At 50.9% G+C, this 72,089-nt stretch overlaps 4 protein-coding genes across 4 annotated transcripts; all 4 read left to right on the forward strand.

Moving 5' to 3' along the window:
• The first annotated feature begins 3,216 nt into the window (after positions 1–3,216).
• Positions 3,217–4,129, forward strand: LOC147980571 (uncharacterized). Its single transcript, XM_087515665.1, has 2 exons — positions 3,217–3,402; positions 3,683–4,129. Exons 1-2 carry the CDS (start codon positions 3,217–3,219, stop codon positions 4,127–4,129), a joined length of 633 nt encoding a protein of 210 aa, XP_087371791.1.
• A 17,874-nt stretch (positions 4,130–22,003) lies between these two features.
• Positions 22,004–22,333, forward strand: LOC147980572 (uncharacterized). The gene has a single exon (XM_087515666.1). The coding sequence runs from the start codon at positions 22,004–22,006 to the stop codon at positions 22,331–22,333; it is 330 nt and encodes a 109-aa protein (XP_087371792.1).
• Positions 22,334–23,234: 901 nt separating this feature from the next.
• LOC147980573 (uncharacterized) lies at positions 23,235–24,287 on the forward strand. The gene is made up of 2 exons (XM_087515667.1): positions 23,235–23,899; positions 23,951–24,287. Exons 1-2 carry the CDS (start codon positions 23,235–23,237, stop codon positions 24,285–24,287), a joined length of 1,002 nt encoding a protein of 333 aa, XP_087371793.1.
• A 600-nt stretch (positions 24,288–24,887) lies between these two features.
• On the forward strand, positions 24,888–25,720 carry LOC147980574 (uncharacterized). The gene is made up of 2 exons (XM_087515668.1): positions 24,888–25,159; positions 25,252–25,720. Exons 1-2 carry the CDS (start codon positions 24,888–24,890, stop codon positions 25,718–25,720), a joined length of 741 nt encoding a protein of 246 aa, XP_087371794.1.
• The last annotated feature ends 46,369 nt before the right edge of the window (positions 25,721–72,089 follow it).

Genomic DNA, 72,089 nt, shown 5'->3' on the forward strand with positions numbered 1-72,089 from the left:
TGATGTAGAGGCCCTCCGTGATCGATGCCCCCTCCGGCGAAGCTTCGGAAAAGGCCCCAAGATGGGATCTCTTCGGTATAGAAGGTTGCGGCGGTGGAAATAGGGTTTCGTGGTGCTCCTGGATGTTTTCAGGGTATATGGATATATATAGGAGGAAGAAGTAGGTCGGTGGAGCCACGAGGGGCCCATGAGGGTGGAGGGCGTGCCCAGGGGGTAGGCGTGCCCCCTGCCTCGTGGCCTCCTCGTTGATTGCTTGACGTCTACTCCAAGTCCTCTAGATCACGTTTGTCAGGGGGATGGACCCCGGGCAGGCAACGGAACCCGGATCCTCTTCGAAAACAACGGGGTTAGCACTGCCCCTCAATACCGGCATGCGCTTGGCCGGGTCGCTCGACCCGGCCAAGCCCCGCAAGCCGGCCAGACTAGCCGACCCGACAAGACACGTCGACTCGGCCCCAACAACTAGTGCAAGACAGCTGAACCCGGCACGACCGAAGCCTCCTCAACAAGCCAGTACCACCCGTGGCGTGCTACGCAATCCAACCGCGGGTCAACTCCCATCCCATCCAGGCCGTATGATGGGACGAGACCTCAATCAACGATGACCAACGTAACAGTGCCCCGCCCATGCCTCTGGTCAGCAGGAACGTGGCAACAGTGCCCCTCACCTACCCGCTGACCAGGGCTAGCGTGGCTACAGTGCCCCCGCCTTCACTGCTGACGACAGCAAGCGGCAACCTGACGGAGAGCATTGTACATGACTCAACTCGGCCACGCCCTGATGATCGATAAGACGGAGCTCAGTCCCCCTAGGCGTGCGGGGGCCGCACCTAGGGGAACCCGGCGAACCACAAGCCCTCAGCGGCACCTAGCCCGGGTTCCCGGACACCGACAATACGGACCCACCGACTTGTAACATTACCACTGTACCCCTGGGGGGTTGACCTATAAAACCCCCCAGGAGCCCTCATGCATGGGGACGGAGGGAAGAGAACTCATTCCATCACACACACCAAGTTAGCAACACCCGAGGAGAGGGAACTGCCTAAGCCTTGGCCAGCTTCTTTCCTCCTCCATACAGCTCTAGGAGCAACATTGTACTATCAATCATACAACAACACTCGGCAGGACTAGGGGTATTATCTCTCCGGAGAGCCCCGAACCTGGGTATGTCCCGCGTCCCGCGCCCACTCATTCCAACCTCGCCTCTGGAGTCCACCAGCGTCCTCGAGCCTCCTCCTCTCTTTTGCCATCCCTTGGCATCTGTCGTGCGCCCACCACGACAGTTGGCGCCCACCGTGGGGCAGCTTGAGGAGCTAGCTGGGAACATGCTTCAGACGGGGCCCTTCTCCTACACCGACGAGTCCGTCGCGCTGGCGAACGACGTCGGCGGCGCGCTTGTCGCCTCCTTCACCGCGCTGCGCATCTCTGATGCGTTCGCGGCCGACGAGTACCCCAGCGAGGTGCTCAGCTACTCCGACTCTCCCCTCTCCCTCGGTGGTGGCATTTCCGCTGGGGCAATGGACGTCCACGTGGAGGTCTTCGTCACTGGCGACGGCGCCTCCTCCTCGTCGAGCAAGACGAGGAAGGCAGCCGAATCCAGGGCCGCAGTGGAACGGATCAAGCCGTCCGATCCGTTGCGTGCCGCGATGCAGAGCCTCTGCATCCCCATCGACACCGACGTCGACACCACCAACGTCACTGAGGCCCGAACCCAGCTCGAGGAAAGTCGCCAACAGATGCTGGACCTGTCCGAGACGCTCGCTGCCACTCAGCGTCGCCTGGACGCCACTCGGCTGGAGCGTGATGCCGCCTACGGATTCACGCCCGTGGCCGACCCAAGTCGGGTCGCCGATGTGCGTGCCCGGGGAGGAGCGATCGGCCGGGCCCTTGCCACCGTCCCAACTGTCTATGAAACCCCAGCGAAGAACATGCGCACTGCCCAGACAGCCGCAGCCGGCCTGGACCAGCTCGCGGGTGAGGAGCTGAAAGAGCGCATCGGGCGGATGCGCAAACTCCTCCACGCCGCCAACACCCAACAGGACCGCCTCAACCAGCTCGCCAAGCCAGCGGGATCCGGCTCCGCCCGCCTTGGTGGGTCCAGCGAACTTCTGCACACCGCTTCCTCGCCACCCGGCGAGGCGCACTCCGGCTGAGCCCGGACTCGGCCCGACCCGGCCGCTACGGCCGCCGATGGATTGGGCGACGAGCCCGTCCTAGAGATCCAGTGCAGACCTGGCCAGCATGGCCGGCGTCCGGGTCCTACCGACCCGGCCCCCGTGGCCTGACCACAAGTCGACTCGGCCCGCGCGCCATCAACGACGCGGACGCTCGCCACCGCCTAGATCGGCTCGCTCACTCCCTGGAGGTGGAGGAGAGTGGCGCTATCGGGGCGGCGTGCATCGGCCCTCGCATCCGGGAGGAGCCCTTCCCTAAAGGATTCATGCTCCCCCGTGACACCCCCAAGTACAATGGGACGGTGAAGCCAAGAGACTGGCTCACCGACTACACCACGGCCATTGGCATCACCGGTGCCAATGATCGTCTCGCCGTGTGCTCCAAGGGTCGGCCCACACGTGGTTGAACAGCCTGCCGATGGGCAGCATCAACACGTGGGTGGACTTCGAGGAAGCCTTCATCCGCAACTTCACGGGGACCTACAAGCAACCCGACCGCCCTAGCCAACTCGCCATGTGCGTGCAGGGGGCTGTGGAGACCGGTCGCGAGTACCTCGCACGCTGGACCGAGCTCCGGAACAGCTACGAGGGCGTCCATGAAGTCCAGGCGATCCAGTACTTCGTCAACGGGTGCCGAGACGGCACCCTCCTCAAGCACAAGTCTTACTCTCCGAGCCGGCCACCATGGCCGCACTCATGGTGACGGCGGACAAGTACGCCAATGCCGACTCAGCCATGAAGATCCAGGTGGCGCTGGATGAAGCCGGCAAGGCGAAGCCGGTTCCCCCTCCGAAGCCGGCCGGCGAAAGCAGCCGACAGCAGCATCACCAGAACAACAAGCGCAAGGCCGACCAGCCGGCGCCACGTCGCGGCCGCCGAGCCTGCGGCGGACCCGGCGGCAAAGCACCGGCAAACCAGCAAGACGGCATGGCAACCCGCCATGAGCTTCGAGCAGCTGCTCGACGCCCCCTGCAAGCACCACAGCGGCGAAAAACCCTCCACGCACATGCTCCGGTAGTGCGCCATCACCAAGCGCATCATGAGGAGCGACGTCCCGCCCCCTCCGGCTCCGGCTCCAAGCGCGGGGCAGCCGCCTCTGCCTCCACCACCGCCTCCAGCTGGCGGCGCGATGCGCAACGACGCCTACCCGGACCAGAACGCGGCCTACGTCGTCTTCACCAGCCTCGGCGATGACAAGCGCAGCGAGTGCCTCCTTCGGCAGGAGGTGAACATCATCGTCCCAGCCAAGCCGGAGTTCATGCATTGGTCGGATCGCCCGATCACCTAGACCCAAGAGGATCACCCGGCAGTCATGCCAAGCCCGGGTGGTTACACCCTCGTCCTCAACCCCACCATCATCGCGCGGAGCACATGCAAGTTCTCCTGAGTCCTCAACGATGGCGGCAGCAGCATCAACATCCTCTACCGCGACACGATGACCAAGCTCGGCCTCAAGGCCGAGGACCTGGAGCCGACCCAGACGATTTTCCATTGGCCGGGTCCAGCTAGACGTCCTGTTTGGTGACAGCAGCCACTTCCGGCGCGAACCGATCTGGTTCGAAGTGGTGGACCTGTCCAGTGCGTATCACGCGTTGCTGGGCCGGCCCGCGCTCGCCAAGTTCATGGCGGTTCCCCACTACTCGTACCTGAAGATGAAGATACCGGGTCCCAAGGGCATCATCACCATCACCGGCGATTACCGCAAGTCCCTGGAGTGCGCCCGAGATGGCGCCAAGTTGGCCGAGTCGCTGGTCATTGCCGAGGAGCGGCGCCAGCTCGATCGGATCGTCGCCCTGGCAGGCGAGGCCTCCGCCGCATCGATCCCGACCTCAGGTCCGGCCGATGAGGCCGCCTTCAAGCCCTCCAAGGAGATCAAGAAAGTGAAGCTCAACCCAGAAGACCCCAGCTGCAGCAAGTACGTCATCGTAGGCGCCCGCCTCGACAGCAAATAGGAAGGCGAGCTCGTCGACTTCCTCCGTGAGAATCGGGATATCTTCGCATGGACCCCCAAGGACATGCCGGGTATCCCGAGGAAGTACGCCGAGCACAAACTTCACGTCCGCAAGGACGCCAAGCCCGTCCATCAACCCCTACGACGATTTTCCGAAGAAAAGTCAAGGACCATTGGTGAAGAGGTCACCAAGCTTTTGGCGGCCGGCGTCATAATGGAAGTGTTTCACCCCGAGTGGCTGGCCAATCCAGTCCTCGTCCTGAAGAGGAACAAGACCTGGCGCATGTGTATCGACTACACCGGCCTCAACAAGGCCTGTCCCAAGGATCCGTTCGCCCTCCCGCGGATCGTCCAAGTCATCGACTCGACCGCCGGGTGTGAGCTCCTGTCCTTCCTGGACGCTTACTCCAGCTACCATCAGATCAAGCTGGACCCGGCCGACGCCCTGAAGACGTCCTTCATCACGCCCTTTGGGGTGTATGTTGCTACGTCACCATGTTGTTCGGCTTGAAGAACGCCGGCGCCACCTTCCAGCGCTGCATGCAGAAATGCCTGTTGTCGCAACTCGGCCGCAACATCCACGTGTACGTGGACGACATCGTGGTGAAGACCAAGCAGCACCTCACGCTCCTCAACGATTTGAAGGAAACATTCGCCAACCTTCATGAATACAAGGTCAAGCTTAACCCGGAAAATTGCGTCTTTGGCATCCCGACCGGAAAGCTAGTCGGCTTCCTCGTCTCGGAACGCGAAATTGAGGCGAACCCGGAGAAGATCAAGGCCATCGAGCGCATGCGCAAGCCGGCTCGGCTGCGCGATGTCTAGAAGTTCACCGGATGCTTGGCCTCGGTCAGCCGGTTTCTAAGCCGGCTGGGCGAGAGCGCGCTACCCCTGTACCAGCTAATGAAGAAGACGAGCCCGTTCGAATGGAACGGCAAGGCAGACGAGGCCTTCCAAGACCTCAAGCGCATGCTCTCCACCGCACCCGTCCAGGCCGCACCGACCAACAAGAAGCCGCTGCTGCTCTACATAGCCGCGACCTCACGAGCGGTCAGCACGGTGTTGGTGGTCGAGTGACCAGAGAAGGGCAAGATCCAAGCCGTCCAGCGCCCAGTCTACTACCTGAGCGAGGTGCTCTCCACCTCCAAGCAGAACTACCCGCACTACCAGAAGATGTGCTACGGCGTATACCTCACTGCCAAGAAGCTGAAGCAGTATTTCCAAGAGCACGTTGTCACCGTGGTCAGCACGGCGCCTATCGGAGAAATCATCGAGTGCCGGGATGCCTCTGGCCGGGTTGCCAAGTGGGCGATCCAGCTAGCCGGCCACACCATCCTCTACGAGCCCCGCACCACGATCAAGTCTCAAGCCCTGGCCGACTTCCTCGTCGACTGGACCGAGACCCAGTACTTGCCGCCACCTCCCAACTCGACGCATTGGCGCATGCACTTCGACGGATCCAAGATGCGACTCGGCTTGGGGGTTGGCATCGTACTGTCGTCCCCAAAGGGCGACCGACTCCGCTACGCGCTCCAGATCCACTTCACCGCATCCAACAACGTCGCCGAGTACGAAGCCCTTGTGCACGGCCTCCGGCTTGCCAAGGAACTCGGCATCAGACGCATCATGTCCTACGGCGACTTGGACCTGGTGGTGCAACATTGCTCCGGCGAATGGGACGCCCGTGACTCCAACATGGCAAGCTACCTCTTCCTCATCCAGAAGCTGTCCAGATCCTTCGAGGGCTGCGAGTTCCTCCACGTCCCGCGCGCAAAGAACGAAGCAGCCGACATGCTTGCCAAGATCGCCTCGTCACGGCAAGCCATCTCGTCCGACGTCTCCCTCGAGCACCCACGCAAGCCGTCCGTCAAGCCGTCACCGTACTCCGAGTCCATCCACATCCCAGACGACCCGGCCGCACCTCAACCCGGACCGGGGACTGCCGAACCCGGCTCGGGGACTGCTGAACCCGGCCCAGGGGCTGCTCCGCTCGACCCGGCCACCATCGTCCCAGACCCGGCCGTCGCCACACCCGACCCAGGGGTTGCTCAACCCGGCTCGGGGGCTGCCGACTCGGAACCCACCCTGGTGGCCGTCTTCACCGTGGTTATGGATCCATCTTGGGACCTCCCGATATCATAATTTTTGGAGAATGGGGTTCTCCCCATGGACGAGACCAAAGCTCGGGAAGTGCAACGCCGGGCGTCCGCCTATAGCATCATCAACAATGAGCTCATCAAGCGCAGCTCCACCGGCGTGTTCAAGCGCTGCGTCGAGTAGGAATGGGGCATCGACATCCTCCGCGACATACATCAGGGCGAGTGCGGGCACCACGCGGCATCATGATCCCTGGTGGCCAAGGCATTCCGCCACGGTTTCTACTAGCCCATGGCCCTTGAAGATGCCGAGTCGCTCGTCCTCAAGTGTGAGGGATGCTAGCGCTTCAGCAAACGCAGCCACCAGCCGGCGTCAGCACTCCGCACCATACTAATCGCCTGGCCCTTCGCGATCTGGGGACTCGACATGGTGGGACCCTTCAAAACCGCTCGAGGCGGCATGACGCCCTTGCTGGTGGCAGTGGACAAATTCACCAAGTGGATCGAGGCAAGACCAATCAAGAAACTGGACGGGCCAATAGCCGTCCGGTTCATCAAGGACATAGCGGTGCGCTACGGCATGCCAAACAACATCATCACCGACAACGGCACCAACTTTGCCAAGGGCGCGCTCGAACAATACTGCTCTGTCTCTGGCATCCTCCTTGACTTAGCCTCCGTTGCGCATCTGCAGTCCAACGGGCAGGTCGAGCGGGCCAATGGACTCATCCTGTCCGGCGTCAAGCCGCGACTCGTCGAGCCACTCATCCGCTCACCCCGCAGCTGGCTTGACAAGTTGCCAGCCGTTCTCTGGAGTCTACGCAGCATGCCGAATCGGTTGACCGGGTTCACCCCGTTCTTCCTCGTCTATGGAGCCGAAGCCATCATTCCAACCGACATCGAGTTTGACTCGCCGCGCGTCGTGATGTACACTGAAGCCGAAGCTAGAGAAGCCCGTGAAGATGGCGTCGACCTGCTCGAAGAAGCACGCCTCCTGGCGCTCAATCGCTCGGCCATCTACCAACAAGGCCTAAGGCACTACCACAGCAAGAAAATCAAGCCCCTCGCGTTCCGCGAGGGCGACCTCGTCCTCCGACTCGTCCAGGAGCAGGCAGACCGACACAAGTTATCCCCTCCATGGGAGGGCCCATTCATCATGAGCAAGGCCTTGCGCGACCGCAACGCCTACTACCTCATCGACGCCCGCAAATCATGGAAGCGCAAGAAGGACACCGCCGGTGAAGAAATGACCCGGCCGTGGAACGTGGAACTCCTCTACCCGTTTTACAGTTAGCCGCACGAGCATATGTATCGTCGCCTTTTGTAAACGCATGAAACTGCGGGGTCCCCGAACAAGACTCGGGGGCTGCCTTTTGTCGACCAATTTATTGTGTCCTATTTTCTTGCATCACTATGCCATTGAACCCGGCCACCGGTCCGACTCGCTCGACCCGGGGGCTCAGGGGCTGGCTGGCTCGGTCGCCACCCCGCCGCCTTACTTGGTGATTCCTGATAAAGTTAGGACGTCACGGTCCCCCACTTCGCCCTAAAGCCACAGATCCAGCTTTGGATGTCGGCTGGCAAGCACAATGGGCCAAAGCTCCTTTACGCTAAATACACTAAGTCAAAGGTTGCTGGGTCGATCAACCCGGCTAACCATTCATCAAAAGAACAGCCGCACGATCGGCTGCTCGCCAACCGGCTTGCCGGATTGCTGCCAACCGGCCCAGTGGGTGTTTCGCTCACGCTCAACGTTTCAAGGGACCCAAGTCCTGCGTACTCCTCTCAAAGAACAGAACTCCTTGTCATGGACTGGAGCCTCGGCCGTCTGACTCGCGGGGGGGAGGTTTGTGAAAGGAAAAACGCATGAAATCGGTCCAAAAACGGAAGGCAAAAAAGCAAAGCACTCACGACATTTACACAAGTATTTAAGAAAAGGCCCACGGCCCGAGTTCGTTACACTCTAAAACCCCCAGTGGGTGGGTGGACCTGCTATTTAAACAAATTATTACACGAAGTGTCTCAGGCATCTCCAGGGCCGTGTCGCGGCGTCGACGGCTCTCCCCTAATTGTTTGACAACTAGGTCCCACACCATTGTCAATGTAGTCAATAAACGAGAAAATTACACAACGAGCGGATAACACCAGGGACCAAGCACCTCACCCAGTTGTTATTTTATTTTCAGAGACGGAGCTCAACTACGCGTTGTGTGGGGGTTGTGACCCTTCTAGCCCACGCTTACGCTTTTATTTAAGCACATGACGAGCCCAGTTGATATCTTTTTTCTATCTGAAAATGGCTAGCCCAGTTCTTTTTTTTGGAGAATACCAAAACCGAGGCCTACTTGCTTTTCTCAGCCCTGCTGGGCTGCAAATCTTTCAAGACGAGGAGGGATTAAGTAGTAAGAAATGGGCTTCCCCGGAAAATGGGCTATAAGTTGTAAGAAATTGGCTGTAAATTTTTAAACCAAAGCCAACCGGCAATTACATTAAAATATCAAAAAATGGATTTCTCTACTCTTATAAAAACCTAAGCGAACTAGCAATTACATTAAAATATCGTCTTTTCTCCCACAAGATAAACTACTCATACAAATGCATCTTCATGTTCCGTGCAACGCACGGGCATCTTGCTAGTTAAGATTTTAAATTTCATTCATTTTTTCTGTGGAGAATTGTTTTTTGAATTTTATTTTGATATAATTTTTTAAAATTTATTTTAATGTGACTCGAAATTTCGTGATTAAAAGAGTTCGGACCCCACCGAAATATGCAAAATTTCGTTGAATTTTTTAGCAGTGCCTGGAATATATGGTCTGTAATGCTAGAAAAAGAATATGGGCTTCAAATATCCTTCAGAATTAGAAAATGGGCTGTAAATTATTGAAAATAATGGTAAATGGGTTGTATGCTATTTTCCACATATTTGGAGGCTAACTTCTGGGCCTACTAGGTTGACGATGACGCTGTCCTAATTTTATTTGACACGTACGCAAGTCTTTGTCAACTTAGTCAACACAGAGCAGTGATTGTTGGATGTCCATCCAATGGTCGCCGTGCTTCTTCAATCTCTGATCTTTCTGCTCCATCCGCCCAAACCAGCGCCGGCGGGACTACCTGCTCCCTCCTCATGTGGCTGGTAGTGCTGCCGCCAGGCCATCCGTCTACCCGCCCGCACATCCTGTTATTTTCCGGCGACGTCAGCCTCACCCCGCAGCCGACCAGTCAGCACTCATACTCCCCTTAGCATGGGCATCCACTGCGGTGGCTTCCCCGGCTCTGGGTCGTTCCCTTCCTGGGCCTCGCCCTCATCCACCGCGTTTGTGCTCTCAGCGCGGCGAGGTCAACATGGTCAACATACAACAGCCATTGGAAGAGGCTGACAGTAGGGGCCCACATAGGGAAATGCCTCCTTATTACAGGCAAAATAATGATTTCTCCACCTGACAGCTGGGACCCACCGGAAGGGCCTCTGTATTTCACAAAAAAAAGGTTCCTCCCGCTGACAGCTCGGACCCGCAAGCTATATCTTCGCACGCAAGGAAGTGCCTCCTTATTACGCACAAAAAAATGAATATTCCCCCTGCTAGCTGGGACCCACCATAGTGTGAGGCTGACTTGTGGGCCTACTAAGTTGACGGGGACGGAGGGCTTTGTCAACTTAGTCAATATGAATGATTCTAGCTCTACTGACCGTAGAATGTCCATCCAACGGCCATAGTGATTCTTCAACCTCTGGTCTTCTTGCTCCAGTCGCCTAGAGCAGTGCCGGTCGTGCCGCCTGCTCCTGCCTCCTGTGGTCGGCTGTGCTGCCGTGGAGGCCTCACGGCCCCCTACTACTCCCACCGCTGGTCAGGCCCTATGGCGACGGCAGCCTCACACCGCAGCCAAACCAGTGAACCCTCGTACTCCTCTCCGCGTGAGCTTCCACTGCCGCGTCTTCCCCGGCTCCGCATCGTCCCCTTCCTAGGCCTCGCTGTCATCCACCGCCCAGGTGCTCTCGGTGCGGCGTGGTCAACGTGGTCAAGGAACGACTTCCATCGGAAGAGTACTGTACATAGAGAGGCTGACAGCTGGGTCCACGGCCGCAGCAAGGAAGTGCCTCCTTATTACGCCCAAAATAATGATTCCTCCACCTGACAGCAGGGACCCACTGGACGGGCCACCATATTTCATGAAAAAAACATCCCCCCTAACTGTTGGGACCCACCAGCTACATCTTCGCACGCAAGGAAGTGCGTCCATATTATGGGGAAAAAATGATTCGCCCCCTGACTGCTGGGATGAAAGGATCGAGAAGAGGTGTCTAGAGGGGTGTGAATAGACTCTTAACAAGAAAAAGTTGCAGTTTTTATTTTCTTCAAGTTAAGGTAGAGTTTTAGCACAAGTTTAAACATTCACAATACATATCAAGCAAGCATGACAAGAGTATATGAGCAGCGGAAAGTAAAGCGTGCAATTTGCAAGGATGTAAAGGGATGGGATTGGAGTGTGCAAACGCAGTTGGAGACACGGAGATTTTTGGCGTGGTTACGATAGGTGGTGCTACCGTACATCCACGTTAATGGAGACTTCAACCCACGAAAGGTAATGGTTGCGCGAGTCCACGAAGGGCTCCTCCCACGAAGGGTCCACGAAGAAGCAACCTTGTCTATCCCACCATGGACATCACCCATGAAGGACTTGCCTCACTATGGTAGACCTTCACGAAGTAGGCGATCTCCTTGCCCGTACAAACTCCTTGGTTCAACTCCACAATCTTGACAGAGGCTCCCAAGTGACACCTAACCAATCTAGGAGACACCACTCTCCAAAAGGTAATAGATGGTCTGTTGATGATGAACTCCTTGCTCTTGTGCTTCAAATGATAGTCTCCCCAACACTCAACTCTCTCTCATAGGATTGCATTTGGTGGAAAGATGATTTGAGTGGAAAGCAACTTGGGGATGGATAGAAATCAAGATTTATGTGGTTGGAATGGAAGGTCTTGATCTCAACACAAGTGTAGGTGGTTCTCTCTCAGAAAATGTAAGTTGGAAGTGTAGGCATGTTCTGATGGCTCTCTCCATGAATGAAGAGTGGGTGGAGGGGTATATATAGCCTCCACACAAAAACTAACCGTTACACACAATTTACCAAACTCGGTGGGACCGAATCAGAAAACTCGGTCAGACTGATTCAGTTCATAATGTGATCGTTAGGCTTTTCGGTGGGACCGACATGATCAACTCGGTGGGACCAATGTGCTAGGGTTAGGGTAAAACCTCATCTTGGTTTGACCGATTACACAAACTCGGTGGGACTGATATGAGTAATAAGTGAAACAGAGAGTTGGTCAAGCAAACTTAGTGGGACCGATTGCATATCTCGGTGAGATCGAGATTATTGTAATAGGCAACAGAGAATTTGCAAGCCCATCTTGGTGAGACCGAGATCCCATCGGTGTGACCTAATTGATTAGGGTTTGTGGCAATGGCTATGTCAAGAGAACTCGGTGGCGCCGGATGGAAAATTTCGGTGGGGCCGAGTTTGACTTTTGTTTTGGGACATATGTGGATATGAGAAAGTGGTTGAGGACTTTGGAGCACATCACTAAGAACTTTGAGCAAGCAAGCCATTAAGCAACACCTCATCCCCTTTTAATAGTATTGGCTTTCCTATGGACTCAATGTGATCTTGGATCACTAAAAGCAAAATGTAGAGTCTTGAGCCAATCTTTTGTCCTTAGCATTTTGAAGGGGTTCCACATCTTCTTGTCCACGCCACTCCATCTGTTGAACTTATCTGAAATATACTAGATAAAAACATTAGTCCAACAAGAGATATGTTGACATTGATTACCAAAACCACCCAGGGAGTACTTGTGCTTTCATGGGACCCACCAGCTACATCTTCGCACGCAAGGAAGTGCCTGACAGTAAGGACCCACCTAATTGAAGCGTGCGTAGCGTTGTCATTCTGGTCGCGAACGTGTACGTACATACTGTTCGATGTAGAGGCGCGCATGTGTGGTAGTAGAGGCACGCACGTGTGGTAGTAGAGGCGCGCATGTAGCATGTACACGTACGTACAGCGGCCAGGGTGCAAGAAAGAAAAATACGGCCACGTACGTACATACGGGCGGGGTCTCGAATGCCTACTCGCGCATATGTATGTCCAGGGCTCGCGTACATGGCTGTGGCTGGGTCAGAACGGAGAAACTGTGTCGTCGTGTTCATTGGGAGGCAACAGAATGCGTCGTGTTCATCGGGAGGCAATGGTACGCATCATGTTCATCGGGAGCCAACCGGCTTGGACGGAACAGCCGATGGAAACGAGGCCTGGCGTACCGCGGAATGGAGGAAACGGACCTCCTACGGTCGAAACGGGGTCCTGTTGATCGGGAGGGTGTGGCGTATCACAAAACGGAGGAAACGGACTTGTGTTGGAGCGCTACGGTCGAAACGGGGGTCCTGTTCATCGGGAGGGGTGTGGCATACCGCAAAACAGGACTCCACGGGATACTGTTCATCTCCACCGTCGACCTCCTCTAGCCTCCACGTGGTATTGTTCAACCACCGTCGACCTCCTCCAGCCTCCACCTGCGACTGTTCATCCACGGGCTCCTGTTCATCCAGCCTCCACCGTGTGCTCCTCCACTAGCTACTGTTCAACCAGCCCTCCCCACGGGGGTCCTGTTCAACCACCCGTCCACGGGCTACTGTTCATCCAGCCCTCCACCGGCTACTGTTCAACCAGCCCTCCACCGGCTACTGTTCAACCAGGCCTCCACAGGCTACTGTTCAACCAGCCCTCCACGGGGTCTTGTTCATCCAGCCCTCCACGGGGTCCTGTTCATCCGCCGGCTCGATCGATCGGGGTACTGTTCATCCAGCAGCAACGGCCTCTACTACCACGGGTTCCTGTTCATCCAACCCCCCACCGGGAACTGTTCATCCAAACCCCCTCAACAACGCTCACTATTCATCCAGAGGCAGCATCGATCGGCTTCAGTTAGCAGCAGTAGCGAAGGAATCACACTCGGGTTCGGTTAATAGCAATGGATCGATCGATCGCTCGGGTTTAGTAACGTGTAGCCTGCAGTGCAATCGCTCAGGTTCAGTTAGAGCCCAACGCCTTGCTCTGGTTCAGTTAGAGCACGACGCCTCGCACACACGCGCGTACGTATGAGAGAAACGTGCATCAGTCGGCCCCCGACCACCCACCGTAACTGGGAACTCCCTGATATTTTCCTCGCCCTCGGTTCTACCATGGTTTCTTCCGTCATGGACGGCCCAAAGAATGTCATGCAGCTGCGTCTCCGGGCCGCCCAGGACGAAAAGCCCATTTTCTATCATGATTTGTTGTCATAGAAGTAGGACCCCACCACATCTATGATGATACCGGGTTTTGTCACAGTTATCATCATAGAAGTGTCATAAGTATGATAGAAAAATTTTCGTTCGGCCCAAAATGTCACGGATGTGTCTTTTTTTGTAGTGAAAGCACATACCTTGATAAAGTTTTGAAGAATTTCAAAATGGATCAAGCAAAGAAAGGGTTCTTGCCTATGTTACAAGGTGTGAAGTTGAGTCAGACTCAATGCCCGACCACTACAGAAGATAGAGAGAAAATGAAAGTCATTCCCTATGCTTCAGCCATAGGTTCTATCATGTATGCAATGTTGTGTACCAGACCTGATGTGTGCCTTGCTATTAGTTTAGCAGGGAGGTACCGAAGTAATCCAGGAGTGGATCACTGGACAGCGGTCAAGAATATTCTGAAATACCTGAAAAGTACTAAGGATATGTTTATCATTTATGGATGTGACAAAGAGCTCGTCGTAAACGGTTACGTCGATGCAAGCTTTGACACTGATCCGGATGACTCTAAGTCACAAACCGGATACATATTTTTATTGAATGGTGGAGTTGTCAGTTGGTGCAGTTCCAAGCAGAGCATCGTGGAGGGATCTACGTGTGAAGCGGAGTACATAGCTGCTTCAGAAGCAGCAAATGAATGAGTTTGGATGAAGGAGTTCATATCCGATCTAGGTGTAATACCTAGTGCATCGGGTCCAATGAAAAAATTGTGACAATACTGGTGCAACTGCCTTGGCAAAGGAATCCAGATTTCACAAGAGAACCAAGCACATCAAGAGACGCTTCAATTCCATCCACGACCAAGTCAAGGAGGGAGACATAGAGATTTGCAAGATACATACGGATCTGAACGATGCAGACCCATTGACTAAGCCTCTCTCACGACCAAAACATGATCAGCACCAAGACTCCATGGGTGTTAGAATCATTACAATGTAATCTAGATTATTGACTCTGGTGCAAGTGGGAGACTGAAGGAAATATGCCCTAGAGGCAATAATAAAGTTGTTATTTATATTTCCTTATATCATGATAAATGTTTATTATTCAAGCTAGAATTGTATTAACCGGAAACTTAGTACATGTGTGAATACATAGACAAAATGAGTGTCACTAGTATGCCTCTACTTGACTAGCTCGTTAATCAAAGATGGTTAAGTTTCCTAGCCATGGACAAGAGTTGTCACTTGATGAACGGGATCACATCATTAGAGAATGATGTGATTGACTTGACCCATCTGTTAGCTTAGCACTTTGATCATTTAGTTTACTGCTATTGCTTTCTGCATAACTTATACATGTTCCTATGACTATGAGATTATGCAACTCCCGAATACCGGAGGAACACTCAGTGTGCTATCAAACGTCACAACGTAACTGGGTGACTATAAAGATGCTCTATAGGTGTCTTTGATGGTGTCTGTTAAGTTAGCATAGATCGAGATTAGGATTTGTCACTCCGTGTATCGGAGAGGTATCTCTGGACCCTCTCGGTAATGCACATCACTATAAGCCTTGCAAGCAATGTGACTAATGAGTTAGTTACGGGATGTTGCATTGCGGAACAAGTAAAGAGACTTCCCGGTGTATCTATAATTTTTGATTGTTCCATGCCAATATTATACAACTTTCATATAATTTTGGCAACTTTTTATACTATTTTTGGGGACTAACATATTCATCTAGTGCCCAGTTCCAGTTCCTATTTGTTGCATGTTTTTTTGTTTTGCAGTAAATCCATATCAAACAAAGCCCAAACGGGATAAAAACTGACGGAGATTTTTTTGGAATATATGTGATTTTTGGGAAGAAAAATCAACGCAAGACGATGCCCGAGGGGCCACGAGGCAGGGGGGTGCGCCCCAGGGGGTCAGGCGCGCCCTGGGCCCTCGTGGCCACCCTGTAAGGCGGTTGATGCCCTTATTTGGCCGAAAGAAAGATAATATCCGGATAGAGATCGTGTTAAAATTTCAGCCCAATCGGAGTTACGGATCTCTGGGAATATAAGAAACGAAGAAAGGGCACAATCTGGGAACGCGGAAATAGAGAGAGACAGAGAGACAGATCCAATCTCGGAGGGGCTCCCGCCCTCCCATGCCATGGAGGCCATGGACTAGAGGGGAAACCCTTCTCCCATCTAGGGAGAAGGTCGAGGAAGAAGAAGGAGGAGGGGGGCTCTCTCCCCCTTGCCTTCGGTGGCGCCGGAACACCGCCGGGGGCCATCATCATCACCGCGATCTTCACCAACACCTCCGCCATCTTCACCAACATCACCATCACCTTCCCCCATCTATCTACAGCGGTCCACTGTCCTGCAACCCGTTGTACCCTCTACTTGAACATGGTGCTTTATGCTTCATATTATTATCCAATGGTGTGTTGCCATCCTATGATGTCTAAGTAGATTTTCGTTGTCCTATCGGTGGTTGATGAATTGCTAGGATTGATTTAATTTGCTTGTGGTTATGTTGTTGTCCTTTGGTTCCCATCATTTGAACGCGCGTGTGGATCACACCATAGGGTTAGTTTTATGTTGATAGGACTATGTATTGGAGGGCAAGAGTGACAGAAGCTTTAGCCTAGCATAGAAATTGATGCATACGGGATTGAAGGGGGGCCAATATATCTTAATGCTATGGTTGGGTTTTACCTTAATGAAAGTTAGTAGTTGCATATGCTTGCTAATAGTTCCAATCATAAGTGCATAGAATTCCAAGTCAGAGATGACATGCTAGCAGTGGCCTCTCGCACATAAAACTTGCTAGCGGTCTAGTAACGTAGTCAATTTCTTAGGGACAATTTCGCAACTCCTATCACCACTTTTCCACACTCGCTATACTAACTTTATTGTTTCTTTATCTAAAAAGCCCCTACTTTTTATTTATGTGCATGTTATAGTCTTGTAAACCTATCCTGTTACACCTAAAAAGTACTTCTAGTTTCATACTTGTTCTAGGTAAAGTGAACGTTAAGCGTGCGTAGAGTTCTATCTGTGGTCGATAGAACTTGAGGGAATATTTATTCTGCCTTTAGCTCTTCATTGGGTTTGACACTCTTACTTATCGAAAGAGGCTACAATTGATCCCCTATACCTGTGGGTTATCACCGGTAACGAGACTGAACTAGGTATTGAGATACCGACGATCGAATCTCGGGCAAGTAACATACCGATGACAAAGGGAACAACGTATGTTGTTATGCGGTTTGACCGATAAAGATCTTCGTAGAATATGTAGGAACCAATATGAGCATCCAGGTTCCGCTATTGGTTATTGACCGGAGATGAGTCTCGGTCATGTCTACATAGTTCTCAAACCCGTAGGGTCCGCACGCTTAACGCTCGGTGACGATCGGTATTATGAGTTTATGTGTTTTGATGTACCGAAGGTAGTTCGGAGTCCCGGATATGATCACATACATGACGAGGAGTCTCGAAATGGTCAATACATAAAGATCGATATATTGGAAGGCTATGTTTGGACATCGGAATGGTTCTGGATGAGTTCGGGATTTACCGGAGTACCGGGGGGTTACCGGAACCCCATGGGGAGTGTATGGGCCTTAATGGGCCTTAGTGGGAGAGAGGAGGAGGCGTCCAAGGTGGAGGGTGCTACCTCTTGAGCACTACATTGGTTTTCCCTTGAAGAGGAAAGGGTGATGCAGCAAAGTAGCGTAAGTATTTCCCTCAGTTTTTGAGAACCAAGGTATCAATCTAGTAGGAGACTACACGCAAGTCCCTCGTACCAACACAAACAAATAAGAACCTTGCAACCAACGTGATAAAGGGGTTGCCAAGCCCTTCACGGTCACTTACGAGAGTGAGATCTCATAGAGATAATAATAATAAGATAAATAGCTTGTTGACGGGAGATTAATATAATGGAGAATAGACCCGGGGGCCATAGGTTTCACTGGTGGCTTCTCTCAAGATAGCATAAGTATTACAGTGGGTGAACAAATTATTGTCGAGCAATTGATAGAAAAGCAAATAATTATGAGAATATCTAGTCATGATCATGTATATAGGCATCACGTCCGTGACAAGTAGACCGGCTCCTGCCTGCATCTACTACTATTACTCCACACATCGACCGCTATCCAGCATGCATCTATAGTATTAAGTTCATAAGAACAGAGTAACACATTAGGTAAGATGACATGATGTAGAGGGATAAACTCAAGCAATATGATATAAACCCCATCTTTTTATCCTCGATGGCAACAATGCAATACGTGTCGTTTCCCTTTCTGTCACTGCGATCGAGCATCGCAAGATTGAACCCAAAGCTAAGCACTTCTCCCATTGCAAGAAAGATCAATCTAGTATGCCAAACCAAACTGATAATTCGAAGAGACTTGCAAAGATAACCAATCATACATAAAAGATTTCAGAGAAGAATCAAATATTGTTCATAGGTAGACTTGATCATAAACCCACAATTCATCGGATCTCGACAAACACACCCCAAAAAGAGTTACATCGAATAGATCTCCAAGAAGATCGAGGAGAACTTTGTATTGAGATCCAAAGAGAGAGAAGAAGCCGTCTAGCTAATAGCTATGGACCCGAAGGTCTGAAGTAAACTAATCACACATCATCGGAGGGGCCATGGAGTTGATGTAGAGGCCCTCCGTGATCGATGCCCCCTCCGGCGAAGCTCCGGAAAAGGCCCCAAGATGGGATCTCTTCGGTATAGAAGGTTGCGGCGGTGGAAATAGGGTTTCGTGGTGCTCCTGGATGTTTTCAGGGTATATGGATATATATAGGAGGAAGAAGTAGGTCGGTGGAGCCACGAGGGGCCCATGAGGGTGGAGGGCGTGCCCAGGGGGTAGGCGTGCCCCCTGCCTCGTGGCCTCCTTGTTGATTGCTTGACGTCTACTCCAAGTCCTCTAGATCACGTTTGTCAGGGGGATGGACCCCGGGCAGGCAACGGAACCCGGATCCTCTTCGAAAACAACGGGGTTGGCACTGCCCCTCAATACCGGCATGCGCTTGGCCGGGTCGCTCGACCCGGCCAAGCCCCGCAAGCCGGCCAGACTAGCCGACCCGACAAGACACGTCGACTCGGCCCCAACAACTAGTGCAAGACAGCTGAACCCGGCACGACCGAAGCCTCCTGAACAAGCCAGTACCATCCGTGGCGTGCTACGCAATCCAACCGCAGGTCAACTCCCGTCCCATCCAGGCCGTATGATGGGACGAGACCTCAATCAACGATGACCAACGTAACAGTGCCCCGCCCATGCCTCTGGTCAGCAGGAACGTGGCAACAGTGCCCCTCACCTACCCGTTGACCAGGGCTGGCATGGCTACAGTGCCCCCGCCTTCACCGCTGACGACAGCAAGCGGCAACCTGACGGAGAGCATTGTACATGACTCGACTCGGCCACGCCCTGATGATCGACAAGACGGAGCTCAGTCCCCCTAGGCGTGCGGGGGCCGCACCTAGGGGAACCCGGCGAACCACAAGCCCTCAGCGGCACCTAGCCCGGGTTCCCGGACACCGACAATACGGACCCACCGACTTGTAACATTACCACTGTACCCCTGGGGGGTTGACCTATAAAACCCCCCAGGAGCCCTCATGCATGGGGACGGAGGGAAGAGAACTCATTCCATCACACACACCAAGTTAGCAACACCCGAGGAGAGGGAACTGCCTAAGCCTTGGCCAGCTTCTTTCCTCCTCCATACAGCTCCAGGAGCAACATTGTACTATCAATCATACAACAACACTCGGCAGGACTAGGGGTATTATCTCTCCGGAGAGCCCCGAAGCTGGGTATGTCCCGCGTCCCGCACCCGCTCATTCCAACCTCGCCTCTGGAGTCCACCAGCGCCCTCGAGCCTCCTCCTCTCTTTTGCCATCCCTTGGCATCTGTCGTGCGCCCACCACGACAGTTGGCGCCCACCGTGGGGCAGCTTGAGGAGCTAGCTGGGAACATGCTTCAGACGGGGCCCTTCTCCTACACCGACGAGTCCGTCGCGCTGGCGGACGATGTCGGCGGCGCGCTTGTCGCCTCCTTCACCGCGCTGCGCATCTCTGATGCGTTCGCGGCCGACGAGTACCCCAGCGAGGTGCTCAGCTACTCCGACTCTCCCCTCTCCCTCGGTGGTGGCATTTCCGCCGGGGCAATGGACGTCCACGTGGAGGTCTTCGTCACTGGCGAAGGCGCCTCCTCCTCGTCGAGCAAGACGAGGAAGGCAGCCGAAGCCAGGGCCGCAGTGGAACGGATCAAGCCGTCCGATCCGTTGCGTGCCGCGATGCAGAGCCTCTGCATCCCCATCGACACCGACGTCGACACCACCAACGTCGCTGAGGCCCGAACCCAGCTCGAGGAAAGGCGCCAACAGATGCTGGACCTGTCCGAGACGCTCGCTGCCACTCAGCGTCGCCTGGACGCCACTCGGCTGGAGCGTGATGCCGCCTACGAATTCACGCCCGCCATGGCCGACCCAAGTCGGGTCGCCGATGTGCGTGCCCGGGGAGGAGCGATCGGCCGGGCCCTTGCCACCGTCCCAACTGTCTATGAAACCCCAGCAAAGAACATGCGCACTGCCCAGACAGCCGCAGCCGGCCTGGACCAGCTCGCGGGTGAGGAGCTGAAAGAGCGCATCGGGCGAATGCGCGAACTCCTCCACGCCGCCAACACCCAACAGGACCGCCTCAACCAGCTCGCCAAGCCAGCGGGATCCGGCTCTGCCCGCCTTGGTGGGTCCGGCGAACTTCTGCACACCGCTTCCTCGCCACCCGGCGAGGCGCACTCCGGCTGAGCCCAGACTCGGCCCGACCCGGCCGCTACGGCCGCCGATGGATTGGGCGACGAGCCCGTCCTAGAGATACAGCGCAGACCTGGCCAGCATGGCCGGCGTCCGGGTCCTACCGACCCGGCCCCCGTGGCCTGGCCACAAGTCGACTCGGCCCGCGCGCCATCGACGACGCGGACGCTCGCCACCGCCTAGATCGGCTCGCTCACTCCCTGGAGGTGGAGGAGAGTGGCGCTATCAGGGCGGCGTGCTTCGGCCCCCGCATCCGGGAGGAGCCCTTCCCTAAAGGATTCATGCTCCCCCGCGACACCCCCAAGTACAACGGGACGGTGAAGCCAGGAGACTGGCTCACTGACTACACCACGGCCATTGGCATCACCGGTGCCAATGATCGTCTCGCCGTGTGCTCCAAGGGTCGGCCCGCACGTGGTTGAACAGCCTGCCGATGGGCAGCATCAACACGTGGGTGGACTTCGAGGAAGCCTTCATCCGCAACTTCACGGGGACCTACAAGCAACCCGGCCGCCCTAGCCAACTCGCCATGTGCGTGCAGGGGGCTGTGGAGACCGGTCGCGAGTACCTCGCACGCTGGACCGAGCTCCGGAACAGCTACGAGGGCGTCCATGAAGTCCAGGCGATCCAGTACTTCATCAACGGGTGCCGAGACGGCACCCTCCTCAAGCACAAGTCTTACTCTCCGAGCCGGCCACCATGGCCGCACTCATGGTGACGGCGGACAAGTACGCCAATGCCGACTCAGCCATGAAGATCCAGGTGGCGCTGGATGAAGCCGGCAAGGCGAAGCCGGTTCCCCCTCCGAAGCCGGCCGGCGAAAGCAGCCGATAACAGCATCACCAGAACAACAAGCGCAAGGCCGACCAGCCGGCGCCACGTCGCGGCTGCCGAGCCTGCGGCGGACCCGGCGGCGAAGCACCGGCAAACCAGCAAGACGGCATGGCAACCCGCCATGAGCTTCGAGTAGCTGCTCGACGCCCCCTGCAAGCACCACAGCGGCGAAAAACCCTCCACGCACATGCTCCGGCAGTGCGCCATCACCAAGCGCATCATGAGGAGCGACGTCCCGCCCCCTCCGGCTCCGGCTCCAGGCGCGGGGCAGCCGCCTCTGCCTCCACCACCGCCTCCAGCTGGCGGCGCGATGCGCAACGACGCCTACCCAGACCAGAACGCGGCCTACATCGTCTTCACCAGCCTCGGCGATGACAAGCGCAGCGAGCGCCTCCTTCGGCAGGAGGTGAACATCATCGTCCCAGCCAAGCCGGAGTTCATGCATTGGTCGGATCGCCCGATCACCTAGACCCAAGAGGATCACCCGGCAGTCATGCCGAGCCCGGGTGGTTACACCCTTGTCCTCAACCCCACCATCGTCGCGCGGAGCACATGCAAGTTCTCCTGAGTCCTCAACGATGGCGGCAGCAGCATCAACATCCTCTACCGCGACACGATGACCAAGCCCGGCCTTAAGGCCGAGGACCTGGAGCCGACCCGGACGATCTTCCATTGGCCGGGTCCAGCTAGACGTCCTGTTTGGTGACAGCAGCCACTTCCGGCGCGAACCGATCTGGTTCGAAGTGGTGGACCTGTCCAGCGCGTATCACGCGTTGCTGGGCCGGCCCACGCTCGCCAAGTTCATGGCGGTTCCCCACTACTCGTACCTGAAGATGAAGATACCGGGTCCCAAGGGCCTCATCACCATCACCGGCGATTACCGCAAGTCCCTGGAGTGCGCCCGAGATGGCGCCAAGTTGGCCGAGTCGCTGGTCATTGCCGAGGAGCGGCGCCAGCTCGATCGGATCATCGCCCTGGCAGGCGAGGCCTCCGCCGCGTCGATCCCGACCTCAGGTCCGGCCGATGAGGCCGCCTTCAAGCCCTCCAAGGAGATCAAGAAAGTGAAGCTCAACCCAGAAGACCCCAGCTGCAGCAAGTACGTCATCGTAGGCGCCCGCCTCGACAGCAAATAGGAAGGCGAGCTCGTCGCTTCCTCCGTGAGAATCGGGATATCTTCGCATGGACCCCCAAGGACATGCCGGGTATCCCGAGGAAGTACGCCGAGCACAAACTTCATGTCCGCAAGGACGCCAAGCCCGTCCATCAACCCCTACGACGATTTTCCGAAGAAAAGTCAAGGACCATTGGTGAAGAGGTCACCAAGCTTTTGGCGGCCGGCTTCATAATGGAAGTGTTTCACCCCGAGTGGCTGGCCAATCCAGTCCTCGTCCTGAAGAGGAACAAGACCTGGCGCATGTGTATCGACTACACCGGCCTCAATAAGGCCTGTCCCAAGGATCCGTTCGCCCTCCCGCGGATCGTCCAAGTCATCGACTCGACCGCCGGGTGTGAGCTCCTGTCCTTCCTGGACGCTTACTCCGGCTACCACCAGATCAAGCTGGACCCGGCCGACGCCCTGAAGACGTCCTTCATCATGCCCTTTGGGGTGTATGTTGCTACGTCACCATGTTGTTCGGCTTGAAGAACGCCCGCGCCACCTTCCAGCGCTGCATGCAGAAATGCCTGTTGTCGCAACTCGGGCGCAACATCCACGTGTACGTGGACGACATCGTGGTGAAGACCAAGCAGCACCTCACGCTCCTCAACGATTTGAAGGAAACATTCGCCAACCTTCATGAATACAAGGTCAAGCTTAACCCGGAAAATTGTGTCTTTGGCATCCCGACCGGAAAGCTAGTTGGCTTCCTCGTCTCGGAACGCGGAATTGAGGCGAACCCGGAGAAGATCAAGGCCATCGAGCGCATGCGCAAGCCGGCTCGGCTGCGCGATGTCTAGAAGTTCACCGGATGCTTGGCCTCGGTCAGCCGGTTTCTAAGCCGGCTGGGCGAGAGGGGGCTACCCCTGTACCAGCTAATGAAGAAGACGAGCCCGTTCGAATGGAACGGCAAGGCAGACGAGGCCTTCCAAGACCTCAAGCGCATGCTCTGCACCGCACCCGTCCAGGCCGCACCGACCGACAAGAAGCCGCTGCTGCTCTACATAGCCGCGACCTCACGAGCGGTCAGCACGGTGTTGGTGGTCGAGCGACCAGAGAAGGGCAAGATCCAAGCCGTCCAGCGCCCAGTCTACTACCTGAGCGAGGTGCTCTCCACCTCCAAGCAGAACTACCCGCACTACCAGAAGATGTGCTACGGCGTATACCTCACTGCCAAGAAGCTGAAGCAGTATTTCCAAGAGCACGTTGTCACCGTGGTCAGCACGGCGCCTATCGGAGAAATCATCGGGTGCCGGGATGCCTCTGGCCGGGTTGCCAAGTGGGCGATCCAGCTAGCCGGCCACACCATCCTCTACGAGCCCCGCACCACGATCAAGTCTCAAGCCCTGGCCGACTTCCTCGTCGACTGGACCGAGACCCAGTACTTGCCGCCACCTCCCAACTCGACGCATTGGCGCATGCACTTCGACGGGTCCAAGATGCGACTTGGCTTGGGGGTTGGCATCGTACTGTCGTCCCCAAAGGGCGACCAACTCCGCTACGCGCTCCAGATCCACTTCACCGCATCCAACAACGTCGCCGAGTACGAAGCCCTTGTGCACGGCCTCCGGCTTGCCAAGGAACTCGGCATCAGACGCATCATGTCCTACGGCGACTTGGACCTGGTGGTGCAACATTGCTCCGGCGAATGGGACGCCCGTGACTCCAACATGGCAAGCTACCTCTTCCTCATCCAGAAGCTGTCCGGATCCTTCGAGGGCTGCGAGTTCCTCCACGTCCCGCGCGCAGAGAACGAAGCAGCCGACATGCTTGCCAAGATCGCCTCGTCACGGCAAGCCATCTCGTCCGACGTCTCCCTCGAGCACCCGCGCAAGCCGTCCGTCAAGCCGTCACCGTACTCCGAGTCCATCCACATCTCAGACGACCCGGCCGCACCTCAACCCGGACCGGGGACTGCCGAACCCGGCTAGGGGACTGCTGAACCCGGCCCAGGGGCTGCTCCGCTCGACCCGGCCACCATCGTCCCAGACCCGGCCGTCGCCACACCCGACCCAGGGGTTGCTCAACCCGGCTCGGGGGCTGCCGACTCGGAACCCACCCTGGTGGCCGTCTTCACCGTGGTTATGGATCCATCTTGGGACCTCCCGATATCATAATTTTTGGAGAACGGGGTTCTCCCCATGGACGAGACCAAAGCTCGGGAAGTGCAACGCCGGGCGTCCGCCTACAGCATCATCAACAACGAGCTCATCAAGCGCAGCTCCACCGGCGTGTTCAAGCGCTGCGTCGAGTAGGAATGGGGCATCGACATCCTCCGCGACATACATAAGGGCAAGTGCGGGCACCACGCGGCATCACGATCCCTGGTGGCCAAGGCGTTCCGCCACGGTTTCTACTAGCCCATGGCCCTTGAAGATGCCGAGTCGCTCGTCCTCAAGTGTGAGGGATGCTAGCGCTTCAGCAAACGCAGCCACCAGCCGGCGTCAGCACTCCGCACCATACTAATCGCCTGGCCCTTCGTGATCTGGGGACTCGACATGGTGGGACCCTTCAAAACCGCTCGAGGCGGCATGACGCACTTGCTGGTGGTAGTGGACAAATTCACCAAGTGGATCGAGGCAAGACCAATCAAGAAACTGGACGGGCCAATAGCCGTCCGGTTCATCAAGGACATAGCGGTGCGCTACGGCATGCCAAACAACATCATCACCGACAACGGCACCAACTTTGCCAAGGGCGCGCTCGAACAATACTGCTCCGTCTCTGGCATCCTCCTTGACTTAGCCTCCGTTGCACATCTGCAGTCCAACGGGCAGGTCGAGCGGGCCAATGGACTCATCCTGTCCGGCGTCAAGCCGCGACTCGTCGATCACTCATCCGCTCACCCGGCAGCTGGCTTGACAAGTTGCCAGCCGTTCTCTGGAGTCTACGCAGCATGCTGAATCGATTGACCGGGTTCACCCCGTTCTTCCTCGTCTATGGAGCCGAAGCCATCATTCCAACCGACGTCGAGTTCGACTCGCCGCGCGTCGTGATGTACACTAAAGCCGAAGCTAGAGAAGCCCGTGAAGATGGCGTCGACCTGCTCGAAGAAGCACGCCTCCTGGCGCTCAGTCGCTCGGCCATCTACCAACAAGGCCTAAGGCACTACCACAGCAAGAAAATCAATCCCCTCGCGTTCCGTGAGGGCGACCTCGTCCTCCGACTCGTCCAGGAGCAGGCAGGCCGACACAAGTTGTCCCCTCCATGGGAGGGCCCATTCATCATGAGCAAGGCCTTGCGCGACCGCAACGCCTACTACCTCATCGACGCCCGCAAATCACGGAAGCGCAAGAAGGACACCGCCGGTGAAGAAATGACCCGGCCGTGGAACGTGGAACTCCTCTGCCCGTTTTACAGTTAGCCGCACGAGCATATGTATCGTCGCCTTTTGTAAACGCATGAAACTGCGGGGTCCCCGAACAAGACTCGGGGGCTGCCTTTTGTCAACCAATTTATTGTGTCCTATTTTCTTGCATCACTATGCCATTGAACCCGGCCACCGGTCCGAATCGCTCGACCCGGGGGCTCAGGGGCTGGCTGGCTCGGTCGCCACCCCGCCGCCTTACTTGGTGATTCCTGATAAAGTTAGGACGTCACGGTCCCCCACTTCGCCCTAAAGCCACAGATCCAGCTTTGGATGTCGGCTGGCAAGCACAACGGGCCAAAGCTCCTTTACGCTAAATACACTAAGTCAAAGGTTGCTGGGTCGATCAACCCGGCTAACCATTCATCAAATGAACAGCCGCACGATCGGCTGCTCGCCAACCGGCTTGCCGGATTGCCGCCAACCGGCCCAGTGGGTGTTTCGCTCACGCTCAACGTTTCAAGGGACCCAAGTCCTGCGTACTCCTCTCAAAGAACCGAACTCCTTGTCATGGACTGGAGCCTCGGCCGTCTGACTCGCGGGGGGGGGGGGAGGTTTGTGAAAGGAAAAACGCATGAAATCGGTCCAAAAACGGAAGGCAAAAAAGCAAAGCACTCACGACATTTACACAAGTATTTAAGAAAAGGCCCACGGCCCGAGTTCGTTACACCCTAAAACCCCCAGTGGGTGGGTGGACCTGCTATTTAAACAAATTATTACACGAAGTGTCTCAGGCATCTCCAGGGCCGTGTCGCGGCGTCGACGGCTCTCCCCTAATTGTTTGACAACTAGGTCCCACACCATTGTCAATGTAGTCAATAAACGAGAAAATTACACAACGAGCGGATAACACCAGGGACCAAGCACCTCACCCAGTTGTTTTTTTATTTTCAGAGACGGAGCTCAACTACGCGTTGTGTGGGGGTTGTGACCCTTCTAGCCCACGCTTACGCTTTTATTTAAGCACATGACGAGCCCAGTTGATATCTTTTTTCTATCTGAAAATGGCTAGCCCGGTTCTTTTTTTTGGAGAATACCAAAACCGAGGCCTACTTGCTTTTCTCAGCCCTGCTGGGCTGCAAATCTTTCAAGACGAGGAGGGATTAAGTAGTAAGAAATGGGCTTCCCCGGAAAATGGGCTATAAGTTGTAAGAAATTGGCTATAAATTTTTAAACCAAAGCCAACCGGCAATTACATTAAAATATCAAAAAATGGATTTCTCTACTCTTATAAAAACCTAAGCCAACTAGCAATTACATTAAAATATCGTCTTTTCTCCCACAAGATAAACTACTCATACAAATGCATCTTCATGTTCCGTGCAACGCACGGGCATCTTGCTAGTTAAGATTTTAAATTTCATTCATTTTTTCTGTGGAGAATTGTTTTTTGAATTTTATTTTGATATAATTTTTTAAAATTTATTTTTAATGTGACTCGAAATTTCGTGATTAAAAGAGTTCGGACCCCACCGAAATATGCAAAATTTCGTTGAATTTTTTAGCAGTGCCTGGAATATATGGTCTGTAATGCTAAAAAAAGAATATGGGCTTCAAATATCCTTCAGAATTAGAAAATGGGCTGTAAATTATTGAAAATAATGGCAAATGGGTTGTATGCTAGTTTCCACATATTTGGAGGCTAACTTCTGGGCCTACTAGGTTGACGATGACGCTGTCCTAATTTTATTTGACACGTATGCAAGTCTTTGTCAACTTAGTCAACACAGAGCAGTGATTGTTGGATGTCCATCCAATGGTCGCCGTGCTTCTTCAATCTCTGATATTTCTGCTCCATCCGGCCAAACCAGCGCCAGCGGGACTACCTGCTCCCTCCTCATGTGGCTGGTAGTGCTGCCGCCAGGCCATTCGTCTACCCGCCCGCACATCCTGTTATTTTCCGGCGACGTCAGCCTCACCCCGCAGCCGACGAGTCAGCACTCATACTCCCCTTAGCATGGGCATCCACTGCGGTGGCTTCCCCGGCTCTGGGTCGTTCCCTTCCTGGGCCTCGCCCTCGTCCACCGCGTTTGTGCTCTCAGCGTGGCGAGGTCAACATGGTCAACATACAACAGCCATTGGAAGAGGCTGACAGTAGGGGCCCACATAGGGAAATGCCTCCTTATTACACGCAAAATAATGATTTCTCCACCTGACAGCTGGGACCCACCGGAAGGGCCTCTGTATTTCACAAAAAAAAGGTTCCTCCCGCTGACAGCTCGGACCCGCAAGCTATATCTTCGCACGCAAGGAAGTGCCTCCTTATTACGCACAAAAAAATGAATATTCCCCCTGCTAGCTGGGACCCACCATAGTGTGAGGCTGACTTGTGGGCCTACTAAGTTGACGGGGACGGAGGGCTTTGTCAACTTAGTCAATATGAATGATTCTAGCTCTACTGACCGTACAATGTCCATCCAACGGCCATAGTGCTTCTTCAACCTCTGGTCTTCTTGCTCCAGTCTCCTAGAGCAGTGCCGGTCGTGCCGCCTGCTCCTGCCTCCTGTGGTCGGCTGTGCTGCCATGGAGGCCTCACGTCCCCCTACTACTCCCACCGCTGGCCAGGCCCTATGGCGATGGCAGCCTCACACCGCAGCCAAACCAGTGAACCCTCGTACTCCTCTCCGCGTGAGCTTCCACTGCCGCGTCTTCCCCGGCTCCGCGTCGTCCCCTTCCTAGGCCTCGCCGTCATCCACCGCCCAGGTGCTCTCGGTGCGGCGTGGTCAACGTGGTCAAGGAACGACTTCCATCGGAAGAGTACTGTACATAGAGAGGCTGACAGCTGGGTGCACGGCCGCAGCAAGGAAGTGCCTCCTTATTACGCCCAAAATAATGATTCCTCCACCTGACAGCAGGGACCCACTGGACGGGCCACCATATTTCATGAAAAAAACATTTCCCCCCTAACTGCTGGGACCCACCAGCTACATCTTCGCACGCAAGGAAGTGCGTCCATATTATGGGGAAAAAATGATTCGCCCCCTGACTGCTGGGATGAAAGGATCGAGAAGAGGTGTCTAGAGGGGTGTGAATAGACTCTTAACAAGAAAAGGTTGCAGTTTTTATTTTCTTCAAGTTAAGGTAGAGTTTTAGCACAAGTTTAAACATTCACAATACATATCAAGCAAGCATGACAAGAGTATATGAGCAGCGGAAAGTAAAGCGTGCAATTTGCAAGGATGTAAAGGGATGGGATTGGAGTGTGCAAACGCAGTTGGAGACACGGAGATTTTTGGCGTGGTTCCGATAGGTGGTGCTACCGTACATCCACGTTAATGGAGACTTCAACCCACGAAAGGTAACGGTTGCGCGAGTCCACGGAGGGCTCCACCCACGAAGGGTCCACGAAGAAGCAACCTTGTCTATCCCACCATGGACATCACCCATGAAGGACTTGCCTCACTATGGTAGACCTTCACGAAGTAGGCGATCTCCTTGCCCATACAAACTCCTTGGTTCAACTCCACAATCTTGACAGAGGCTCCCAAGTGACACCTAACCAATCTAGGAGACACCACTCTCCAAAAGGTAATAGATGGTCTGTTGATGATGAACTCCTTGCTCTTGTGCTTCAAATGATAGTCTCCCCAACACTCAACTCTCTCTCATAGGATTGCATTTGGTGGAAAGATGATTTGAGTGGAAAGCAACTTGGGGATGGCTAGAAATCAAGATTTATGTGGTTGGAATGGAAGGTCTTGATCTCAACACAAGTGTAGGTGGTTCTCTCTCAGAAAATGTAAGTTGGAAGTGTAGGCATGTTCTGATGGCTCTCTCCATGAATGAAGAGTGGGTGGAGGGGTATATATAGCCTCCACACAAAAACTAACCGTTACACACAATTTACCAAACTCGGTGTGACCGAATCAGAAAACTCGGTCAGACTGATTCAGTTCATAATGTGATCGTTAGGCTTTTCGGTGGGACCGACATGATCAACTCGGTGGGACCAATGTGCTAGGGTTAGGGTAAAACCTCATCTTGGTTTGACCGATTACACAAACTCGGTGGGACCGATATGAGTAATAAGTGAAACAGAGAGTTGGTCAAGCAAACTTAGTGGGACCGATTGCATATCTCGGTGAGATCGAGATTATTGTAATAGGCAACAGAGAGTTTGCAAGCCCATCTTGGTGAGACCGAGATCCCATCGGTGTGACCTAATTGATTAGGGTTTGTGGCAATGGCTATGTCAAGAGAACTCGGTGGCGCCGGATGGAAAATTTCGGTGGGGCCGAGTTTGACTTTTGTTTTGGGACATATGTGGATATGAGAAAGTGGTTGAGGACTTTGGAGCACATCACTAAGAACTTTGAGCAAGCAAGCCATTAAGCAACACCTCATCCCCTTTTAATAGTATTGGCTTTCCTATGGACTCAATGTGATCTTGGATCACTAAAAGCAAAATGTAGAGTCTTGAGCCAATCTTTTGTCCTTAGCATTTTGAAGGGGTTCCACATCTTCTTGTCCACGCCACTCCATCTGTTGAACTTATCTGAAATATACTAGATAAAAACATTAGTCCAACAAGAGATATGTTGACATTGATTACCAAAACCACCCAGGGAGTACTTGTGCTTTCATGGGACCCACCAGCTACATCTTCGCACGCAAGGAAGTGCCTGACAGTCAGGACCCACCTAATTGAAGCGTGCGTAGCGTTGTCATTCTGGTCGCGAACGTGTACGTACATACTGGTCGATGTAGAGGCGCGCATGTGTGGTAGTAGAGGCACGCACGTGTGGTAGTAGAGGCGCGCACGTAGCATGTACACGTACGTACAGCGGCCAGGGTGCAAGAAAGAAAAATACAGCCACGTACGTACATACGGGCGGGGTCTCGAATGCCTACTCGCGCATATGTATGTCCAGGGCTCGCGTACATGGCTGTGGCTGGGTCAGAACGGAGAAACTGTGTCGTCGTGTTCATTGGGAGGCAACAGAATGCGTCGTGTTCATCGGGAGGCAATGGTACGCATGATGTTCATCGGGAGCCAACCGGCTTGGACGGAACAGCCGATGGAAACGAGGCCTGGCGTACCGCGGAACGGAGGAAACGGCCTTGTGTTCGACTGGCCACGGTGAAAATGGGATCCTGTTCATTGGGAAGGGTCTGGCGTAACGCAAAACGGAGGAAACGGACCTCCTACGGTCGAAACGGGGTCCTGTTGATCGGGAGGGTGTGGCGTATCACAAAACGGAGGAAACGGACTTGTGTTGGAGCGCTACGGTCGAAACGGGGGTCCTGTTCATCGGGAGGGGTGTGGCATACCGCAAAACAGGACTCCACGGGATACTGTTCATCTCCACCGTCGACCTCCTCTAGCCTCCACGTGGTATTGTTCAACCACCGTGGACCTCCTCCAGCCTCCACCTGCGACTGTTCATCCACGGGCTCCTGTTCATCCAGCCTCCACCGCGTGCTCCTCCACCAGCTACTGTTCAACCAGCCCTCCCCACGGGGGTCCTGTTCAACCACCCCTCCACGGGCTACTGTTCATCCAGCCCTCCACCGGCTACTGTTCAACCAGCCCTCCACCGGCTACTGTTCAACCAGGCCTCCACAGGCTACTGTTCAACCAGCCCTCCACGAGGTCTTGTTCATCCAGCCCTCCACGGGGTCCTGTTCATCCGCCGGCTCGATCGATCGGGGTACTGTTCATCCAGCAGCAACGGCCTCTACTACCACGGGTTCCTGTTCATCCAACCCCCCACCGGGAACTGTTCATCCAAACCCCCTCAACAACGTTCACTATTCATCCAGAGGCAGCATCGATCGGCTTCAGTTAGCAGCAGTAGCGAAGGAATCACACTCGGGTTCGGTTAATAGCAATGGATCGATCGATCGCTCGGGTTCAGTAACGTGTAGCCTGCAGTGCAATCGCTCAGGTTCAGTTAGAGCCCAACGCCTTGCTCTGGTTCAGTTAGAGCACGACGCCTCTCACACACGCGCGTACGTATGAGAGAAACGTGCATCAGTCGGCCCCCGACCACCCACCGTAACTGGGAACTCCCCGATATTTTCCTCGCCCTCGGTTCTACCATGGTTTCTTCCGTCATGGACGGCCCAAAGAATGTCATGCAGCTGCGTCTCCGGGCCGCCCAAGACGAAAAGCCCATTTTCTGTCATGATTTCTTGTCATAGAAGTAGGACCCCACCACATCTATGATGATACCGGATTTTGTCACAGTTATCATCATAGAAGTGTCATAAGCATGATAGAAAAATTTTTGTTCGGCCCAAAATGTCACGGATGTGTCTTTTTTTGTAGTGAAAGCACATACCTTGATAAAGTTTTGAAGAATTTCAAAATGGATCAAGCAAAGAAAGGGTTCTTGCCTATGTTACAAGGTGTGAAGTTGAGTCAGACTCAATGCCCGACCACTACAGAAGATAGAGAGAAAATGAAAGTCATTCCCTATGAATCAGCCATAGGTTCTATCATGTATGCAATGTTGTGTACTAGGCCTGATGTGTGCCTTGCTATTAGTTTAGTAGGGAGGTACCAAAGTAATCCAGGAGTGGATCACTGGACAGCGGTCAAGAATATTCTGAAATACCTGAAAAGGACTAAGGATATGTTTCTCATTTATGGATGTGACAAAGAGCTCGTCGTAAAAGGTTACGTCGATGCAAGCTTTGACACTGATCCGGATGACTCTAAGTCACAAACCGGATACATATTTTTATTGAATGGTGGAGTTGTCAGTTGGTGCAGTTCCAAGCAGAGCATCGTGGTGGGATCTACGTGTGAAGCGGAGTACATAGCTGCTTCAGAAGCAGCAAATGAATGAGTTTGGATGAAGGAGTTCATATCCGATCTAGGTGTAATACATAGTGCATCGGGTCCAATGAAAAAATTGTGACAATACTGGTGCAATTGCCTTGGCAAAGGAATCCAGATTTCACAAGAGAACCAAGCACATCAAGAGACGCTTCAATTCCATCCACGACCAAGTCAAGGAGGGAGACATAGAGATTTGCAAGATACATACGGATCTGAACGATGCAGACCCATTGACTAAGCCTCTCTCACGACCAAAACATGATCAGCACCAAGACTCCATGGGTGTTAGAATCATTACAATGTAATCTAGATTATTGACTCTGGTGCAAGTGGGAGACTGAAGGAAATATGCCCTAGAGGCAATAATAAAGTTGTTATTTATATTTCCTTATATCATGATAAATGTTTATTATTCAAGCTAGAATTGTATTAACCAGAAACTTAGTACATGTGTGAATACATAGACAAAATGAGTGTCACTAGTATGCCTCTACTTGACTAGCTCGTTAATCAAAGATGGTTAAGTTTCCTAGCCATGGACAAGAGTTGTCACTTGATGAACGGGATCACATCATTAGAGAATGATGTGATTGACTTGACCCATCTGTTAGCTTAGCACTTTGATCATTTAGTTTACTGCTATTGCTTTCTGCATAACTTATACATGTTCCTATGACTATGAGATTATGCAACTCCCGAATACCGGAGGAAGACTTAGTGTGCTATCAAACGTCACAACGTAACTGGGTGACTATAAAGATGCTCTATAGGTGTCTTTGATGGTGTCTGTTAAGTTAGCATAGATCGAGATTAGGATTTGTCACTCCGTGTATCGGAGAGGTATCTCTGGGCCCTCTCGGTAATGCACATCACTATAAGCCTTGCAAGCAATGTGACTAATGAGTTAGTTACGGGATGTTGCATTGCGGAACAAGTAAAGAGACTTGCCGGTGTATCTATAATTTTTGATTGTTCCATGCCAATATTATACAACTTTCATATAATTTTGGCAACTTTTTATACTATTTTTGGGGACTAACATATTCATCTAGTGCCCAGTTCTAGTTCCTATTTGTTGCATGTTTTTTTGTTTCGCAGTAAATCCATATCAAACAGAGCCCAAACGGGATAAAAACTGACGGAGATTTTTTTGGAATATATGTGATTTTTGGGAAGAAAAATCAACGCAAGACGATGCCTGAGGGGCCACGAGGCAGGGGGGTGCGCCCCAGGGGGTCAGGCGCGCCCTGGGCCCTCGTGGCCACCCTGTAAGGCGGTTGATGCCCTTCTTTGGCCGCAAGAAAGCTAATATCCGGATAGAGATCGTGTTAAAATTTCAGCCCAATCGGAGTTACGGATCTCTGGGAATATAAGAAACGATGAAAGGGCACAATCTGGGAACGCGGAAATAGAGAGAGACAGAGAGACAGATCCAATCTCGGAGGGGCTCCCGCCCTCCCATGCCATGGAGGCCATGGACTAGAGGGGAAACCCTTCTCCCATCTAGGGAGAAGGTCGAGGAAGAAGAAGGAGGAGGGGGGCTCTCTCCCCCTTGCCTTCGGTGGCGCCGGAACACCGCCGGGGGCCATCATCATCACCGCGATCTTCACCAACACCTCCGCCATCTTCACCAACATCTCCATCACCTTCCCCCATCTATCTACAGCGGTCCACTGTCCTGCAACCCTTTGTACCCTCTACTTGAACATGGTGCTTTACGCTTCATATTATTATCCAATGGTGTGTTGCCATCCTATGATGTCTAAGTAGATTTTCGTTGTCCTATCGGTGGTTGATGAATTGCTAGGATTGATTTAATTTGCTTGTGGTTATGTTGTTGTCCTTTGGTTCCCATCATTTGAACGCGCGTGTGGATCACACCATAGGGTTAGTTTTATGTTGATAGGACTATGTATTGGAGGGCAAGAGTGACAGAAGCTTTAGCCTAGCATAGAAATTGATGCATACGGGATTGAAGGGGGGCCAATATATCTTAATGCTATGGTTGGGTTTTACCTTAATGAAAGTTAGTAGTTGCATATGCTTGCTAATAGTTCCAATCATAAGTGCATAGAATTCCAAGTCAGAGATGACATGCTAGCAGTGGCCTCTCCCACATAAAACTTGCTATCGGTCTAGTAACGTAGTCAATTTCTTAGGGACAATTTCGCAACTCCTATCACCACTTTTCCACACTCGCTATACTAACTTTATTGTTTCTTTATCTAAAAAGCCCCTACTTTTTATTTATGTGCATGTTATAGTCTTGTAAACCTATCCTGTTACACCTAAAAAGTACTTCTAGTTTCATACTTGTTCTAGGTAAAGTGAACGTTAAGCGTGCGTAGAGTTCTATCTGTGGTCGATAGAACTTGAGGGAATATTTATTCTGCCTTTAGCTCCTCATTGGGTTCGACACTCTTACTTATCGAAAGAGGCTACAATTGATCCCATATACTTGTGGGTTATCACCGGTAACGAGACTGAACTAGGTATTGAGATACCGACGATCGAATCTCGGCCAAGTAACATACCGATGACAAAGGGAACAACGTATGTTGTTATGCGGTTTGACCGATAAAGATCTTCGTAGAATATGTAGGAACCAATATGAGCATCCAGGTTCCGCTATTGGTTATTGACCGGAGATGAGTCTCGGTCATGTCTACATAGTTCTCAAACCCGTAGGGTCCGCACGCTTAACGCTCGGTGACGATCGGTATTATGAGTTTATGTTTTTTGATGTATCGAAGGTAGTTCGGAGTCCCGGATATGATCACATACATGACGAGGAGTCTCGAAATGGTCAATACATAAAGATCGATATATTGGAAGGCTATGTTTGGACATCGGAATGGTTCTGGATGAGTTCGGGATTTACCGGAGTACCGGGGGGTTACCGGAACCCCATGGGGAGTGTATGGGCCTTAATGGGCCTTAGTGGGAGAGAGGAGGAGGCGGCCAAGGTGGAGGGTGCTACCTCTTGAGCACTACATTGGTTTTCCCTTGAAGAGGAAAGGGTGATGCAGCAAAGTAGCGTAAGTATTTCCCTCAGTTTTTGAGAACCAAGGTATCAATCTAGTAGGAGACTACACGCAAGTCCCTCGTACCAACACAAACAAATAAGAACCTTGCAACCAACGTGATAAAGGGGTTGCCAAGCCCTTCACGGTCACTTACGAGAGTGAGATCTCATAGAGATAATAATAATAAGATAAATAGCTTGTTGACGGGAGATTAATATAATGGAGAATAGACCCGGGGGCCATAGGTTTCACTAGTGGCTTCTCTCAAGATAGCATAAGTATTACAGTGGGTGAACAAATTATTGTCGAGCAATTGATAGAAAAGCAAATAATTATGAGAATATCTAGTCATGATCATGTATATAGGCATCACGTCCGTGACAAGTAGACCGGCTCCTGCCTGCATCTACTACTATTACTCCACACATCGACCGCTATCCAGCATGCATCTATAGTATTAAGTTCATAAGAACAGAGTAACACATTAGGTAAGATGACATGATGTAGAGGGATAAACTCAAGCAATATGATATAAACCCCATCTTTTTATCCTCGATGGCAACAATGCAATACGTGTCGTTTCCCTTTCTGTCACTGCGATCGAGCATCGCAAGATTGAACCCAAAGCTAAGCACTTCTCCCATTGCAAGAAAGATCAATCTAGTATGCCAAACCAAACTGATAATTCGAAGAGACTTGCAAAGATAACCAATCATACATAAAAGATTTCAGAGAAGAATCAAATATTGTTCATAGGTAGACTTGATCATAAACCCACAATTCATCGGATCTCGACAAACACACCACAAAAAGAGTTACATCGAATAGATCTCCAAGAAGATCGAGGAGAACTTTGTATTGAGATCCAAAGAGAGAGAAGAAGCCGTCTAGCTAATAGCTATGGACCCGAAGGTCTGAAGTAAACTAATCACACATCATCGGAGGGGCCATGGAGTTGATGTAGAGGCCCTTCGTGATCGATGCCCCCTCCGGCGAAGCTCCGGAAAAGGCCCCAAGATGGGATCTCTTCGGTATAGAAGGTTGCGGCGGTGGAAATAGGGTTTCGTGGTGCTCCTGGATGTTTTCAGGGTATGTGGATATATATAGGAGGAAGAAGTAGGTTGGTGGAGCCACGAGGAGCCCATGAGGGTGGAGGGCGTGCCCAGGGGGTAGGCGTGCCCCCTGCCTCGTGGCCTCCTCGTTGATTGCTTGACGTCTACTCCAAGTCCTCTAGATCACGTTTGTCAGGGGGATGGACCCCGGGCAGGCAACGGAACCCGGATCCTCTTCGGAAACAACGGGGTTGGCACTGCCCCTCAATACCGGCATGCGCTTGGCCGGGTCGCTCGACCCGGCCAAGCCCCGCAAGCCGGCCAGACTAGCCGACCCGACAAGACACGTCGACTCGGCCCCAACAACTAGTGCAAGACAGCTGAACCCGGCACGACCGAAGCCTCCTCAACAAGCCAGTACCACCCGTGGCGTGCTACGCAATCCAACCGCGGGTCAACATCCATCCCATCCAGGCCGTATGATGGGACGAGACCTCAATCAACGATGACCAACGTAACAGTGCCCCGCCCATGCCTCTGGTCAGCAGGAACGTGCCAACAGTGCCCCTCACCTACCCGCTGACCAGGGCTGGCGTGGCTACAGTGCCCCCGCCTTCACCGCTGACGACAGCAAGCGGCAACCTGACGGAGAGCATTGTACATGACTCGACTCGGCCATGCCCTGATGATCGACAAGACGGAGCTCAGTCCCCCTAGGCGTGCGGGGGCCGCACCTAGGGGAACCCGGCGAACCACAAGCCCTCAGCGGCACCTGGCCCGGGTTCCCGGACACCGACAATACGGACCCACCGACTTGTAACATTACCACTGTACCCCTGGGGGGTTGACCTATAAAACCCCCCAGGAGCCCTCATGCATGGGGACGGAGGGAAGAGAACTCATTCCATCACACACACCAAGTTAGCAACACCCGAGGAGAGGGAACTGCCTAAGCCTTGGCCAGCTTCTTTCCTCCTCCATACAGCTCCAGGAGCAACATTGTACTAGCAATCATACAACAACACTCGGCAGGACTAGGGGTATTATCTCTCCGGAGAGCCCCGAAGCTGGGTATGTCCCGCGTCCCGCGCCCGCTCATTCCAACCTCGCCTCTGGAGTCCACCAGCACCCTCGAGCCTCCTCCTCTCTTTTGCCATCCCTTGGCATCTGTCGTGCGCCCACCACGACAGTTCGCGCCCACCGTGGGGCAGCTTGAGGAGCTAGCTGGGAACATGCTTCAGACAGGGCCCTTCTCCTACACCGACGAGTCCGTCGCGCTGGCGGACGACGTCGGCGGTGCGCTTGTCGCCTCCTTCACCGCGCTGCGCATCTCTGATGCGTTCGCGGCCGACGAGTACCCCAGCGAGGTGCTCAGCTACTCCGACTCTCCCCTCTCCCTCGGTGGTGGCATTTCCGCCGGGGCAATGGACGTCCATGTGGAGGTCTTCGTCACTGGCGACGGCGCCTCCTCCTCGTCGAGCAAGACGAGGAAGGCAGCCGAAGCCAGGGCCGCAGTGGAACGGATCAAGCCGTCCGATCCGTTGCGTGCCGCGATGCAAAGCCTCTGCATCCCCATCGACACCGACGTCGACACCACCAACGTCGCTGAGGCCCGAACCCAGCTCGAGGAAAGGCGCCAACAGATGCTAGACCTGTCCGAGACGCTCGCTGCCACTCAGCGTCGCCTGGACGCCACTCGGCTGGAGCGTGATGCCGCCTACGGATTCACGCCCGCCGTGGCCGACCCAAGTCGGGTCGCCGATGTGCGTGCCCGGGGAGGAGCGATCGGCCGGGCCCTTGCCACCGTCCCAACTGTCTATGAAACCCCAGTGAAGAACATGCGCACTGCCCAGACAGCCGCAGCCGGCCTGGACCAGCTCGCGGGTGAGGAGCTGAAAGAGCGCATCGGGCGGATGCGCAAACTCCTCCACGCCGCCAACACCCAACAGGACCGCCTCAACCAGCTCGCCAAGCCAGCGGGATCCGGCTCCGCCCGCCTTGGTGGGTCCGGCGAACTTCTGCACACCGCTTCCTCGCCACCCGGCGAGGCGCACTCCGGCTGAGCCCGGACTCGGCCCGACCCGGCCGCTACGGCCGCCAATGGATTGGGCGACGAGCCCGTCCTAGAGATCCAGCGCAGACCTGGCCAGCATGGCCGGCGTCCGGGTCCTACCGACCGGCCCCCGTGGCCTGGCCACAAGTCGACTCGGCCCGCGCGCCATCGACGACGCGGACGCTCGCCACCGCCTAGATCGGCTCGCTCACTCCCTGGAGGTGGAGGAGAGTGGCGCTATCGGCCCGGCGTGCTTCGGCCCCCGCATCCGGGAGGAGCCCTTCCCTAAAGGATTCATGCTCCCCCGCGACACCCCCAAGTGCAACGGGACGGTGAAGCCAGGAGACTGGCTCACCGACTACACCACGGCCATTGGCATCACCGGTGCCAATGATCGTCTCGCCGTGTGCTCGAAGGGTCGGCCTGCACGTGGTTGAACAGCCTGCCGATGGGCAGCATCAACACGTGGGTGGACTTCGAGGAAGCCTTCATCCGCAACTTCACGGGGACCTACAAGCAACCCGGCCGCCCTAGCCAACTCGCCATGTGCGTGCAGGGGGCTGTGGAGACCGGTCGCGAGTACCTCGCACGCTGGACCGAGCTCCGGAATAGCTACGAGGGCGTCCATGAAGTCCAGGCGATCCAGTACTTCGTCAACGGGTGCCGAGACGGCACCCTCCTCAAGCACAAGTCTTACTCTCCGAGCCGGCCACCATGGCCGCACTCATGGTGACGGCGGACAAGTACGCCAATGCCGACTCAGCCATGAAGATCCAGGTGGCGCTGGATGAAGCCGGCAAGGCGAAGCCGGTTCCCCCTCCGAAGCCGGCCGGCGAAAGCAGCCGACAGCAGCATCACCAGAACAACAAGCGCAAGGCCGACCAGCCGGCGCCACATCGTGGCCGCCGAGCCTGCGGCGGACCCGGCGGCGAAGCACCGGCAAACCAGCAAGACGGCATGGCAACCCGCCATGAGCTTCGAGCAGCTGCTCGACGTCCCCTGCAAGCACCACAGCGGCGAAAAACCCTCCACGCACATGCTCCGGCAGTGCGCCATCACCAAGCGCATCATGAGGAGCGACGTCCCGCCCCCTCCGTCTCCGGCTCCAGGCGCGGGGCAGCCGCCTCTGCCTCCACCACCGCCTCCAGCTGGCGGCGCGATGCGCAACGACGCCTAGCCGGACCAGAACGCGGCCTACGTCATCTTCACCAGCCTCGGCGATGACAAGCACAGTGAGCGCCTCCTTCGGCAGGAGGTGAACATCATCGTCCCAGCCAAGCCGGAGTTCATGCATTGGTCAGATCGCCCGATCACCTAGACCCGAGAGGATCACCCGGCAGTCATGCCGAGCCCGGGTGGTTACACCCTCATCCTCAACCCCACCATCGTCGCGCGGAGCACATGCAAGTTCTCCTGAGTCCTCAACGATGGCGGCAGCAGCATCAACATCCTCTACCGCGACACGATGACCAAGCTCGGCCTCAAGGCCGAGGACCTGGAGCCGACCCGGACGATCTTCCATTGGCCGGGTCCAGCTAGACGTCCTGTTTGGTGACAGCAGCCACTTCCGGCGCGAACCGATCTGGTTCGAAGTGGTGGACCTGTCCAGCGCGTATCACGCGTTGCTGGGCCGGCCCGCGCTCGCCAAGTTCATGGCGGTTCCCCACTACTCGTACCTGAAGATGAAGATACCGGGTCCCAAGGGCCTCATCACCATCACCGGCGATTACCGCAAGTCCCTGGAGTGCGCCCGAGATGGCGCCAAGTTGGCCGAGTCGCTGGTCATTGCCGAGGAGCGGCGCCAGCTCGATCGGATCATCGCCCTGGCAGGCGAGGCCTCCGCCGCGTCGATCCTGACCTCAGGTCCGGCCGATGAGGCCGCCTTCAAGCCCTCCAAGGAGATCAAGAAAGTGAAGCTCAACCCAGAAGACCCCAGCTGCAGCAAGTACGTCATCGTAGGCACCCGCCTCGTCAGCAAATAGGAAGGCGAGCTCGTCGACTTCCTCCGTGAGAATCGGGATATCTTCGCATGGACCTCCAAGGACATGCCGGGTAACCCGAGGAAGTACGCCGAGCACAAACTTCACGTCCGCAAGGACGCCAAGCCCGTCCATCAACCCCTACGACGATTTTCCGAAGAAAAGTCAAGGACCATTGGTGAAGAGGTCACCAAGCTTTTGGCGGCCGGCTTCATAATGGAAGTGTTTCACCCCGAGTGGCTGGCCAATCCAGTCCTCGTCCTGAAGAGGAACAAGACCTGGCGCAAATGTATCGACTACACCGGCCTCAACAAGGCCTGTCCCAAGGATCCGTTCGCCCTCCCGCGGATCGACCAAGTCATCGACTCGACCGCCGGGTGTGAGCTCCTGTCCTTCCTGGACGCTTACTCCGGCTACCACCATATCAAGCTGGACCCGGCCGACGCCCTGAATACGTCCTTCATCACGCCCTTTGGGGTGTATGTTGCTACGTCACCATGTTGTTTGGCTTGAAGAACGCCGGCGCCACCTTCCAGCGCTGCATGCAGAAATGCCTGTTGTCGCAACTCGGCCGCAACATCCACGTGTACGTGGACGACATCGTGGTGAAGACCAAGCAGCACCTCACGCTCCTCAACGATTTGAAGGAAACATTCGCCAACCTTCATGAATACAAGGTCAAGCTTAACCCGGAAAAATGCATCTTTGGCATCCCGACCGGAAAGCTAGTCGGCTTCCTCGTCTCGGAACACGGAATTGAGGCGAACCCGGAGAAGATCAAGGCCATCGAGCGCATGCGCAAGCCGGCTCGGCTGCGCGATGTCTAGATGTTCACCGGATGCTTGGCCTCGGTCAGCCGGTTTCTAAGCCGGCTGGGCGAGAGGGCGCTACCCCTGTACCAGCTAATGAAGAAGACGAGCCCATTCGAATGGAACGGCAAGGCAGACGAGGCCTTCCAAGACCTCAAGCGCATGCTCTCCACCGCACCCGTCCAGGCCGCACCGACCGACAAGAAGCCGCTGCTGCTCTACATAGCCGCGACCTCACGAGCGGTCAACACGGTGTTGGTGGTCGAGCGACCAGAGAAGGGCAAGATCCAAGCCGTCCAACGCCCAGTCTACTACCTGAGCGAGGTGCTCTCCACCTCCAAGCAGAACTACCCGCACTACCAGAAGATGTGCTACGGCGTATACCTCACTGCCAAGAAGCTGAAGCAGTATTTCCAAGAGCACGTTGTCACCGTGGTCAGCACGGCGCCTATCGGAGAAATCATCGGGTGCCGGGATGCCTCTGGCCGGGTTGCCAAGTGGGCGATCCAGCTAGCCGGCCACACCATCCTCTACGAGCCCTGCACCACGATCAAGTCTCAAGCCCTGGCCGACTTCCTCGTCGACTGGACCGAGACCCAGTACTTGCCGCCACCTCCCAACTCGACGCATTGGCGCATGCACTTCGACGGGTCCAAGATGCGACTCGACTTGGGGGTTGGCATCGTACTGTCGTCCCCAAAGGGCGACCGACTCCGCTACGCGCTCCAGATCCACTTCACCGCATCCAACAACGTCGCCGAGTACGAAGCCCTTGTGCACGGCCTCCGGCTTGCCAAGGAACTCGGCATCAGACGCATCATGTCCTACGGCGACTTGGACCTGGTGGTGCAACATTGCTCCGGCGAATGGGACGCCCGTGACTCCAACATGGCAAGCTACCTCTTCCTCATCCAGAAGCTGTCCGGATCCTTCGAGGGCTGCGAGTTCCTCCACGTCCCGCGCGCAGAGAACGAAGCAGCCGACATGCTTGCCAAGATCGCCTCGTCACGGCAAGCCATCTCGTCCGACGTCTCCCTCGAGCACCCGCGCAAGCCGTCCGTCAAGCCTTCACCCTACTCCGAGTCCATCCACATCCCAGACGACCCGGCCGCACCTCAACCCGGACTGGGGACTGCCGAACCCGGCTCGGGGACTGCTGAACCCGGCCCAGGGGCTGCTCCGCTCGACCCGGCCACCATCGTCCCAGACCCGGCCGTCGCCACACCCGACCCAGGGGTTGCTCAACCCGGCTCGGGGGCTGCCGACTCGGAACCCACCCTGGTGGCCGTCTTCACCGTGGTTATGGATCCATCTTGGGACCTCCCGATATCATAATTTTTGGAGAATGGGGTTCTCCCCATGGACGAGACCAAAGCTCGGGAAGTGCAACGCCGGGCGTCCGCCTACAGCATCATCAACAACGAGCTCATCAAGCGCAGCTCCACCGGCATGTTCAAGCGCTGCGTCGAGTAGGAATGGGGCATCGACATCCTCCGCGACATACATCAGGGCAAGTGCGGGCACCACGCGGCATCACGATCCCTAGTGGCCAAGGCGTTCCGCCACGGTTTCTACTAGCCCATGGCCCTTGAAGATGCCGAGTCGCTCGTCCTCAAGTGTGAGGGATGCTAGCGCTTCAGCAAACGCAGCCACCAGCCGGCGTCAGCACTCCGCACCATACTAATCGCCTGGCCCTTCGTGATCTGGGGACTCGACATGGTGGGACCCTTCAAAACCGCTCGAGGCGGCATGACGCACTTGCTGGTGGCAGTGGACAAATTCACCAAGTGGATCGAGGCAAGACCAATCAAGAAACTGGACGGGCCAATAGCCGTCCGGTTCATCAAGGACATAGCGGTGCGCTACGGCATGCCAAACAACATCATCACCGACAACGGCACCAACTTTGCCAAGGGCGCGCTCGAACAATACTGCTCCGTCTCTGGCATCCTCCTTGACTTAGCCTCCGTTGTGCATCTGCAGTCCAACGGGCAGGTCGAGCGGGCCAATGGACTCATCCTGTCCGGCGTCAAGCCGCGACTCGTCGAGCCACTCATCCGCTCACCCGGCAGCTGGCTTGACAAGTTGCCAGCCATTCTCTGGAGTCTACGCAGCATGCCGAATCGGTTGACCGGGTTCACCCCGTTCTTCCTCGTCTATGGAGCCGAAGCCATCATTCCAACCGACGTCGAGTTCGACTCGCCGCGCGTCGTGATGTACACTGAAGCCGAAGCTAGAGAAGCCCGTGAAGATGGCGTCGACCTGCTCGAAGAAGCACGCCTCCTGGCGCTCAGTCGCTCGGCCATCTACCAACAAGGCCTAAGGCACTACCACAGCAAGAAAATCAAGCCCCTCGCGTTCCGCGAGGGCGACCTCGTCCTCCGACTCGTCCAGGAGCAGGCAGGCCGACAAAAGTTGTCCCCTCCATGGGAGGGCCCATTCATCGTGAGCAAGGCCTTGCGCGACCGCAACGCCTACTACCTCATCGACGCCCGCAAATCACGGAAGTGCAAGAAGGACACCGCCGGTGAAGAAATGACCCGGCAGTGGAACGCGGAACTCCTCTGCCCGTTTTACAGTTAGCCGCACGAGCATATGTATCGTCGCCTTTTGTAAACGCATGAAACTGCGGGGTCCCCGAACAAGACTCGGGGGCTGCCTTTTGTCGACCAATTTATTGTGTCCTATTTTCTTGCATCACTATGCCATTGAACCCGACTCGCTCGACCCGGGGGCTCAGGGGCTGGCTGGCTCGGTCGCCACCCCGCCGCCTTACTTGGTGATTCCTGATAAAGTTAGGACGTCACGGTCCCCCACTTCGCCCTAAAGCCACAGATCCAGCTTTGGATGTCGGCTGGCAAGCACAACGGGCCAAAGCTCCTTTACGCTAAATACACTAAGTCAAAGGTTGCTGGGTCGATCAACCCGGCTAACCATTCATCAAATGAACAGCCGCACGATCGGCTGCTCGCCAACCGGCTTGCCGGATTGCCGCCAACCGGCCCAGTGGGTGTTCCGCTCACGCTCAACGTTTCAAGGGACCCAAGTCCTGCGTACTCTTCTCAAAGAACCGAACTCCTTGTCATGGATTGGAGCCTCGGCCGTCTGACTCGCGGGGGGGAGGTTTGTGAAAGGAAAAACGCATGAAATCGGTCCAAAAACGGAAGGCAAAAAAGCAAAGCACTCATGACATTTACACAAGTATTTAAGAAAAGGCCCACGGCCCGAGTTCGTTACACCCTAAAACCCCCAGTGGGTGGGTGGACCTGCTATTTAAACAAATTATTACACGAAGTGTCTCAGGCATCTCCAGCGCCGTGTCGCGGCGTCGACGGCTCTCCCCTGGCGGCCTCCGAATTCGGCGAGGTGCCGGTGCCCTCCTCAGCACCCGCGTCGCGGTAGACGCCCGTCTCCTCCGAGCTCCCCTCTGGATCGTGGAGGAGCAAGCCGGCCGTAGTCTTCACCGTCCACGACCCTGCCATCTTCCGTCCGCTCCGGATGGAACTCGCCATGGAAGTCGAACTCGGCGATGTAGCAGGCCCGGGAGGTGATCCGGCCAGCTTTCTCCTGCAAGTGCTGCTTTGAACTGGCCCGCTGGCCCATCAACGCGTCCAGCTATAGGTCCGGATGCCAGGACAGCGCAAACCGGAGTGCCATCTCAGTACCGGCACGAGCGGTGGAGACGCGCCACTCGCCAAGCTGGTCCGGCCCCATCTCCAACCAACGCGCCAGGCGCGAGAAGCTGCTCGGTTGGACGGAGCCCGGCCACAGGGCTGCCATCATTGCGGTGCCTACCTGGGACAGCCACCCCAGCTGCGTTCCCAGGACATGAAGGCGAGCCTCAGCGGCGGCAATGATCTCCGGGAAGGTCCAGGCCACCTGTGGATCCGTCCCGGACCCAATGACACCGGTCGGGTCACGCTGATGGCGGATGGCTTCCTCTGCCAGCCGCTTCGTCTCCGGGAAGGCCCCTGCTGCAAAGGAAGAAGCAAGTTAGAAGAAGAACGACAAGGAAGAAAGGTCGGATCCCGACCCGGCAAACGACAAGAAAAAGCACTTACTGGAGAAGGACTCTTCCAGGTGTTGCGCTTTGAGAAACGTACCACGCCGCTCCCGTTCGAAGGCGCGATCGCGCTCCTTGAGCGCCTTCTCCAGATCGGCCGCCTTGGCAAGGGCCGCCTTCAGCTCGGCGTCCTTATCTTCGGCCGCCTTCTCGTCTGCCTCGCGGCGACGGGCCTCGTCCTAACGGGCCCCTTCAGCCGTGGTGACTTGCTCCCGCAGGCGATCCACCTCGGCCTGGAGCCGGCCCTTGTCATCGGCCAGCTAGCCGCGCTGCTGGTTTGCCTCCACCAGGGCCTGCTGCACCTCCGCCACCTTAGCGGTTTCCGCCTTAAGGTGCTCCACCTTGACCTTGAGGCAGCTCTTGTGACCGGCCAGCTACTCATGCAGCTGGTTGGCCTCGTCAAGAGATCGCTGAGCCGCGGCCGCCTCCGCCCTCGCCTGCGCCGCCTCGATGCTAAGACGGTCGGTGCCGGCAACGAGCCGGTCGTAGTGATGACCGGCCCGGAGCAGACGAGTCCACAAGACCGCACCTCAGCTGCGAAGAAGGAGGACTCGGCGGAAGAAAAGAAAATAGCAAGACTTAAGATTTGGCCCAACTGTTACACAGTTGGCCTGAATCTCGGGGGCTACACCCAGTGGGTGCGCTAGCGCGCCCCACTAGAAAAGAGCACAAGAATACCTGCGGCGACGCGGAGCTCCCCCTCCTTGGCGGCAAGCCGCTCCACGAGCTCCCGGCGCTTGCCCAGGAGACGATTGTAGGCGGCAACCCGGAAGACATCAAGATGCTGAAGAAAGCAGAAATCAGAACAAGGCCAACACTCTAAAAAAGATTCGACCCGACTACTACGTAGTTGGCCCGAACCTCAGGGGCTACACCCAGTGGGTGTGCTGGCACGCCCCCACAAAGAAAAAATTACAAGAAAACTTACCAGAATGGCGCGCTCCAGGTCGCGCATCCGCTCCACCTCGGCCTGGGCGAAGGCCTCGAGCCGTTCCGTCCGGCCTCGCAGGCGGCAACTGACGGCGTCCAGCGCCACCTCCCCCTGGGTCTGAGGCCCAAAGACAACAGCGCTCCCGCTCCGCGCCGGCTGCGGCATGGCAGCCCGGCGCCCTCCCTGCCGGGGCACCAAGGCGTACTCCCCGCTGGCCGCTCGCGACGCGGCCAGCACCTCCTCCGACGCCCCTCCCGGCGCCGACGACGACCTAGACACCGGGACGCCCTGCGTCGCCGTCTCCGGCCCAGCTGCCGGGGCGGCCTCCAGCACCGCCGCCCATGGTGCCTCCTCCAAAACCGGCGGCCCCTTCGATGCCGCCGCCTGCAGCATCTCTTCCAAGACGGCGACGCCTCCACCACCATCAGCCGCTTGCCCGACCACGTCGGCCCGCGGCGGGAAGTCATCCGCCACCTCCACGACCGCCCGATCGGGGATCACCACCGCAGCTCGGCCTCCACGATCGCGCTCCCTCGCTAGCGACGGCTCGAAGACCGTCGCCGCCACCACCATGCCCTCCAGCATCTCGTGCCAGGATGGCTCTGTGTCGCCTCGCGCCCATGCCACCGCCGCGTCGGTCCAAGCTCGGACCGACGCCGCCTTCATCTCCGCCTCGGCCCGGTTCCTGTCCCCCCAGGCCACGGCTTCGGCGTCGTTCGGATCCAGGCCGAGGTCCGAGTCGGCCTATTCCTCCACCTCGGCCTGGTCAGCGAGGTCGGACCGGCTCCTGCGGAACTCGGCCCCTTCGGCGGTCGCGGCTTCCGCCGCCGCCCTCGCCAGCGCGATTGGCGACCTGAAGAAGAAGATGGAATAAGCAGAAAAGAAACAAGACTATCTCAAGGAAAAAATCAGAGTGCGAGCAAGAAATGAAGCTTACCCCGCCAAGACCGGGACCAGGGTTGGCCCCCCGTGCCCGCCACCGCGCTTCCTCTTGGCCGGCCTCCCGGCCCCGGCCGGGTCCGCCATGCACTTCGGGTCCTGAGGTCGCGACCCGACGCTGTCTTTCCCATGTGGGCGGCTCGGTGCCGCCCCATGCGAGGACCCGGCTTCGCCCGCATCACCGCCTTCCCCGCCCAACACCGCTACACCAACAACTGGCGTCAGCACCGACCGTTCCGTGCCGCGGTCAGCAACTCAAGACACATGAAGAAAAACATAAGACTTACCCGCGCGATGCCCAGCGCCGGCGTTGGACTCGGCCTCCTCCTCCCCGCCATGAGCCGCGGGCTCCTCTGGCGCCACCGGCGCCACCTGCGACGAGGCCTAGGCGTAAGCATGCCGAATCGCGTTCAGAAGTACCACCCGCGTCGCGTCAGGACGAACGAGAAGGTGCACGGCGGCAAAGTAAGAAGACCAGACACTCACCTGCGGCGCCGGGTTCGACCGGCTGTACGGCGCCTTGCCGAACTCCCAGTACTCCCCAAGGTTTGCCTTGGAGACGTCATTCACGCCACGCGCGACCTGCGCTGCGGACAGTCGCGTCGAGTCCATGCGGTTGGGGTCTTGAAGGCCGACCATCTCGCCGATGAGGCAGGAGCGCCCCTGAAGCGGAAGGACCCGGCACCTGATGAACGCGGCGAGGAGGTCGGTGCCGGTGAGCCCCTCCTGCGTCCTCATCACCGTCACCCGCTCGCAGAGATTGACGATCTCCTGTGACGAGCGCCTGGGCGAGTAGCCCCAGTTCGTCTTCGCCTGCGGCGGCACGATGGCAAAGGCCGGAAGGTTGATGCGATCCGCGCCAAGGTTGCGGACGTAGAAGAAGGAGTTCTGCCACTTCTTGGCAGAATCCTCCAGTAGGATCTTGGGGAAATCCGCCCCCGACCACTTCGAGATGACGGCGCCGCCGTAGTCGGCGAACTCCCCGGCCGACGGGCCCTACTACTTCAAGGAGAAGAAGCGAGCCCAGAGGTCGATCGTGGGCTCGACCCCCAGGTACCCCTCATAGAGGGTGACGAAGCCGGAGAGCTGGACGATGGCGCCGGCGCCAAGATGATGCGGCTAGAGCCCGAAGAACTCCAAGAACGCATGGAAGAAGGTGCTCACTGGCAGCCCGAATCCGTGCTCGAAGTGCGTGAGGAAGACCACGCGCTCCTGCCCCTCAGGCCGAGGCCTCTGCTCGCCCCGCGGCAGGCGGACGCTTACGTCCGTATCCCGTGGCAGGCGTCGCGATGCCCGGAGTTGGGCAATGTCCACAGAGGTGACGCTCGAGCCCATTCAGGAGCCCGATGGCAGCGACATGATCAAAAGAAGAAGAAGAATAAGGAAGATGTAGAGAGGGAGTTCTGCTCGGAGCAGCGGGCGCCATAGTGCGTCGGGTTGCGAAGAGCGGAGCTAGAGCAAAGGGACAGGAGGGCGTGAGCGAGAATAATGTCCGCCGCCCCCTGCCCCCAATTTATAACCCTCGGTTTGAACGTGGGGAAGTGGGATCATCTGAACGCGCCCGTTCCACTACCCCGCAATAAGTGCGCACGTACATGCGCAATAACTGTCCGGGGAAGAGCAACCGGCCCCCGGACGCCGCAATAAATCCGCGCGCTTGGGCCAAGGGCGCGCGGCGGTGGGCCCCAGCCCACCGCCCGGTCCCTTCACGCGCGTGGCCTGTCAGGCCCCTCCGACTTCCGGGCACCACGTGGCGCACGCGCGAAGCCCGAGGGGTTGCCCCAAGATTCGCCGGACTTCTCGGTCCCCGCCACGGCCGGGATGCCACTGTCAGGCTCCATGCTATATTATCTACTGTTTTGGACATTATTGGGCTTTATTATCCACTTTTATATTATTTTTGGGACTAACCTATTAACCGGAGGCCCAGCCCAGAATTGTTGTTTTTTGCCTGTTTTAGCGTTTCGAAGAAAAGGAATATCAAACGGAGTCCAAACGCAATGAAACCTTCGGGAACGTGATTTTCTCAACGAACAAGACCTGGGAGACTTGGACCCTACGTCAAGAAAGAAAAGAGGAGGCCACAAGGTAGGGGGCGCGCCTGCCTACCCCAGGCGCGCCCTCCACCCTCGTGGGCCCCCTATTGCTCCCCCGACGTACTCCTTCCTCCTATATATACCTGTGTACCCCCAAACAATTAGATACGGAGCCAAAACCCTAATTCCACCGCCGTAACTTTCTGTATCCACGAGATCCCATCTTGGGGCCTATTCCGGAGCTCCGCCGGAGGGGGCATCGATCACGGAGGGCTTCTACATCAACACCATAGCCTCTCCGATGAAGTGTGAGTAGTTTACCTCAGACCTACGGGTCCATATTTAGTAGCTAGATGGCTTCTTCTCTCTTTTTGGATCTCAATAAAATGTTCTCCTCCTCTCTTGTGGAGAACTATTCGATGTAATCTTCTTTTTGCGGTGTGTTTGTTGAGACCGATGAATTGTGGGTTTATGATCAAGTCTATCTATGAATAATATTTGAATCTTCTCTGAATTCTTTTATGCATGATTGGTTATCTTTGCAAGTCTCTTCAAATTATCAGTTTGGTTTGGCCTACTAGATTGATCTTTCTTGCAATGGGAGAAGTGCTTAGCTTTGGGTTCAATCTTGCGGTGTCCTTTCCCAGTGACAGTAGGGGCAGCAAGGCATGTATTGTATTGTTGCCCTCGAGGATAACAAGATGGGGTTTTCTTCATATTGCATGAGTCTATCCATCTACATCATGTCCTCTTGCTTAAGGCGTTACTCTGTTTTTAAATTAATACTCTAGATGCATGCTAGATAGCGGTCGATTAGTGGAGTAATAGTAGTAGATGCAGGCAGGAGTCGGTCTACTTGTCTCGGACGTGATGCCTATATACATGATCATACCTAGATATTCTCATAACTATGCTCAATTCTGTCAATTGCTCAACAGTAATTTGTTCACCCACCGTAGAATACTTATGCTCTCGAGAGAAACCACTAGTGAAACCTATGGCCCCCGGGTCTATCTTTATCATATTGATCTCCTACTACTTAGTTATTTCCTTTGCTATTTACTTTGCCTTTATTTTACTTTGCATCTTTATCATGAAAATACCAAAAAATATTATCTTATCATATCTATCAGATCTCACTCTCGTAAGTGGCCTTATAGGGATTGACAACCCCTATTTGTGTTGGTTGCGAGGATTTATTTGTTTTGTGTAGGTACGAGGGACTCGCGCGTAGCCTCCTACTGGATTGATACCTTGGTTCTCAAAAACTGAGGGAAATACTTACGCTACTTTGCTGCATCATCCCTTCCTCTTCGGGGAAAACCAACGCGGTGCTCAAGAGGTAGCAAGAAGGATTTCTAGCGCCATTGTCGGGGAGGTCTATGCAAAAGTCAACATACCAAGTACCCATCACATACCCTTATCTCCCGCATTACATTATTTGCCATTTGTCTCTGTTTTCCTCTCCCCCACTTCACCCTTGCTGTTTTATTCGCCCTCTCTCTCTATCCTCCCTCTCTATTTGCCTCTTTTTGCCCGCTTGCTTTCTGTTTGCTTGTGTGTTAGTTTGCTTGCTTGTCGTTATGGCTAGTCCTTTACCTTCTGCCTCTATGACTGAAATTGGGGAATTGTCGATAATAATTCTGATGCTCCTACTAAAGAACCCACTATCTCACATACAAAAAGATTCCATGTTGGTAGTGGTAATATTATTGGAAAAGGAGTTATTCAAGATTTCTTTACTTGTGCCGGTGCTTTACCTTCTATGGGTAGTTCTATCCTTCATAGAACTAGTAGTCTTGCGGACGCTATTGCCATGCTTGTAGTTGAACTTGAAAGACAATTCATGCACATGCATCCTTCCATACAAAGGATTTTTCTGGAATTTTCTAAAATTGAGCATTCTTCTGTTAAGCATGCCGCTACTATCTTTTTGGCTCATGAGTTTAGATTCATAATAAAAGAGGCCAAAGAAATCTTTGCACATTATAGGGTGGACGCTTTCCGTCCTCCCATAGAGGCTATCCTCTTTGATCAAGAAGAAATAATGCGTTTTCAATCTCTAGACTATGTTGCTTTCAATCAAAATCTTAGAAAAAGGATTCCTACCAATGTTTTAGTTGACAGAATCTCTGAACTTAATGATGATTTGGCTATTCTAAATAATGAACTAGGATATTCTCTTGAATATAGGCTCACAAAGTTCTGTCAAAAGAATGCTTATAATGATGAATTGGTTGTGCAATATGAAGGACCAAAGGAGGAACCTATACCTCCCAAGGTTGATCTTGGGGACTTTTGTCCCATTAAATTTAGCCCTTTTGATTACTTTTCTTTCCTCAAAGAAAACTTGCCGCCGAACATAGAGAATATGAGATGAGTTCTAATAATCTATCTTACTATTATGGCAATACCTAGATCTATTCTTGCTTGTTATGCCTAGCTAGGGGCGTTAAACGATAGCGCTTGTTGGGAGGCAACCCAATTTTATTTTTATTCCTTGCTTTTTGCTCCTGTTTAGTAATAAACAATTTATCTAGCCTCTGTTTTGGTTGTGTTTTTTGTGTTTAATTAGTGTTTGTGCCAAGTAGAACCGTTGGGAAGACTTGGGGAAAGTCTTGTAAACTTGCTGTAAAAAACAGAAACTTTAGCACTCACGAGAACTGCTGCCATTTTTATTTGGAAAGTGATATTTATTTAATTCTTTTTGCAGATGATTAATAGATAAATTCCTCACGTCCAGAAATTTATTTTAGAATTTTTGGGGTTCCATATCTTGCGCTAGCTACAGATTACTACAGACTGTTCTGTTTTTGACAGATTCTGTTTTTCGTGTGTTGTTTGCTTATTTTGATGAATCTATGTCTAGTAAAATAGTTTATAAACCATAGAGAAGTTGGAATACAGTAGGTATAACACCAATATAAATAAATAATGAGTTCATTACAGTACCTTGAAGTTTTCTTTTATTTTCTTTCGCTAACGGAGCTCACAAGATTTTCTACTTTAAGTTTTGTGTTGTGAAGTTTTCAAGTTTTGGTTAAAGATTTGATGGATTATGGAACAAGGAGTGGCAAGAGCCTAAGCTTGGGGATGCCCATGGCACCCCCAAGATAATCTAAGGACACCTAAAAGACAAAGCTTGGGTATGCCCGGAAGGCATCCCCTCTTCCGTCTACTTCTATCGGTAACTTTACTTGGAGCTATATTTTTATTCGCCACATGATATGTGTTTTGCTTGGAGCGTATTGTATTATTTGAGTCTTTGCTTGTTAGTTTACCACAATCATCCTTGCTGTACACACCTATTGAGAGAGCCATACATGATTTAGAATTTGTTAGAATACTCTATGTGCTTCGCTTATACCTTTTGAGTTATATAATTTTGCTCTAGTACTTCACTTATATCTTTTAGAGCACGGTGGTGGATTTGTTTTATAGAAACTATTGATATCTCATGCTTCACTTAGATTATTTTGAGAGTCTTAATAGCATGTTAATTTTATTTAAATCCTAATATTCTAGGTATTCAAGAATAAAAAATTCTCTTATGAGTGTGTTGAATACTATGATAAGTTTGATACTTGATAATTGTTTTGAGATATGGAGATGGTGATATTAAAGTCATGCTAGTTGAGTAGTTGTGAATTTGAGAAATACTTGTGTTGAAGCTTGTGGTTCTCGTAGCATGCACGTATGGTGAACCGTTATGTGATGAAGTCGGAGCACGATTTATTTTTTGATTGCCTTCCTTATGAGTGGCGGTCGGGGACGAGCGATGGTCTTTTCCTACCAATCTATCCCCCTAGGAGCATGCGCGTAATACTTTGCTTTGATAACTTGTAGATTTTTGCAATAAGTATGTGAGTTCTTTATGACTAATGTTGAGTCCATGGATTATACGCACTTTTCTCACCCTTCCACCTTTGCTAGCCTCACTAATACCACGCACCTTTCGCCGGTATCATACACCCACCATATACCTTCCTCAAAACAGCCACCATACCTACCTATTATGCCATTTTCATAGCCATTCCGAGATATATTGCCATGCAACTTTCCACCGTTCCGTTTATTATGACACACTCCATCATTGTCATATTGCTTAGCATGATCATGTAGTTGACATCGTATTTGTGGCAAAGCCACCATTCATAATTCTTTCATACATGTCACTCATGAGTCATTGCATATCCCGGTACACCGCTGAAGGCATTCATATAGAGTCATATTTTGTTCTAAGTATCGAGTTGTAATTGTTGAGTTCTAAGAAAAATAAAAGTGTGATGATCATCATTATTAGAGCATTGTCCCAGTGAGGAAAGGATGATGGAGACTATGATTCCCCCACAAGTCGAGATGAGACTCGGGACGAAAAAAGAGGCCATAAAAAAAGAGAAAAGGCCCAAATAAAAAAAGAAAAGAAAAAAATGAGAGAAAAAGAGAGAAGGGACAATGTTACTATCCTTTTACCACACTTGTGCTTCAAAGTAGCACCATGATCTTCATAGTAGAGAGTCTCTCATGTTATCACTTTCATATACTGGTGGGAATCTTTCATTATAGAACTTGGCTTGTATATTCCAATGATGGGCTTCCTCAAAATGCCCTAGGTCTTCATGAGCAAGCAAGTTGGATGCACACCCACTTACTTTCTTTTTGAGCTTTCATATACTTATAGCTCTAGTGCATCCGTTGCATGGCAATCCCTACTCACTCACATTGATATCTATTGATGGGCATCTCCATAGCCCGTTGATACGCCTAGTTGATGTGAGACTATCTTCTCCCTTTTTGTCTTCTCCACAACCACCACTCTATTCCACCTATAGTGCTATTTCCATGGCTCACGTTCATGTATTGCGTGAAGATTGAAAAAGTTTTGAGAATGTCAAAAGTATGAAATAACTGCTTGGCTTGTCATCGGGGTTGTGCATGATTTAAATATTTTGTGTGGTGAATATAGAGCATAGCCAGACTATATGATTTTGTAGGGATAACTTTATTTAGCCATGTTATTTTGATAAGCCATAATTGCTTTGTTAGTATGCTAGAAGTATTATTATTTTTATGTCAATATGAACTTTTGTCTTGAATCTTTCGGATCTGAATATTCATACCACAATTAAGAAGAATTACATTAAAATTATGCCAAGTAGCACTCCGCATCAAAAATTCTGTTTTTATAATTTACCTACTCGAGGACGAGTAGGAATTAAGCTTGGGGATGCTTGATACGTCTCCAACGTATCTATAATTTTTGATTGCTCCATGCTATATTATCTGCTGTTTTGGACATTATTGGGCTTCATTATCCACTTTTATATTATTTTTGGGACTAACCTATTAACCGGAGGCCTAGCCAAGAACTGTTGTTTTTTGCATGTTTTAGGGTTTCGAAGAAAAGGAATATCAAACGGAATGAAACCTTCGGGAACGTGATTTTCTCAACGAACAAGACCCGGGAGACTTGGACCCTACGTCAAGAAAGAAAAGAGGAGGCCACGAGGTAGGGGGGCGCGCCTGCCTACCCCAGGCGCGCCCTCCACCCTCGTGGGCCCCGTGTTGCTCCACTAACGTACTCCTTCCTCCTATATATACCTACGTACCCCCAAACGATCAGATACGAAGCCAAAACCCTAATTCCACCGCCGTAACTTTCTGTATCCACGAGATCCCATCTTGGGGCATGTTTCGGAGCTCCGCCGGAGGGGGCATCGATCATGGAGGGCTTCTACATCAACACCATAGCCTCTCCGATGAAGTGTGAGTAGTTTACCTCAGACCTATGGGTCCATAGTTAGTAGCTAGATGGCTTCTTATCTCTTTTTGGATCTCAATACAATGTTCTCCCCCTCTCTTGTGGATAATTATTCGATGTAATCTTATTTTTGCAGTGTTTTTGTTGAGGCCGATGAATTGTGGGTTTATGATCAAGTCTATCTATGAATAATATTTGAATCTTCTCTGAATTCTTTTATGTATGATTGGTTATCTTTGCAAGTCTCCTCGAATTATCAGTTTGGTTTGTCCTACTAGATTGATCTTTCTTGCAATGGGAGAAGTGCTTAGCTTTGGGTTCAATCTTGCGGTGTCCTTTCCCGGTGACAGTAGGGGCAGCAAGGCACGTATTGTATTGTTGTCATCGAGGATAACAAGATGGGGTTTTCTTCATATTGCATGAGTCTATCCCTCTACATCATGTCATCTTGCTTAAGGCGTGACTCTGTTTTTAACTTAATACTCTAGATGCATGCTGGATAGCGGTCGATGAGTGGAGTAATAGTAGTAGATGCAGGCAGGAGTCGGTCTACTTGTCTCGGACATGATTCCTATATACATGATCATACCTACATATTCTCATAACTATGCTCAATTCTGTCAATTGCTCAACAGTAATTTGTTCACCCACCGTAGAATACTTATGCTCTCGAGAGAAGCCACTAGTGAAACCTATGGCCCCCGGGTCTATCTTTATCATATTGATCTCCTACTACTTAGTTATTTCCTTTGCTATTTACTTTGCCTTTATTTTACTTTGCATCTTTATCATAAAAATACCAAAAATTATCTTATCATATCTATCAGATCTCACTCTCGTAAGTGGCCTTATAGGGATTGACAACCCCTATTTGCGTTGGTTGCGAGGATTTATTTGTTTTGTGCAGGTACGAGGGACTCACGCGTAGCCTCCTACTGGATTGATACCTTGGTTCTCAAAAACTGAGGGAAATACTTACGCTACTTTGTTGCATCATCCCTTCCTCTTCGGGGAAAACTAACGCAGTGCTCAAGAGGTAGCACACAGCTTCGGGGACTACTAACGGGGGGATGGACCCCGGGCAGGCAACGGAACCCAGATCCTCTTCAAAAACAATGGGGTTGGCACTGCCCCTCAATACCGGCATGCGCTTGGCCGGGTCGCTCGACCCGGCCAAGCCCCGCAAGCCGGCCATACTAGCCGACCCGGCAAGACCCGTCGACTCGGCCCCAACAACTAGCGCAAGACAGCCGAACCCGGCACGACCGAAGCCTCCTCAACAAGCAAGTACCACCCGTGGCGTGCTACGCAGTCCAGCCGCGGGTCAACTCCCGTCCCATCCAGGCCGTTCGATGGGACGAGACCTCAATCCATGATGACCGAGGTAACAGTGCCCCACCCATGCCTCTTGTCAGCAGGAACGTGGCAACAGTGCCCCTCACCTACCCGCTGACCAGGGCAGGCATGGCTACAGTGCCCCCGCCTTCACTGCTGACGATAGCAAGCGGCAACCTGACAGAGAGCACTGTACACGACTCGACTTGGCCACGCCCTGACGATCGACAAGACGGTGCACAGTCCCCCTAGGCGTGCGGGGCCCGCACCTAGGGGAACCCGGCGAACCACAAGCCCTTAGTGGGACCCAGCCCGGGTTCCCAGACACCGACAATACGGACCCATGGACTTGTAACATTACCATTGTACCCCTGGGGGTTGACCTATAAAACCCCCCAGGAGCCCTCATGCATGGGGACAGAGGGAAGGGAACTCATTCCATCACACACACCACGTTAGCAAGACCCGAGGAGAGGGAACTGCCTAAGCCTTGGCCAGCTTCTTTCCTCCTCCATACAGCTCCAGGAGCAACATTGTACTATCAATCATACAACAACACTCGGCAGGACTAGAGGTATTATCTCTCCGGAGAGCCCCGAACCTGGGTATGTCCGGCGTCCCGCGCTCGCTCATGCCAAACTCGCCTCTGGAGTCCACCAGCACCCTCAAGCCTCCTCCTCTCTTTTTCCATCCCTTGGCATCTGTCGTGCGCCCACCACAACAACGTTTGTTCCAAAAATAACTCTATCGAAGGTTTCATTCCGTTTGGATTCCGTTTGATATTCCTTTTTTGTGAAACACTGAAATAGGCAAAAAATAGCAATTTGCACTGGGCCTTGGGTTAGTAGGTTAGTCCCAAAAATAATATAAAAGTGTAAAATAAAACCCATTAACATCCAAAACAGATAATATAATAGCATGAACAATCAAAAATTATAGATACATTGGAGACGTATCAAGCATCCACTAGCTTAATTCTTGCTCGTCCTCGAGTAGGTAAATGATAAAAACAGAATTTTTGATGTGGAATGCTACATAGCATAATTCTCAATGTAATTCTCTTTATTGTGGCATGAATATTCGGATCTGGAAGATTCAAGACAAAAGTTTAATATTGACATAAAAATAATAATACTTCAAGCATACTAACTAAGCAATTATGTCTTCTCAAAATAACATGGCCAAAGAAAGTTATCCCTACAAAATCATATAGTCTGGCTATGCTCTATCTTCACCACACAAAGTATTTAAATCATGCACAACCCCGATGACAAGCCAAGCAATTGTTTCATACTTTTGATGTTCTCAAACTTTTTCAATCGTCACGCAATACATGAGCGTGAGCCATGAACATAACACTATATGTGGAATAGAATGGTGGTTGTGGAGAAGACAGAAAGGAGAAGATAGTCTCACATCAACTAGGCGTATCAACGGGCTATGGAGAGCCCATCAATAGATATCAATGTGAGTGAGTAGGGATTGCCATGCAACGGATGCACTAGAGCTTTAAGTGTATGAAAGCTCAAAAAGAAACTAAGTGGGTGTGCATCCAACTTGCTCGCTCACGAAGACCTAGGGCATTTGAGGAAGCCCATCATTGGAATATACAAGCCAAGTTCTATAATGTAAAATTCCCACTAGTATATGAAAGTGATAACATAGGAGACTCTCTATCATGAAGATCATGGTGCTACTTTGAAGCACAAGTGTGGTAAAAGGATAGTAACATTGTCCCTTCTCTCTTTTTTCTCATTTTTTTATTTGGGCCCTTTTTATGGCCTCTTTTTTACTTTTTATTGTCCAGAGTATCATCCCGACTTGTAAGGGAATCATAGCCTCCATCATCCTTTCCTCACTTGGGCAATGCTCTAATAATGATGATCATCACACTTTATTTACTTACAACTCAATGATTACAACTCAATTCTTAGAACGAAATATGACTCTATGTGAATGCCTTCGGCGGTTTACCGGGATATGCAATGACTCATGAGTGACATGTATGAAAGAATTATGAACGGTGGCTTTGCCACAAATATGATGTCAACTACATGATCACGCAAAGCAATATGACAATGATGAAGCGTGTCATAATAAACGAAATGGTGGAAATTTACATGGCAATATATCTCGGAATGGCTATGGAAATGCCATAATAGGTAGGTATGGTGGCTATTTTGAGGAAGGTATATGGTGGGTTTATGGTACCGGCGAAAGTTGCGCGGTACTAGAGAGGCTAGCAATGGTGGAAGGTTGAGAGTGCGTATAATCCATGGACTCAACATTAGTCATGAAGAACTCACATACGTATTGCAAAAATCTATTAGTTATCGAAACAAAGTACTATGCGCATGCTCCTAGGAGGATAGATTGGTAGGAAAAGACCATCGCTCGTCCCCGACCGCCACTCATAAGGAAGACAATCAATAAATAAATCATGCTCCGACTTCATCACATAACGGTTGACCATACGTGCATGCTACGGGAATCACAAACTTTAGAACAAGTATTTCTCAAATTCACACCTACTCAACTAGCATGACTCTAATATCACCATCTTCATATCTCAAACAATCATCAAGTATCAAACTTCTCATAGTATTCAATGCACCTTTTATGATAGTTTTTATTATACCCATCTTGGATGCCTATCATATTAGGACTAAATTCATAACCAAAGCAAATTACCATGTTGTTCTAAAGGACTCTCAAAATAATATAAGTGAAGCATGAGATATCAATAACTTCTATAAAATAAAACCACCACCATGCTCTAAAAGATATAAGCTCAGCACTAGAGCAAAATTAACTAGCTCAAAAGATATAAGTGAAGCACATAGAATATTCTAATAAATCCCGACTCATGTGTGTCTCTCCCAAAATGTGAGTACAGCAAGGATGATTGTGGTAAACTAAAAAGCAAAGACTCAAATCATACAAGACGCTCCAAGCAAAACACATATCATGTGGTGAATAAAAATATAGCCTCAAGTAAAGTTACCGATAGAAGAAGACGAAAGAGGGGATGCCTTCCGGGGCATCCCCAAGCTTAGGCTTTTGGTTGTCCTTGAATTTTACCTTGGGGTTCCTTGGGCATCCCCAAGCTTAGGCTCTTGCCACTCCGTGTTCCATAATCCATCAAATCTTTACCCAAAACTTGAAAACTTCACAACACAAAACTTAAACAGAAAATTTCATGAGCTCCGTTAGTAAAAGAAAACAAACCACCACTTAAGGTACTGTAATGAAGTCATTCTTTATTTATATTGGTGTTAAACACACTATATTCCAACTTATCTATGGTTCATACACTCAAATACTAGCCATAGATTCATCAAAATAAGCAAACAACACACGAAAAACAGAATCTGTCAAAAACAGAACAGTCTGTAGTAATCTGTAGGTTTCGAATAATTATGGAACCCCAAAAATTCTAAAATAAATTGCAGGGCGTGAGGACTTTATCTATTAATCCTCTGCAAAAATAATTAACTAAATATCACTATCCCGTAAAAAATGGCAGCAAATCTTTTGAGTGCTAAAGTTTCTGTTTTTTACAGCAAGATCGCAAAGACTTTCCCCAAGTCTTCCCAAAGGTTCTACTTGGCACAAACACTAATTAAAAGCATAAAACCACATCTAAACAGAGGCTATATGAATTATTTATTGAATAACAGCAAGCAAAAATATTGGGTTGTCTCCCAACAAGCGCTTTTCTTTAAAGCCTTATAGCTAGGCATAAGATTTCAACGATGCTCACATAAAAGACAAGAATTGAAGCACAAAGAGAGCATCATAAAACGCTGACAAACGCATCTAAGTCTAACATACTTCCTATGCATAGGCATCTTATAGGCAAACAAATTATCAAGGCAAGAAAAAACTGGCATATGCAAGGAAGCGGAAAGAAACAATAGCAATCTCAACATAACGAGAGGTAATTTAGTAACATGAAAATTTCTACCACCATATTTTCCTCTCTCATAATAATTACATGTAAGATCATAATCAAATTCAACAATATAGCTATCACAAAACATATTATTAACATAATCCACGTGTATGCAAAGTTGACACTCTTCCAAAATAGTGGGATTAACATTAACTAATGTCATGACCTCTCCAAACCCACTTTTATCAAAAACTTCATAAGGTTGAACATTCTCCAAATATGTGGGATCTAAAGTTGACACTCTTCCAAACCCACTTTCAATATTATTGAAACCATTATAATCAATCTCATATTCATCATGGGGCTTAAATAAATTTTCAAGATCAAAAGAAGAATCACCCCAATCATGATCATTGCAACAAGTAGTAGACATAGCAAAACTAGCATCCCCAAGCTTAGGGTTTTGCATATTATAAGCGCAATTGACATTAATATAATTTATACTATCATCATTGCAATCATGCTTTTCATTAAAGGAGCTATCGTGAATCACTTCATAAAGTACTTCATCGCAATTTTCAGATTCACGAATTTCAAGCAAAACTTCATAAAGATAATCTAGTGCACAAAACTCACTAGCAATTGGTTCATAATAATTGGATCTCTTAAAAAGATTAGCAAGCGTATGAGGATCCATAGATCTTAGGTTCTCTGTTTAGCAATAAATAAACAATTATTCCAACCAAACGAGCAAACGAGCCAAGTAAGACATCAAAGCAAACGAAAAGACGAACAGAAGAAGGGTGAATAAAACGGCAAGGGTGAAATGGGGGAGAGGAAAACGACAGGCAAATTGAAAATAATGTAATGCGAGGGATAAGAGTTTATGATGGGTACTTGGTATGTCTTGACTTGTGCATAGATGTCCCCGGCAACGGCGCCAGAAATCCTTCTTGCTACCTCTTGAGCACTGCGTTGGTTTTCCCTTGAAGAGGAAAGGGTAATGCAGCAAAGTAGCGTAAGTATTTCCCTCAGTTTTTTAGAACCAAGGTATCAATCCAGTAGGAGACCACACGGAAGTCCCTCGTACCTACACAAACAAATAAGAACCTCGCAACCAACGCGATAAAGGGGTTGTCAAGCCCTACACGGTCACTTACGAGAGTGAGATCTGATAGAGATGATAATAATAAGATAAATATTTTTGGTATATTTATGATATAGATTGGAAAATAAAGATCGCAAAATAAACGGTAATAGAAATAGCTTGCTAACGGGAGATAAATATAATGGAGAATAGACCCGGGGGCATAGGTTTCACTAGTGGCTTCTCTCAAGATAGCATAAGTATTACAGTGGGTGAACAAATTATTGTCGAGCAATTGATAGAAAAGCGAATAATTATGAGAATATCTAGGCATGATCATGTATATAGGCATCACGTCCGTGACAAGTAGACCGACCTCTGCCTGCATCTACTACTATTACTCCACACATCGACCGCTATCCAGCATGCATCTAGAGTATTAAGTTCATAAGAACAGAGTAACGCATTAGGTAAGATGACATGATGTAGAGGGATAAACTCAAGCAATATGATATAAACCCCATCCTTTTATCCTCGATGGCAACAATACAATATGTGTCGTTTCCCTTTCTGTCACTGGGATCGAGCACCGCAAGATTGAACCCAAAGCTAAGCACTTCTCCCATTGCAAGAAAGATCAATCTAGTAGGCCAAACCAAACTGATAATTCAAAGAGACTTGCAAAGATAACCAATCATACATAAAAGATTTCAGAGAAGAATCAAATATTGTTCATAGATAGACTTGATCATAAACCCACAATTCATCGGATCTCGACAAACACACCGCAAAAAGAGTTACATCAAATAGATCTCCAAGAAGATCGAGGAGAACTTTGTATTGAGATCCAAAGAGAGATAATAAGCCATCTAGCTAATAGCTATGGACCCGAAGGTCTGAAGTAAACTACTCACACATCATCGTAGGGGCCATGGAGTTGATGTAGAGGCCCTCAGTGATCGATGCCCCCTCCGGGGGAGCTCTGGAAAAGGCCCCAAGATGGGATCTCTTGGGTACAGAAGGTTGCGGCTTTGGAAATAGGGTTTCGTGGTGCTCTTGGATGTTTTCGGGGTATATGGATATATATATAGGAGGAAGAAGTAGGTTGGTGGATCCACGAGGGGCCCACGAGGGTGGAGGGCGCGCCTAGGGGGGTAGGCGTGCCCCCTACCTTGTGGCATCCTCATTGGTTGCTTGACGTCTACTCCAAGTCCTCTGGATCACGTTTGTTCCAAAAATAACTCTCCCGAAGGTTTCATTCTGTTTGATATTCCTTTTCTGCGAAACACTGAAATAGGCAAAAAACATCAATTTGCACTAGGCCTTGGGTTAGTAGGTTAGTCCCAAAAATAATAAAAAAGTGTAAAATAAAGCCCATTAGCATCCAAAACGGATAATATAATAGCATGGAACAATCAAAAATTATAGATATGTTGGAGACGTATCAGAGGGCGCGCCCCCCAAGCCCAATCCGAATTGGGTGGGGGGCCTGCCCCCCTTCCTTCCCTCTCTCTCCCCCTTCCTTTCTGTCCTACTCCAACAAGGGAAGGGGGAATCCTACTCCAACCGAGAGTAGGACTCCCCCCTTGGGCGCGCCATGTGAGGGCCGATGATGTCTACTACACAACCTTCTTCTTGTAGACGTTGTTGGGCCTCCAAGTGTAGAGGTTTGTAGGACAGTAGCAAATTTCCCTCAAGTGGATGACCTAAGGTTTATCAATCCGTAGGAGGCGTAGGATGAATATGGTCTCTCTCAAGCAACCCTGCAACCAAATAACAAAGAGTCTCTTGTGTCCCCAACACACCCAATACAATGGTAAATTGTATAGGTGCACTAGTTCGGCGAAGAGATGGTGATACAAGTGGTATATGGATAGTAGATAATAGTTTTTGTAATCTGAAAATATATAAATAGCAAGGTAACTAATGATAAAAGTGAGCGTAAACGGTATTTCAATGCTAGTAAACAAGGCCTAGGGTTCATACTTTCACTAGTGCAAGTCCTCTCAACAATAATAACATAATTGGATCATATAACTATCCCTCAACATGCAACAAAGAGTCACTCCAAAGTCACTAATAGCGGAGAACGAACGAAGAGATTATGGTAGGGTACGAAACCACCTAAAAGTTATTCTTTCCAATCAATCCGTTGGGCTATTCCTATAAGTGTCACAAACAGCCCTAGAGTCCGTACTAGAATAACACCTTAAGACACACGTCAACCAAAACCGTAATGTCACCTAGATACTCCAATGTCACCTCAAGTATCCGTGGGTATGATTATACGATATGCGTCACACAATCTCAGGTTCATCTATTCAACCAACACATAGAACCTCAAAGAGTGCCCCAAAGTTTCTACCGGAGAATCATGACGAAAACGTGTGCCAACCCCTATGCATAGGTTCATGGGCGGAACCCGCAAGTTGATCACCAAAACATACATCAAGTGAATCACGTGATATCCCATTGTCACCACAGATATCCACGGCAAGACATACATCAAGTGTTCTCAAATCTTTAAAGACTCAATCCGATAATATAACTTCAAAGGGGAAACTCGATTCATTACAAGAGAGTAGAGGGGGGAAGAAACATCATAGGATCCAACTATAATAGCAAAGCTCACGATACATCAAGATTGTATCACCTCAAGAACACGAGAGAGAGAGAGAGAGAGAGATCAAACACATAGCTACTGGTACATACCCTCAGCCCCGATGGAGAACTACTCCCTCCTCGTCATGGAGAGCACCGGGATGATGAAGATGGCCACCGGAGAGAGATATCCCCCTCCGGCAAGGTGCCGGAACGGGTCTAGATTGGCTTTCGGTGGCTACGGAGGCTTCTGGCAGCAGAACTCCCGATCTATCGTTTGTTCTTGAAGTTTTAGGATATGTAGGTATATATGGGTGAAAGAAGCACGTCGGTGGACCGAAGGGGGGCCATGAGGCAGGGGCCCCCTACCCTCGTGGGCACCTCCCTTCTTTCCTGACGTGCACTCCAAGCTTTTCCGGTAGCTTTCCTTCCAAAAATAACTTCTCTAGTTGATTTCGTTCCGTTTCGACTTCATTTGATATTCCTTTTCTTCGAAACACTGAAATAGGCAAAAAATAGCAATTATGGGCTGGGCCTCCGGTTAATAGGTTAGTCCCAAAAATAGTATAAAAGTGGATAATAAAGCCCAATATTTTCCAAAACAGTAGATAACATAGCATGGAGCAATCAAAAATTATAGATACGTTGGAGACGTATCAAGCATCCCCAAGCTTAATTCCTACTCGTCCTCGAGTAGGTAAATGATAAAAACGGAATTTTTGATGCGGAGTGCTACTTGGCATAATTTCAATGTGATTCTTCTTAATTGTGGTATGAATATTCAGATCTGAAAGATTCAAGACAAAAGTTCATATTGACATCAAAATGATAATACTTCAAGCATACTAACTAAGCAATTATGTCTTCTGAAAATAACATGGCCAAAGAAAGTTCATCCCTACAAAATCATATAGTTTAGTCATGTTTCATTTTTGTCACACAAGAATGCTCTCATCATGCACAACCCCGATGACAAGCCAAGCAATTGTTTCATACTTTAGTAATCTCAAACCTATAAACTTTCACGCAATACATGAGCGCGAGCCATGGATATAGCACTATGGGTGGAATAGAATATGATGATGGGGGTTATGTGGAGAAGACAAAAAGGAGAAAGTCTCACATCAACGAGGCTAATCAATGGGCTATGGAGATGCCCACCAATTGATGTTAATGCAAGGAGTAGGGATTGCCATGCAACGGATGCACTGGAGCTATAAATGTATGAAAGCTCAACAAAAGAAACTAAGTGGGTGTGCATCCAACTTGCTTGCTCACGAAGACCTAGGGCACTTGAGGAGGCCCATTGTTGGAATATACAAGCCAAGTTCTATAATGAAAAATTCCCACTAGTATATGAAAGTGATAACATGAGAGACTCTCTACTATGAAGATCATGGTGCTACTTTGAAGCACAAGTGTGGTAAAAGGATAGTAACATTGTCCCTTCTCTCTTTTTCTCTCATTTTTTGGGCCTTCTCTTTTTTATGGCCTTTCTATTTTTTGGGCCTTTTCTTTTTTATGGCCTTTCTCTTTTTTTTATTCCTCACTTGGGACAATGCTCTAATAATGATGATCATCACACTTCTATTTATTTACAACTCAATGATTACAACTCGATACTAGAACAAAGATGACTCTATATGAATGCCTCCGGCGGTGTACCGGGATATGCAATGGACCAAGAGTGACATGTATGAAAAATTATGGACGGTGGCTTTGCCACAAATACGATGTCAACTACATGATCATGCAAAGCAATATGACAATGATGATGGGTGTCATAATAAACGGAATGGTGGAAAGTTGCATGGCAATATATCTCAGAATGGCTATGGAAATGCCATAATAGGTAGGTATGGTGACTGTTTTGAGGAAGATATAAGGAGGTTTATGTGTCAAAGAGCGTATCATATCACGGGGTTTGGATGCACCGGGGAAGTTTGCGCCAACTCTCAATGTGAGAAAGGGCAATGCACGATACTGAAGAGGCTAGCAATGATGGAAGGGTGAGAGTGTGTATAATCCATGGACTCAACATTAGTCATAAAGAACTCACATACTTATTGCAAAAATCTACAAGTCATCAAAAACCTCAGCACTACGTGCATGCTCCTAGGGGGATAGATTGGTAGGAAAAGACCATCGCTCGTCCCCGACCGCCACTCATAAGGAGGACAATCAAATAACACCTCATGTTTCAAATTTGTTACACAATGTTTACCATACGTGCATGCTACGGGACTTGCAAACTTCAACACAAGCATTTCTAAAATTCACAACTACTCAACTAGCACGACTTTGATATTGTTACCTCCATATCTCAAAACAATCATCAAGCATCAAACTTCTCTTAGTATTAAATACTCTATATGAAAGTTTTTACTAATCTTGTATACCTAGCATATTAGGATTTTAAGCAAATTACCATGCTATTTAAAACTCTCAAAATGATATAAGTGAAGCATGAGAGTTCATCTATTTCTATAATACCACCACCGTGCTCTAAAAAGATATAAGTGAAGCACTAGAGCAAACGACAAACTACTCCGAAAGATTATACAACTATGTGAAGACTCTCTAACATTTAATAATTTCATATCTTGGTATTTTATTCAAACAGCAAGCAAAGCAAAATAAAATGACATCTAAGAATAGCAAACATCATGTGAAGAAGCAAAAACTTAGGATCAACCGAAACTAACCGATAGTTGTTGAAGAAGAAAGGTGGGATGCCAGCCGGGGCATCCCCAAGCTTAGATGCTTGAGACTTCTTGAAATATTATCTTGGGATGCCTTGGGCATCCCCAATCTTGAGCTTTTGTGTCTCCTTAATTCCTCTCATAACACGGTCTCCCTAAATCTCAAAAGCTTCATCCACACAAAACTCAACAAGGACTCGTGAGATAAGTTAGTATAAACCATTGCCAAAACTTATCATACTCTACTGTAGAAAAGCACTAAAATTATTATTCAACATTGCATACTAAATGCCTCTGCACATTTAATGGTCCTATCCTCAAATAGAATCATTAAAGAAGCAAACATATGCAAACATAACAGCAATCTGCCTAAACAGGACAGTCTGTAAATAATGCAGCAACATCCATACTTCCCTAGATCCAAAAATTATGAAAGAAAATTCCCACTGTAGTAAATTTATCAGAGCTTAATATGAAAAAGGTTTCAACATTTTATCACATTCTGACTTTTCTAGAGAATTATTGCAACAGCGGTAAACTTTCTGTTTTCAAACAGCAACATGAAGACTTGTAAAATAGGCATAGTGAAGGCTATCAATGCCACTTTTATTGAAATAAAAGATGAAAAACATTGTTCTAAATAACATAAATCAAATCCTAACAAAATAAATTGACTCTCCAAGAAAAACACATATCATGTGGTGAATAAAAATATAGCTCCAAGTAAAGTTACCGATGAACGAAGACGAAAGAGGTAATGCCTTCCGGGGCATCCCCAAGCTTAGGCTCTTGTGTATCCTTGAATATTACCTTGGGGTGCCTTGGGCATCACCAATCTTAGGATCTTGCCACTCCTTATTCCATAGTCCATCGAATCCTTACCCAAAACATGAAAACTTCACAACACAAAACTTAACAGAAAACTCGTAAGCTCCGTTAGTATTAGAAAATAAATCACCACTTCAAGGTACTGTAATGAAATCATTATTTATTTATATTGGTGTTAAACCTACTTTATTCCAACTTATCTATGTTTTATAAACTATTTTACTAGCCATAGATTCATCAAAATAAGTAAACAACACATGAAAAACAGAATCTGTCAAAAACAGAACAGTCTGTAGTAATCTGGATCAAACGTATACTTATGGAACTCATAAAATTCTCAAATAAATTGCTGGACCTGAAGAATTTATCTATTAATCATATGCAAAAATAATTAACTAAATAGCACTTTCAAAATAAACATGGAAGCAATTCTCGTGAGCGCTAAAGTTTCTGTTTTCTACAGCATGATCGCAAAGACTTTCCCCAAGTCTTCCCAAAGGTTCTACTAGGCACAAACACTAATTAAAACAATAAAACCACATATAAACAGAGGCTAGATGAATTATTTATTACTAAACAGGAGCAAAAAGCAAGGAATAAAAATAAAATCGGGTTGCCTCCCAACAAGCGCTGTCGTTTAATGCCCCTAGCTAGGCATGATGATTTCAATGATGCTCACATAAAGGATAAGAATTGTAACATAAAAAGAGCATCGTGAAGAATATGACTAGCACATTTAAGTCTAACATACTTCCTATGCATAGGGATTTTGTGAGCAAACAACTTATGGGAACAATAATCAACTAGCATAGGAAGGCAAAACAAGCATAACTTCAAAACTTTAAGCACATAGAGAGGAAACTTGGTATTATTGCAATTTCTACAAGCATATGTTCCTCCCTCATAATAATTTTCAGTAGAATCATGAATGAATTCAACAATATAACCAGCACCTAAAGCATTCTTTTCACGATCTACAAGCATAGAAATTTTATTACTCTCCACACATGCAAAATTCTTCTCATGAATAATAGTGGGAGCAAACTCAACAAAATAATTATCATGTGATTGAAAATTAAGATCAAGATGACAGGTTTCATGGTTATCATTATTCTTTAAAGCATATGTGTCATCACAATAATCATCATAGATAGGAGGCATGCTTTCATCATAGTAAATTTGCTCATCAAAGCTTGGGGGACAAAATATATCATCTTCATCAAACATAGCTTCCCCAAGCTTGTGGCTTTGCATCTCATTAGCATCATGAATATTCAAGGAATTCATACTAACAACATTGAAATCATGCTCATCATTCAAATATTTAGTGCCAAACATTTTATAGATTTCTTCTTCTAGCACTTGAGCACAATTCTCCTTTCCATCATACTCACGAAAGATATAAAAAAGGTGAAGCGTATGAGACAAACTCAATTCCATTTTTTATAGTTTTCTTTTGTAAACTAAACTAGTGATAAAACAAGAAACTAAAAGACTGGATTGCAAGATCTAAAGATATACCTTCAAGCACTAAACTCCCTGTCAACGGCGCCAGAAAAGATCTTGATGTCTACTACACAACCTTCTTCTTGTAGACGTTGTTGGGCCTCCAAGTGCAGAGGTTTGTAGGACAGTAGAAAATTTCCCTCAAGTGGATGACCTAAGGTTTATCAATCCGTAGGAGGCGTAGGATGAAGATGGTCTCTCTCAAGCAACCCTGCAACCAAATAACAAAGAGTCTCTTGTGTCCCCAACACACCCAATACAATGGTATATTGTATAGGTGCACTAGTTCGGCGAAGAGATGGTGATAAAAGTGGTATATGGATAGTAGATAATAGTTTTTGTAATCTGAAAATATAAAAACAGCAAGGTAAATAATGATAAAAGTGATCGTAAACGGTATTGCAATGCTAGTAAACAAGGCCTAGGGTTCATACTTTCACTAGTGCAAGTCCTCTTAACAATAATAACATAATTGGATCATATAACTATCCCTCAACATGCAACAAAGAGTCACTCCAAAGTCACTAATAGCGGAGAACGAACGAAGAGATTATGGTAGGGTACGAAACCACCTCCAAGTTATTCTTTCCAATCAATCCGTTGGGCTATTCCTATAAGTGTCACAAACAGCCCTAGAGTCCGTACTAGAATAACACCTTAAGACACACGTCAACCAAAACCGTAATGTCACCTAGATACTCCAATGTCACCTCAAGTATCCGTGGGTATGATTATACGATATGCGTCACACAATCTCAGATTCATCTATTCAACCAACACATAGAACCTCAAAGAGTGCCCCAAAGTTTCTACCGGAGAATCATGACGAAAACGTGTGCCAACCCCTATGCATAGGTTCATGGGCGGAACCCGCAAGTTGATCACCAAAACATACATCAAGTGAATCACGTGATATCCCATTGTCACCACAGATATCCACGGCAAGACATACATCACGTGTTCTCAAATCTTTAAAGACTCAATCCGATAATATAACTTCAAAGGGGAAACTCGATTCATTACAAGAGAGTAGAGGGGGGAAGAAACATCATAGGATCCAACTATAATAGCAAAGCTCGCGATACATCAAGATCGTATCACCTCAACAACACGAGAGAGAGAGAGAGAGAGAGAGAGAGAGAGATCAAACACATAGCTACTGGTACATACCCTCAGCCCCGATGGAGAACTACTCCCTCCTCGTCATGGAGAGCACCGGGATGATGAAGATGGCCACCGGAGAGAGATTGCCCCCTCCGGCAGGGTGCCGGAATGGGTCTAGATTGGCTTTCGGTGGCTATGGAGGCTTCTGGCGGCGAAACTCCTGATCTATCGTCTGTTCTGGAAGTTTTAGGATACGTAGGTACATATGGGTGAAAGAAGCATGTCGGTGGACCGAAGGGGGGCCCACGAGGCAGGGGGGCGCGCCCCCCACCCTCATGGGCACCTCCCTTCTTTCCTGACGTGCACTCCAAGCTTTTCCGGTAGCTTTCCTTCCAAAAATAACTTCTCTAGTTGATTTCATTCCGTTTCGACTCCGTTTGATATTCCTTTTCTTCGAAACACTGAAATAGGCAAAAAAACAGCAATTCTGGGCTGGGCCTCCGGTTAATAGGTTAGTCCCAAAAATAATATAAAAGTGGATAATAAAGCCCAATATTGCCCAAAACAGTAGATAACATAGCATGGAGCAATCAAAAATTATAGATACGTTGGAGACATATCAGCCGACCCTCCCCTCCTTTATATATGGGCGAGGGGGCACCCCATAGACACATAAGTTGATTGTTTAGCTGTGTGCGGTGCCCCCTCCATAGATTTCCACCTCGGTCATATCGTTGTAGAGTTTAGGCAAAGCCATGCGTCGGTAACTTCATCATCACCGTCATCACGCCGTCGTGCTGACGAAACTCTCCCTCGACCTCAGCTGGATCTAGAGTTCGTGGGATGTCACTAAGCTGAATGTGTGCAGATCACGGAGGTGTCGTACCTTTGGTGCTAGGATCGGTCGGATCATGAAGACATATGACTACATCAACCGCGTTTTCATAACGCTTCTGCATACGGTCTACGAGGGTACGTGGACAACACTCTCCCCTCTCGTTGATATGCATCACCTAGATGGATCTTGCGTGTGCGTAGGATTTTTTTTGAAATTACTACGTTCCCCAACATCCAGATCATCCATTTGACTAACTAAATATGAGTTATATGTCACCAAAAGTATATCATTGGATTCTTAAGCGGATGTAGTTTTCTAAACATATATTTTTCATCACATATAATACATATATAGCTAGTTAAATTCTCAACCTAGAATGACGTGCATGCCCTGTAAACCGAGACAGAGGGGGTACTATTATACTTGGTCTTACTCGCACGACCGACCTGACAGGCTCTACCCTAGCCGCCGCTGTATCATATGGGTTCGCATTGTTCCAGATCTTAGCGCTGCCACGCAATTCTTCTCCATCCCTCCTTCTGGCATGCATCGCAAGAAGGGACAACAATCCTTCGAACCCCGCCTTTCGTGATGCTGTACGAGAGAGGGGTGATCAGGTTTTGGGGGAGCACACTCCGGTGACTGCTGCCAGTGACGACTTCCTCAATGACGGCCTTCTTCCCCGACCTCGGTAACCTCTTCATCAACGACATGAGTGACAAAATCAACCACAGCGGTTCTGCTCCTGCTGTACAGTATGTGATTCTGTCCTCCTGGTTTAGTCTGCATCATTACTTTGATCTTTGCAATTGTCGTCATGATCTATTTACTATTGATTCGGATTAAATCTCATAGTAAATTGCTCATATATTCAACAATCCAATCCAAAAATCTGATTATAGTCAATTTACTCTGAGTGGTTTTGTTGCGCTTTTGAAGCCACCCACTTTTAAGAGGGTGCAATATAAAAGGTGGCACACAAGAGCAGTATACTGGTTTTAGATCATGTACTGCTATGTTGCCACTAAGGGTAA

The sequence above is a fragment of the Triticum urartu genome, chromosome 3A, assembly GCF_056163025.1.
Source record: "Triticum urartu cultivar PI428250 chromosome 3A, HENAU_Tu73, whole genome shotgun sequence".
NCBI lineage: Eukaryota > Viridiplantae > Streptophyta > Magnoliopsida > Poales > Poaceae > Triticum > Triticum urartu.

Excerpts from the sequence above, each read along its gene's own strand:
- LOC147980573 (XM_087515667.1), top strand. The coding sequence starts at position 23,235 with ATGAAGAAGACGAGCCCGTTCGAATGGAACGGCAAGGCAGACGAGGCC. Across the intron at positions 23,900-23,950 it reads GCATCCAACAACGTCGCCGA|ACGCATCATGTCCTACGGCG; the intron begins GTACGAAGCCCT and ends ACTCGGCATCAG.
- LOC147980572 (XM_087515666.1), top strand. The coding sequence starts at position 22,004 with ATGGCGGTTCCCCACTACTCGTACCTGAAGATGAAGATACCGGGTCCC.
- LOC147980574 (XM_087515668.1), top strand. The coding sequence starts at position 24,888 with ATGACGCACTTGCTGGTGGTAGTGGACAAATTCACCAAGTGGATCGAG. Across the intron at positions 25,160-25,251 it reads CGGGCCAATGGACTCATCCT|CATGCTGAATCGATTGACCG; the intron begins GTCCGGCGTCAA and ends GAGTCTACGCAG.
- LOC147980571 (XM_087515665.1), top strand. The coding sequence starts at position 3,217 with ATGAGGAGCGACGTCCCGCCCCCTCCGGCTCCGGCTCCAAGCGCGGGG. Across the intron at positions 3,403-3,682 it reads AGTGCCTCCTTCGGCAGGAG|CTAGACGTCCTGTTTGGTGA; the intron begins GTGAACATCATC and ends GGCCGGGTCCAG.